Here is a 53,421-nt window from a genome sequence, read left to right as displayed (position 1 = left end):
AATACCTGAGTCCTAAAACAATATCCAAAGTGCCATATGATGAATCAATGTCAGGTAACTGCTTAAAATATACTTAAACTTATGAGATATTACTGGAAACACAAGACTAAATGATGCTAGAATAATGCGTTTTTTACGAAGAGGATTATTCTCTTTAAGGCCTATGGCTTACATTTTTACTTTATGAAAAGTTTCCATTTTATTTAATTTTCAAAAAGTGTATGGGTCAAAAAAAAAAAGTGTGTGGGTCAATTGTCATTAACTTGTTTGGCTAATTCTGAAATAACTAGAAATTCTGAAAACTTGGAACCTGGCACATTATTTTTTACGCTATAAAATACACTTAGAAGAAATAGAGTCTTTTAAGCTTTACTACTGTATTTTAAATCCCCAAAGGGTGTGTCACAGTGATTTTTGGAAAAGCTATGGGTGCACTGAAAAAGAATTACAGCAGTTTAATGATATAGCAAGATGGTGTTCCAAATTCTAAGATAATTTTATAATTTGAAGCCTAACTCACCAGTCTCACTGTCTACCACCCCCACCCACATACCATAAGGCCTTCGTGTTAGTGCTGGACACCATCTTACCACGTGGGTGGCAGCTGCCTGTCATCTCAATAATTCTGAAGAAAAGCCAGGAAATTTGTTTTAAAGTGTTTGTCCAGATGGAACCACATGTGACCTCCAGGGTGCTGGGCCTGAATCCTAGCCTGCTGGCTGTGTACAGCCATAGAGCTTACCCAGGAGAAAATTTCACTGTCTCCTCAAAGCCAATGAAGATAAAAGAAACCTGTACTAGTCCAAAAAGCGCAGCTCATACATGTGGGAATTGCACAAGATTAAGGTTTGTCCTTTGTGTTGTGCTCAAAAAGGCCAGGAGATAGAAAGGAAAGCAGACAGCCGCTGGGTCCCTCTGTTTTGTTGCTTTCCTTGCTTAAAAGAAACTTTGAATCCTGTTGGTGAACGGGGTCCTTGAGCGTGTAACAGCAAACTCTGGTTATTATGTCCACTTAGGTGATACAAGAACCACATCATTGGAACAGGATCCTATGAAAGGTAAGACTTAACAGACTTCTGAGCCATGAAGGGTCCAATTCCTTTTAATAGTCATGAACAGGGTGGCACAGGCATGATAGGAAAGATTCTTGGGTGGGCTGGGAAGCTGTTGACCCTTGTTATTCCACAGCAAAGTATTTGGTAATATTGTCTCTTGTACTGTCGGAAGAGAAACCACATGGCTTAGCTACACTCTCAAGGGGGCTGTTTGTAAAACCTTAGGATATTGTGGTGGGTCGACTGCCCCTTGTCTTTAACAAGATACTAAGGAAGCGAAGAACTCAGGCCAGTTTGCACAGAACGATGGGAGTGAATAGAGTTAAGGGAGGTTCTCTGAATGTGGCCTGCGATCTAAAGTTAATAAATGTGTAGGCTTCCAGTGTTTCTAAGAAAGAGAAGAACACCAAACACAGGAATCAGTAGACTCAATGCACACCCCACCACTAGGAGGATGAAAGCAGATCTCAGATGGTTGCAATGAACCCAGATTGGAAATTCAACATGGTGTGGCCAAGGACAGGGCAAGGTCCCATATCCACGGCCTCTCTTCCATCCAGAATGAACACACAGGCATAGTGAAAGTCAATAAAACCTCTGCTTTCTTGATGGAATCTACAGATAATGGCTGACAATGAATGGTGGGACGATAAAAAAGCTATTCCTTGCCTGAGTGCTTACACTGACTATATGATACCGCTCTTGGCAAGAGTCTTCTGATCTCCACCGACACAACAGAAGAAAACCACGTATCTGTTGAATTGGAGTAATTCTCCTATAGACACAAATATCATTACTTTTATCTTACACACATATGCCTAGAGTATTATTTGGAAAGTACACAGAGGCTGGTCACAGTGGCTGCTTCTGGGCAGGGGGATTCAGTGGCTACAGGAAAGAAGCATGAGGGAGACTTACTTCTCCTTACCCACCTTTGGGTAGTTATGAATTCTGAATTTTTGACCATGTATATACATCACCTATTCACTCTCTCTCACTCTCTCTCTCACACACACACACACACACACACACACACACACACTCACAGCAAAATTTAAAAGAGTTTCTAATAAAGTTACAAATGTACATACCTTTTGACCTAGTTATTTTACTCCTGGGAATGATTTTCTACAAATATAGCCAAATGTGTAAAATGAGGTAGGTTCAAGGTCAGTTACTTCAGCATTGCTTTTAATAGGAAATACTGAAAAAACTTAAATGAAATAACTTAAATGTCCATCAATAGGGTGCTGGTAAAATATATTATATACACCCATACAACTTAATACCATACATCTACAAAAAGGAATGAAGAACATTATGTATTGATAAAAAACGATTTTACTAACTGAAAAGGCAAGTGTTATTGTGTGCTCTTAGTTGAGTTTTTAAAAAGTGAGAGATGTATGTATATATAATATAATTAGGTGTATTTCGTGATATATATGTATATATCCATCCATGTATATATGTACATATACATATACACACACATATAGGTATATATACATTTATATATCCATATATAAATATACATACATATATTCATTTGCTTTTATTTTTTAATTTGATTTTCTTTTTGACCACGCTGTGAGGCTTGCAGGATCTATATCTATATAATATAAATTTATTTACTTATTTTATTTTTGACTGTGTTGGGTCTTGTTGCTGCGCACAGGCTTTCTCTAGTTGCAGCGAGCAGGGGCTACTCTTCGTTGTGGTGCACGGGCTTCTCACTGCGGTGGCTTCTCTTGTTGTGGAGCATGGGCTCTAGGCTCGTGGGCTTCGGTAGTTGCAGCACGTGGGCTCAGTAGTTGTGGCTCGCGGGCTCTAGAGCGCAGGCTCAGTAGTCGTGGTGCACAGGCTTAGTTGCTCTGTGGCATGTGGGATCTTCCTGGACCAGGACTCGAACCCATGTCCCCTGCATTGGCAGGCAGATTCTTAACCACTGTGCCACCAGGGAAGTCCATTCATTTGCTTTTATATTTCTGATAAGGTACATAAAAAACTGAAGCATTGGCTGTCTCAGGAAAGGAGAACTTGGTGGTAGAGGTTCAGGGGTGGGAGGAATGCTTTTTATTCCAAAAGAATTTCACAGATTTTTTCCACATCAGCAGCGTCATTTAGGTAAGCGTATACCGTAACTTCATAGACAACACTCATCTGAGTGCCTAAGTGAAGGCAGGTAAACAAACCCCCATCCGGTCTCATTTCCTATAGAGGCAGCATCTTTCAGAATAAGAAGTCTGTATCTAAAGGCCATATCTGCATATGCAGTTTAAACAAATTATTATGTGCATGGTGTTTTAATTCCAATCCTGTGAAACATTAGTTCTCAGGGATAATTAGCATTAACTTAGTCTGTCGCTAATTTCAGTTCTTTCTCATCAAGCACATTATGTGTGAAGAAAAAAATGACCTCATTCAGTATTTTTTTATTATGAAGACAAGTTTTTTGTTTTGTTTTGCTTTGTCACAGATACAGTCTAAAAGCATAGAGGCTCTGGCACGGTCAGAGAGAATGTTCTTCTGTAACTGGAACCACTCTTTCTAGCTAAAGGGATATTATCCCATTTCTTTTCAAACTCTTCTCCTCCCCTCCGTCTCCCTGTCCCTTTCCCTCTCTCCTGTTCTCCCTTCCTTTTTCCTTTCAGCACTAGTTTTCTAGAGAGACCATCTATTTAAAATCCTTAGAGTGAAGGACACCCTGTGATTGAAAACCTCAAATGACTATTATTAAGAAAATTTTCATCTAAAAAGATCGGAAAACAAGTGATGGTTTTCACTTTACTTAACATTTTTTCCAGTTTGTCAAATGGTGGGTTGAGCTGATGAGGGCTGGTGAAAGTCACTGGCTCTGGATCCTCTAACGATTTTCTGCATTCTTATCAGTCTAAAGACCAAACTTCTGCTTAAGCGAGGTTGAAAAGAGTCATATAGTTTTATCGCGATAGACCATTAGAACTAGAAGGAGGGTGAGACAGAATCTAGTTCAGTCTGCTTTATAGATGGAACTAAGGTTGAGGAACACTAAGTGATCGCCCAAAAGGTCACATAACTGACTGTCAGAGTCAGACCTGTTGATTTTTTTCACCATAGCACATCAGAGCAGGAAGAAAGAAATGCTCAAAAAAAACTACCTTGCTCTTTCTGTCCCTTATAAGTGTTTGTCTCCAACTTGGAGTAATCAGTATTTATGAATAGACCACCTTCTGTGAAATTAGATTGCCCTCTTAAGAGTTAATTATGATAGTAAACAGCATTGGCTTCCTTAACTGCTGAAAAATGTCCCTTGAGCTGCTGAAAAGTTTCCTTCACTTTGGTAGTCGAATTGTGTTCACGTGCGCTGTATTAACGGGCACCTTAAGTCACATGCTAATTTGGGGACATCGATCGAAGAGATTAACATACCTAGAGAGATAAAAGGATTTCAGCATAAGAGTTCGGATTGCAAATATAAAACAGGAGCAGAGGACCCCCTATAGAAGGTGACCTGTATCCTGCTCAGAGCAGGGAAGAGGAAGGCATGGCCAGGTGTTGAGAATTTCATTCCCATTGTCGAAGTTCTACCTTAGGAAAAGAGTACTCCTTTCTTGAATTTTCTTGGCTTCCTGGTTTTCTTCTGACCTCTTGGGTCACTCAATCTTTCATCTCCTTGCTCCTTCCTGCTCTCCCATATGACTTCTAAACACAAGAGTTGATGGGAACTCATTCACTGTCTCCTCACTCAATTCTTTGTCTCAAGGTGATCTCATTCATGCTGCTGAATTTCAAAATGTATCATTCTACCCCAGATCTCTTTTCTGACTCAAATATCTACCTACCTATCTAAATTTCCAACTAGATGTCACAAGATTATCATAAATACAACATGTCAAAAATCGTATTCTTGGGACTTCCCAAGTGGTTAAGACTCCAGGCTCCCAATACAGGGGACACGCTTTCGATCCCTGGTTGGGGAACTAAGATCCTGCATGCCGCATGATGTGGCCAAAAAAGAAAGAAAGAAAGAAAGAAAGAACACTAGCTTAAAAAAAAATTGTATTTTTCATTCTTCACCATAACCTCCTCCAATCTGCTCCTCCTTTAGATTGTTCCACCTCAGAAAATGGCGCCCTCACTGCCCAGTTGCTCAAATCAGAAATGTAGCTGTCATCCCTGAAACCACACTCTTCTCCTTTCAATCCATCACCAAGTTACATTTTTACTTCTTAAATATTTCTGGAAGCCAATAGCTACTCTTTGCCTTCACTACCACAGCCTTGGTCTATGCCACTATCTTCTTTACCTGGAGGTCTATGATGGTCTCCTAATTAGTCTCCCCATATTCATTCATTCTTCCATTTTAATCCATATAGCAAGTGATCATTTAAAAATACTCTTCGGGACTTCCCTGGTGGTCCAGCAGTTAAGACTCTGCAGTCCCAACGCAGGGGGCCCGGGTTCAATCCCTGGTCAGGGACTTAGAGCCTGCATGCTGCAACTAAAGATCCCCCATGTGGCAACGAAGATCCCGCGTGCTGCAACTAAGACCTGGTGCAGCCAAATAAATATTTAAAAAATTAAAAAATAAAAATATTTTTCGCATCGTGCCACCTCGCTGCTTAAAACACACCAATGGCCCCTGCTTCCCTCTTCATCTTCACCTTGCACCTTTCTCCCTTCTCTAAGGACCATCCAGCCCTAATGGCTGCCTTCCTCCTATGGGTTCAGGGTTTCCTACCCCAGATCCTTTACACATTTTATTCTCTCTGCTTGGATTCTTTTTCCCTCCACAATATTTCTCTTCCCCATCTCTCCTAACTTTTACTCATTCTTTAGTCTATTTTTAAATGTCAGATCCTCAGAAATACATCCCCTTAACTATAAAATCTGATTTAGGACTCACTTTATATTCCCTTGCAAAATAGCCTCCTATTTTTTTTTTCCTTACCAATCACTACTTTCAATTTCTAATTATAGATGCATTTGTCTGATTACTTCTGTCTTCCAACAGTTATTTTGTTCACTTTTCTGCCCAGCAATCAGAACAGTTCCTGGCGCATTACAGACAGTTAGTATTTGTTGAATGACAATGAATGAGCTTTGTTAGCTGAAGAGATTTTTATAATCGAAACTACTTTTTTTTAACTCTGTTCTAGGCAAGATACCCTTTTGATTATGATTTTTCTTCCCATATAGCTTGATAACTATAGAAGAAAACACACTGATCATTTAAGAGATAGCTCTTAGTTTAAAAAGTGACGTTCACAACACCCTTTCATGATAAAAACACGAAAAAACAACAACAACTAGGAATAAAAGGAACTTATCTCAACATAATAAAAGTTATATACTAAAAACCTACAGTGAACATCATGGTGAAAGACTGAAAGCTTTTCCTTTAAGATCAGCAACAAGGCAGGGATGCTTGCTTTCACCACTTCTATTCAACGTAGTACTGGAAGTTCTAGTCAGAGCAACTGGCAAGAGAAAGACATAAAGGCATCCAAGTTGGAAAGGAAAAAGTAAAATTATCTGTAGATTATTTGATATTCCATGTAGAAATCTCTAAAGATTTCATACACAAAAAAAACCTGTTAGAATTAATGACTGAGCTCAGCAAAGTAGCAAGATATAAGGTCAACACACAAAAGTCAGTTGTATTTCTATAAACAATGAATGATCTAAAAAGGAAATTACAAAAACAATTCCATTCACAATAGCATCAAATATACTTAAGAATGAACTTAACCAAGGAGGTGAAAGACTTGTATAATGAAAATTGTAATACGTTGCTGAAAGAAATTAAAGAAGACAAAAATAGATGGAAACACATCCCATGTTCATGGATTGGAAGACTTAATATAGTTAAAATGTCAGTACTACTCAAACCAATCTACAGATTCAATGCAATCACTAGCAAAATCCCAATGATCTTTTTTTGCAGAAATAGAAGAACCTATCCTAAATTCATGTGGAATCTCGAGGGACTCCAAATAGCCAAAACGATCTTGAAAAAGAAGAACAAGACTGGAGGATTCAACACTTTCTGATTTTAAAACTTACTAAGATCATGTATAAACATTAGCTCAAAATGGATCAAAGGCCTAAATTTAAGACCTAAAACAATAAAACTCTTGCAAGAAAAAACAGGATAAAACCTTTACAACATTGGATTTGGCAGTGATTTCTTGGATATGACACCAAAGGCACAGGTGACAAAAGAAAAAATAGACACACTGGACACTTCATGAAAATTGAAAAATTTTGTATATCGAAAGGCACTATCGGGCTTCCCTGGTGGCGCAGTGGTTGAGAGTCTGCCTGCTGATGCAGGGGACACGGGTTCGTGGCCTGGTCCGGGAAGATCCCACATGCCGCGGAGCAGCTGGGCCCGTGAGCCATGGCCGCTGAACCTGCGTGTCCGGAGCCTGTGCTCCGCAATGGGAGAGGCCACAACAGTGAGAGGCCCATGTACCACAAAAACAAAAACAAAAACAAAAGGCACTATCAATAAAGTAAAAAGGCAACCCATAGAAGAAAATATTTGTGAATCCTATATCTGATATGGGATTAATATCCAGACTATATAGGAAATTCCTAAAACTCAACAACAAAATCAAACAATCCCATTAAAAAAATGGGCAAGGGCATTTCTCCACAGAAGATATACAAATGGCTAATAAGCACAAGAAAATATACTTAACATCACTAATCAGTAGGGAAATGCAAACCAAACTAAAATGAGGTGCCACTTCACACCTATTAGTATGACTACTACCAAAAAACAGAAAACAACAAGTGTTGGCAAGGATGCAGAGAAATTGGGACACTTGTACAGCATTGGTGGGAATGTAAAATAGTATAGCTGCTGTGGAAAAGAGTATGACATTTCCACAAAAACTTAAAAACAGAATTACCATATGATTCAGCAAATCTACTTTTGGATATATACTCAAAAGAATTGAAAGCAGGGTCTCAAAGAGATGTTTGTATACCTATGTTCACAGCAGCCTTATTCACGACAGCTAAAATGCGGAAGCAACCCAAGTGTCCCATCAACAGAAGAAAGGATAAGCAAAATGTAGTATATACAGACAGTGGAGTATTATTCAGCCTTAAAAAGGAAGGAAATTCTGCATAAATGAGAATTTATCATAATACAGTTGACCCTTGAACACCATGGGTTTGAACTGTGTGGGTGTACTTACACGTGGATTCTTTTCAATAATAAACACTGTGGTACTACACGATCTGTGGTTGGTTGACTCTGAGGACATGGAACCATGGATATGGAGGAACCAAAGAGACAGAGGACTAATGATAAGGTATATGCAGATTTTCAACTGTGTGGAGGATCAGCGCCCCTAGCCCCTTCATGGTTCAAGGGTCAACTGTACTATTTTTATTTTATATCTGTCCTAAGGTAATAAGGAATAAAGAAACGACGCCTATACAGATATGTGAAAAAAAGTTTAAAGTGAGTTTTCAAAAATATCTGTATATAAAATTCAAAAATTTTTCTTTAATGAAAGTTAACTTTTCTACAATGCTCCCAAATTCCGTGTTTGTGAAAAAGCTTGAAAAAATTATCATTTTTTTCTGTGTTGCCAACAGGATAAAAATCAGTGTAAGCAGTAAAATTGATATTGCTCTGATATTTTATAGTTTCATATATTTTACCAAATTTCTCTAATTTAAAATTTCATAAAAGAATCTTCTTTTTGGACATTTATAGGCTCATTTATTTTGAGTTGAAGACAGCTCTACTTACATAAACTTATTGCTTAATAAATTATGTAACCTTACAAATAGAAACATTAGAATTCACGAAATAGAGAAAGCCAAAAAGAAAAAGTAATATCCATTTTCGTGAAGTACACATAGTAAATTATGGAATAAAGCACATAGAACAGCAGTTTTTAAAAGTTGGATGTCAGGAAGAAGGCTATTCTCTTCAACAATCCTTAGTGACACAATTTATAAGTTGTCTCCTTGATTTTATGTTACCTTCTTAATTTTTCTTCCTCCAGATGTAAACCTCTCAGCCTATATATAACATTATGGATATTGAAAATATTTATAGCTGTGAATAGCTGCATATGACATAGGCTATCAGAAAATATATGTAATTTTTGGATCTCTGGAATAATATGTAGAAAATACTTCAGAGTACTAAAAAGGCTTACACCACTATTTCCAATTCAAAATACTTTACAGTTTTTAACCTTGTATTCCTTGTATTACGCAGTGTAGAAAAAAATGTGAAGTTCTGAGTGTTGACTTTATTTTTCAGGGCCCAGAAATGAATGTTTATCTGAAACTAGTACATAATAATAATGAATTATGCTATCAAACTGGAAAACCTAACATCAAATTTTAATCAGGTTATACATGGAAACCCTGACGCTGGTGAAAAAAAAATTTTTTTTTCTCTATGTAAGTAAATAATACAATTATTCTTTAAACATTGCCTAAGCGTTTTGGTAAAGACTATACTCTTCATAGTACTTTACTCTTTGAAAAAAACTTATGATTTAATTTCTATGTTTTCCGTGTTTTTTTTTTCTATGTTAAAATGACTATATTTTTAAAAATCCACCATTACTTATTAGCAATATAAATAATTTTGTGCTTTTCAAGGACACCAATGTCGTGTTCCAGCTGCTTCATTTCTTCTTCCAGCTTCTGCTTGCGAATCTTCTTTGGTATGGAGTCGATGAAGACCGAGAGGGACTGAAACTTCTTATGTACTTCTTCCCAGTTCTTTTTCAGCCCCTGCAAATGGTAAAGAAAACTGTACATAGCAAAGTAAACTGCAGAAGCAGAGTAAATTGCAAAGAAAATTGCACTGGGAAGGAAAAATGTAAACAGGTAAAGAAAGCCGACAAAAATAACTAAAAAATGATATGTGTTTATCAAGTTCTTGGCCACAGTAACAAAAAATACTGTATAAAGGCCAAACCCTGTCCTTGATTGTGTGCTCAATTCCCACTGGGAGTATTTATTTTCTTTGTTTTTAATGTTACTGTACTTGTTTTTACCATCAAATACGTGTATGCAGAGTTATGAGTAGTATGAAACTAAGCTCATAGCAAATGCTTTGGTAAAAACAACTTAGAGTTGATGTCCCAAGCAAAAAAACAATTTTGAACAGGAAATTATTTCTTATAAAAATTTTCTTTTTTTTTCTTTAGAAAAAAAATATCCTCATTCTTCAACAGAGAAATCACATCAAAACACTTGATTCTGACTTACATGGCCATGTTTTCTTATATCTGACTAAATGGAATTGTATAAAATGCCAAAATTCAATTTTTTATTTTATTTTTTTTGTGTTACGCGGGCCTCTCACTGTTGTGCCCTCTCCCGTTGCGGAGCACAGGCTCCACGTGCGCAGGCTCAGCGGCCATGGCTCACGGGCCCAGCTGCTCCGCGGCATGTGGGATCCTCCCGGACCGGGACACGAACCCGCGTCCACTGCATCGGCAGGTGGACTCTCAACCACTGCGCCACCAGGGAAGCCCCAAAATTCAATTTAACAAGAGATGATCTTTTATGTGTTTTCAGTATTAGAAAGAATTCTTCCTCCATATAGTTAATGGATCTATACTTCCCATTAATTTATTCTAGAAATGACTGAAATATCATTACATGTAACACATATGCTAATTCAATAATGTAAGTTAACGTTTTATGTTCTCAGAAACCAACAAATTCAAAATTAGGAATCTCTTAGGAGCAATAAAGGTTATTTCCATCTCTGCACAGTTATCATTTCTTATCACAATGCACTAGTGGCTCCACTGACAAAATGGTCTTAAACTCACTGAACTCATGCAATGAAATTTTATAAATTGACACTTTCTGTTATTCACTATGGGTGCACAAATCATTTTATTTACACAAAAATGAAAAGTGAAACTGAAAGTAACATTTAAAATATTGCCTGGAAATTATGATCCCTGACACACAGATGGAAAAACATATCCCATGCAAATGAAGACCAAAAGAAAGCTGGGGTAGCTATACTTATGACAGAAAAACTGACTTTGAAACAAAGACTGTAATAAGGGACAAAGGGCATGACATAATGATAAAGTGGTTGATACAACAAGAGGATATAACATTTATAAATATTTATGTACCCAACATAGGAGCATCAAAATATGAATGCAAATATTAACAAATTGAAAGAAAAAACCAGACAGCAATACTATAAGAGTAGGGGACTTTAATATTCCACTTACATCAATGGATAGATCATCCAGACAGAAAATCAGTAAGGAAACATCAACTTTAAATGACAGGTTAGATCAGATGGACTTCACAGATATGTATAAAACTTTCCATCCAAAAGCAACAAATACACATTCTTCTCAAGTGTACACAGAACATTCTCCAGCACAGATCATATGTTAGGCTACAAATCAAGTCTTAATAAATTTAAGAGGACTGAAATCATATCAAACATATTTTCTGACCACAATGGTATGAAACTAGAAATAGACCATAGTCTATTAAGTATGCAATAGCATTATGTTTTAAAAAACAAATACCTTAATAATAAAAATACTTTACTGCCAAAAAATGCTAACCATCATCTGGCAGTGCAGGGTTTCCACAAATCTTCAATTTGTAAAAATCTCAGTATCTGTGAAGCACAGTAAAATGAAGTGCAATAAAACAAGGTATGCCTGTACCCTAATCAAGTGGGATTTATTCCAGGGAGGCAAGGCTGGTTCAATATTCGCAAATCAGTCAATGTGATACACTACATTAATAAAATAAAGGATAAAAATCATATGATCACCTCAATTGATGCAAAAAAGCATGATAAAATTCAACCTCCATTTATGATAAAAAAAAAAAAACTTTCAACAAAGTGCATACAGAGGGAACATACCTCAACATAATAAAGGCCAAATACGACAAGCCCACAGCTAACATCATACTCAATGGTGAAAAGCTAAAAGCTTTTCCTCTAAGATCAGGAACAAGACAAAGATGCCCACTCTTGCCACTTTTATTCAACATAGTATTGGAAGTCCTAGCCAGAGCTCAGGAGTAGCATAATTTAAAATTATTGATTAAAAAAAAAAGAAAGAAAATATGGTCCTTGAAAATCATGGCCATACATTTAGATTTATGAGAGAATTAGAAGTGTCTTATATAACAATACCTTCAATAATAAGCCCTCATAGTACAAATTTAATCTTGTAAACTTTTCGGGGAGAAAACGGTTTATTTCCGTGCTCAGGTAAAAATGACTACAAGTTCGGACACACTTTATAGAAAAGATTTGTTGAGAAAAAAGGCCACAAATGTTGAGCATTTCTTGAGTGAGATTATATCAAGGATTTGGGACAGGGAAAAGGTAGAAGCGTCTTCTACATTTTAAAAAGAGAGGGATGGGTTAACACAGTGCTTAGTAGTGTATGAGGAGTATTCCAATAAGAAGTCCTCTAAAGAATTCTGGTTTTCTATAGGCTTTCATTATGAAATGGGAAATATGTTTCCACAGTGCTCCACAGGGTTGCCTGTTGCAGAGAAGAAATCTATGTATTTATACACTTTGAAATATCAAAGGTTTTTCATAGCTCCTTGGGTGATCTTTCCCTATTCCTTGTGGTCACAGCAGCTACACGTTTTGCAGTATTTCTTTTTAAAGGATAGGTTTCTTTATCTTCCAGGGTGTACAATAACATTTGGATCAAAGTCCACCTCTAGGGATGGGAACTAAATGTGATTGATATTTCATATTATACCAAAATAGCCTCTTAGCGGTTTTGTGGTTATTTCATCTAAAAATAATCTTTTATCCACTGCAGCGATACTGATTTTCCCTTATCTTTATTTCTTCATTTTTTCTCTCTTCTAGTTTAATACTGAAATAATATTGTTAATTTTGGAAAAATTTTCACATAGGGAGAAGCGGTCATAAAATAATAGGAGTGTGTTCAGGTCCATGCTCCTCTGCTGCCACCCCCATCCATTCTCCACCTCTGGCTCTGCGCTGTGACTAGGGGCTGGGCGGTGGTGGGGCTGAGGTATTTATTCCTATGGGCTGCTCCTCCCCCAGCGCTGTTCCCTCCAGCCTCTGCCTGAATTCAGCTAAGGAAGACACCGGTGGGAGGAGAGCAAGCTTGGGGCATTTCTTCCCCCACCCTGGACATCACCTGGACACGACTGGCCCTTGCATCTGTGACGACAGTGCCTGTCGGAGCCCCTCTTCCAGGCTCCAGCTCCCACCCGGCTCTGGTAATGCTGTTTCCTGCCCCTGCCCTTCCAGCCCAGGGTGGTGGTGATTCCTGCTGTCCCTAGTCCTGGGTGCCTCAGTGTTCCTTGTTGGTTCCCTTAGCCCTGCTTCACCTCTGTAAATAGTTCCTTTGTAGATTCTCTTCAGAATCCCAGCCTAGTATGCCTTCCGTCCCCTGCTGGATCCTGGGCGGGAAGAGCCTCCCTCTGTTACCTCTTATGCACGAGCTTATCACGTGGTAGGAAAACACAGGCCTGGGAACTGGTCAATGTGAGTTTTAGTCCCTCTTCAGCTACCTGATAATGTTGTGACCAGGGGCAAATGTAAACCAACCTCCAAGTTCACTGACAGTAAGGACCACGTTTGTTTTGCTCACAACAGTATATCCCCCAGGCTGGGTACAGTGAGTGGAACATGGTAGATTAGATGTTCAGTAGGTGAACGGAGGGATGAATGAACAAATGTGCCCACTTAATACTGATATATTTGCATTTCATATCCTCATCTGTGAAATGAGACGTTTGGAATAATTAGACCAGATGATCCCTTCCTGGATGTTATTTTATGAAGAACGAGCAGAATGTGCCCTACTCAGGGACACATGACCGTACTGTCATAGAACTACATGCAACTCTTAACCAGGGAAGGGAGCAGGGTTCAGGGCTTGTCAGGAACAGAGCTTGTGGCTTTGTTACCATGGCAGCTACACTACCCAGCTAATAAGGCATCCAAGGGAGGGTCAGCTATTGTCTATCAAAGTGTCTACAAAGAAACTCTGTAGTGACCACATCAGGAAGCTGAGGGCTGCTGACCCACTAAGGAGTTGCCGAGGGAAGAGCCTTTTCCTTCCCAGGGAAGTTCTTCCCTTCTTTTCCTATTTTTCTTAGATGTAAAAACCTGGCTTTCACAAAAACATGTATATTTTAAGAATGGCAGAATCTGATGGAGGGAAGAGGGAAGGAGGGAGGGAGAGAGGGAGGGAGGGAACCAAAGAACAGTGCTCTTCCTGAAAATGACCGGCCGAGTCCCACTTCCACGTGTGCCAGCCTTCTTGCCTGCCTGTCTCCCTTCCTTCTCTCCAGCGCACCATTATTAATCACCTGTGTTTATACTGGGCACTAGGTTAGGCATTGCAGAGATTGCTGGCAACAAAGAGACAGGGTGTCTGCCCTCGGGCCACTCCTGCTGTCTGGGATATCCTCTTACTCTGCAGTTTAAGGCTCAGCTAAAGACCTACCTACGTCCTGCACTGGATGTTCATGCCTGCGAACCTTATGAAAAACATATGATCTGTACACACACACACATCTTTCTATATGTACATAGATACACAGCACCTCTTATCAATTAAATTACAACATTATCCACAGCAGAAATTTTATTTTATGCCCCTTGGGGCTTAGCATGATACTCTATGCAGAACAGACATTTAATAAATGTTTGTTGATGATTGGGATAACACTGATAAAATGCTAAGATTTTATAACAGCATATGAATCCATTTTTCAATAGAAATTAATGTTGTAAAAAGAGGGTTTTTTTTTCTGTTTTGAAAAGGTCACTAGAAATGACTTTGTAGAAAGCTTTCAAAGTAACAAAAAGAATAAAGTAGTATTTTTACCTCTATAAGAGAGCACAACTATAGAACAGTGTCCGTAGGTGCTTAACAAATACTCTCTAAAGATGATGGAGCAACGGTGCTCACACCCCCCAATATTTTAAATGCTTCAGATAGAAGTCTTGCATTAAAAACTCCAGTGTAAGTGTCTTTAAGTCTGTTTTATTCCAAAGAAAGAAAACACATGTAAAGCCTAACACCTGGTTATTTTAAAATCTGGACCCTTGCTTATAAGAAAGAAAAAAAAAGTTGGTCTAGGGACAGTTTCAATTATTCTAGAGCTCCACCTAGTGAAAAGTATCTATCTTATGGATATTATTTTTGAAAAATTCAGGGGCATGGGAATGAAAATCAAAATGCTTTTTTACTTTATTTATGCACATTCATTGAAGGAGAAGCTTAGCTTGCTTATGACACTACTTCAGGAAGAAACAGAAGCTCACCTAGTTGGAAACAAATTATTATTCAACAGTCCCTATTTCACAACTTTTTGCTCTCCCCAAGAGCCAGCTTTGTTGCATGCAGTTGTCACTATAATCAAAAGAGAGTGTTCTGATTTCAAAATCAAAGTGCGGGCCTTAATAATCACTGATGGTGGACCTTTCTTTCAGAGATGTTTTAAAGAGTTACACATGAATGTAAACTTCAGACGCTTACCTGCAGAACTGCCTCCCTTTCTTCATCAGATAGCCTTTTCATAGCTGCTTCCCTGAGGTTTTCCTGGATATAGTTATCATACTCTTCCTGGGCTTTCTTCACTTCTTCATTTCGCTTACGTATGTAATCAGGCGTGACACCATAACCCTTGTAAGGATTTTTCAGGAAAAAAAAAAAAAAATCAACATCCTGAAAGTAATCTTACCTATGTGTACATACCAACCAATGATTAGGAGCAAAAGAAATGTTACAGACTTAAAGCCTTTGCTCAAAACACTGCAAGTTAACAAAAGTCAGTGAATTTTTGCTTTTTCCTATTTGGAACTAGTTGATTCTGGTCATTCAAAACCATCTGTGCTGTTATCATGGCTGTTTGTTTTCCCTCTTTTGAATGTTCCCAGTGCCTGTTCTTGGCTGATGGCTTGGCCCTTACTTTACCCCAAGGAACTGGATTTTCTTTTTTTCTTTTAGGTGCTTCAGATTTTACTTTGAAATATCTCAAATATCTTAAGGTCTCTTGTGCATTATCTCATAAAAAGAAAAAAAAAAGGAAGATAAATGCTTCCAATGCATTGTAAGAACAAACTCTTAAAGATGCTAGGCACATCTGCTTTAAGAAAAAATTGACGTGGGCCCCTTAGGTTGTTTTTGGAACAACAAAATACAATCTTAGGCTCCTGGGCTGCTTAACAAGGACTGACAGTGAAGCAATCAGCTATGATTCTTTCAAGTTAGTGAATGTGTCGATACCACTGTGTAGAGAAACAGAACTACTCCCTGTTCATTCTTCAAAGCATTATTTGAGGATGTACTTGGTGCTAGCTACACTAGTGAATAAGAAAGGAAAAGTTGCTGTCCTCATGGAATGTGCATTCTGTAGTGAGAGAAACTCACCAAAAATAAAGTATGAAATAATATATATAAGTGCTCCACAGTAAAATACAGTAAGAAAAAAGAAAGTCATGAGAGCTATTTGAGATAAATAAAGATGTCAGAGAAGACCAGAGGGCAGACAGCAGAAGCAAGAAGAACTACAATCCTGCAGTCTGTAGAACAAAAACCACATTCACAGAAAGAGAGACAAGATGAAAAGGCAGAGGGCTATGTACCAGATGAAGGAACAAGATAAAACCCCAGAAAAACAACTAAATGAAGTGGAGATAAGCAACCTTCCAGAAAAAGAATTCAGAATAATGAGAGTGAAGATGATCCAGGACCTCGGTCAAAGAATGGAGGCAAAGATCGAGAAGATGCAATAAATGTTTAACAAAGACCTAGAAGAATTAAAGAACAAACACCCAGAAGAATTAAAGAAGAAACAAACAGAGATGAACAATACAATAACTGAAATGAAAAATACACTAGAAGGAATCAATAGCAGAATAACTGAGGCAGAAGAACAGATAAGTGACATGGAAGACAGAATGGTGTAATTCACTGCCATGGAACAGAATAAAGAAAAAAGAATGAAAATAAATGAAGACAGCCTAAGAGACCTCTGGGACAACATTAAATGCAACAACATTTGCATTATAGGGGTCCCAGAAGGAGAAGAGATAGAAGAAGGATCCGAGAAAATACTGGAAGAGATTATAGTCGAAAACTTCCCTAACATGGGAAAGGAAATAGCCACCCAAGTCTAGGAAGTGCAGAGAGTCCCAGGCAGGATAAACCCAAGGAGAAACACACTGAGACACACAGTAATCAAATTGACAAAAATTAAAGACAAAGAAAAATTATTGAAAGCAGCAAGGGAAAAATGACAAATAATATACAAAGGAACTCCCATCAGGTTAACAGCTGATTTCTCAGCAGAAACTCTATAAGCCAGAAGGGAGTGGCATGATATATTTAAAGTGATGAAAGGGAAGAACCTACAACCAAGATTAGTCTACCTGGCAAGTATCTCATTCAGATTTGATGGAGAAATCAAAAGCTTTACAGACAAGCAAAAGCTAAGAGAATTCAGCACCACCAAACCAGTCCTAAAACAAATGCTAAAGGAACTTCTCTAAGTGGGAAACACAAGAAAAGAAAACGACCTACAAAAACAAATGCATCACAGTTAAGAAAATGGTAATAGGAACATACATATGGATAATTACCTTAAACATGAATGGATTAAATCCTCCAACCAAAAGACACGGGCTTGCTGAATGGATACAAACACAAGACCCATATATATGCTGTCTACAAGAGACCCACATCAGACCTAGGGACACATAAAGACTGAAAATGAAGGGATGGAAAAAGATATTCCATGCAAATGTAAATCAAAAGAAAGCTGGAGTAACAATACTCATATCAGATAAAACAGACTTTAAAATAAAGAATGTTACAAGAAACAAGGAAGGACACTAAATAATGATCAAGGGATCATTCCAATAAAAAGATATAACAAATATAAATATATATGCCCCCAACATAGGAGCACCTCAATATATAAGGCAACCGCTAACAGCTATAAAAGAGGAAATCGACAGTAACACAGTAATAGTGGGAGACTTTAACACCTCACTTACACCAATGGACAGATCATCCAATGAGAAAATTAATAAGGAAACACAAGCTTTAAATGACACAATAAACCAGATAGAATTAATTGATATTTATAGGACATTCCATCCAAAAATAGAAGATTACACTTTCTTCTCAAGTGCACATGGAACATTCTCCAGGATAGATCACATCTTGGGTCACAAATCAAGCCTCAGTAAAGTTAAGAAAATTGAAATCATATCAAGCATCTTTTCTGACCACAACGCTATGAGATTAGAAATCAATTACAGGGAATAAAACCACAAAAAACACAAACACATGGAGGCTAAACAATACATTACTAAATAACCAAGAAATCAAAGAGGAAATCAAAAAATACGTAGAAACAAATGACAATGAAAACACGACGATACAAAACCTATGGGAGGCAGCAAAAGCAGTTCTAAGAGGGGAGTTTACAGCAATACAAGCCTCCCTCAAGAAACAAGAAAAATCTCAAATAAACAATCTAACCTTGCACCTAAAGGAAATAGAGAAAGAAGAACAAACAAAACTCAAAGTTAGTAGAAGGAAAGAAACCATAAAGAGCAGAAATAAATGAAATAGAAACAAAGGAAACAATAGCAAAGATCAATAAAAATAAAAGCTGGTTCTTTGAGAAGATAAACAAAATTGACAAACCATTGGACAGACTCATCAAGAAAAAGAGGGAGAGGACCCAAATCAATAAAATTAGAAATGAAAAAGGAGAATTTACAACAGACACCGCAGAAATACAAAGCATCCTAAGAGACTACTACAAGCAACTCTATGCCAATAAAATGGACAACCTGGAAGAAATGGGCAAAGTCTTCGAAAGGTATAACCTTCCAAGACTGAACCAGGAAGAAATAGAAAATATGAGCAGACCAATCACAAGTAATGAAATTGAAACTGTGATTAAAAATCTTCCAACAAACAAAAGTCCAGGACCAGATGGCTTCACAGGTGAATTCTATCAAATATTTAGAGAAGAGCTAACACCCATGCTTCTCAAACTCTTCCAAAAAATTGAAGAGGAAGGAACACCCTCAAACTCATTCTATGAGGCCACCATCACCCTGATACCAAAACCAGACAAAGATACTACAAAAAAAGAAAACTACAGACCAATATCACTGATGAATATAGTCAACAAAATACTAGCAAACAAAATCCAACAATACATTAAAAGGATCATACACCATGATCAAATAGGGTTTATCCAGGGATGCAAGGATTCTTCAATATATGCAAATCAATCTATGTGATACACCATATTAACAAACTGAAGAATAAAAACCATATGATCTTCTCAATAGATGCAGAAAAAGCTTTTGACAAATTCAACACCCATTTATGATAAAAACTCTCCAGAAAGTGGGCATAGAAGGAACCTACCTCAACATAATAAAGGCCATATAAGACAAACGCACAGCAAATATCAGTCTCAATGGTAAAACACTGAAAGCATTTCCTCTAAGATCATGAACAAGACAAGGATGTCCACTCTCGCCACTATTATTCAACACAGTTTTGGAATTCCTAGCCACGGCAATCAGAGAAGAAAAATAAAAGGAATACAAATTGGAAAAGAAGAAGTAAAACTGTCACTGTTTGCAGATGTCATGACACTATACATAGAGAATCCTAAAGATGCCACCAGAAAACTACTAGAGCTAATCAATGAATTTGGTAAAGTTGTAAATAATTACATAAGTAATGCACAGAAATCTATTGCATTCTTATACACTAATGATGAAAAATCTGAAAGAGAAATTAAGGAAACACTCCCATTTACCACTGCAACAAAAAGAATAAAATACCTAGGAATAAACCTACCAAGGGAGACAAAAGACCTGTATGCAGAAAACTATAAGACACTGATGAAAGAAATTAAAGATGATACAAACAGATGGAGAGATATACCATGTTCTTGGATTGGAAGAATCACTATTGTGAAAATGACTATACTACCCAAAGCAATCTACAGATTCAATGCAATCCCTATCAAATTACCAATGGCATTTTTTATAGAACTAGAACAAAAAATCTTAAAATTTGTATGGAGACACAAAAGACCCCGAATAGACAAAGCAATCTTGAGGGAAAAAAACGGAGCTGGAGGAATCAGACTCCTTGACTTCAGACTATACTACAGAGCTACAGTAATCAAGACAATATGGTACTGGCACAAAAACAGAAATATAGATCAATGCAACAGGATAGAAAGCCCAGAGATAAACCCACGCACATATGGTCACCTTATCTTTGATAAAGGAGGCAAGAATATACAGTGGAGAAAAGACAGCCTCTTCAATAAGTGGTACTGGGAAAACTGGACAGCTACATGTAAAGGAATGAAATTAGAACACTCCCGAACGCCATACACAAAAATAAACTCAAAATGGATTAGAGACCTAAATGTAAGACTGGACACTATAAAACTCTTAGAGGAAAACATAGGAAGAACACTCTTTGAATAAATCACAGCAAGATCTTTTTTGATCCACCTCCTAGAGTAATGGAAATAAAAACAAAAATACACAAATGGGACCTAATGAAACTGAAAAGCTTTTGCACAGCCAAGGAAACCATAAACAAGATGAAAAGACAACCCTCAGAATGGGAGAAAATATTTGCAAACGAATCAATGGACAAAGGATTAATCTCCAAAATATATAAACAGCTCGTGCAGCTCAATATTAATGAAACAAACAACCCAATCAAAAAATGGGTAGAAGACCTAAATAGACATTTCTCCAAAGAAGACATACAGATGGCCAAGAAGCACATTAAAAAACTGCTCAACATCACTAATTATTAGAAAAATGCAAATCAAAATTACAATGAGGTATCACCTCACACCAGTTAGAATGGGCATCATCAGAAAATCTGCAAACAACAAGTGCTGGAGAGGGTGTGGAGAAAAGGGAACCCTCTTGCACTGTTGGTGGGAATGTAAATTGATACAGCCACTATGGAGAACAGTATGGAGGTTCCTTAAAAATCTAAAAATAGAATTACCATATGACCCAGCAATCCAACTACTGGCATATACCCAGAGAAAACCATAATTCAAAAGGACCAATGCACCCCAATGTTCATTGCAGCACTATCTACAATAGCCAGGACATGGAAGCAACTTAAATGCCCATCAACAGACAAATGGATAAAGAAGATGTGGTACATATATGCAATGGAATATTACTCAGCCATAAAAAGGAACAATATTAGGTCATTTGTAGAGACGTGGATGGATCTAGAGACTGTCACACAGAGTGAAGTAAGTCAGAAAGAGAAAAACAAATATCATATATTAACGCATATAGGTGGAACCTAGAAAAATGGTACAGATGAACCAGTTTGCAGGGCAGAAACAGAGACAGAGATGTAGAGAACAAACATATGGACACCAAGGGGGGAAAGCGGAGGGGGGTGGTGGTGGGGGGATGAATTGGGAGATTGAGATTGACATGTATACACTAATATGTATAAAATGGATAACTAATAAAAACCTGATGTATAAAAAAATAAATTTAAGTTAAAAAAAAAAGATGTCAGGGAAGACCTCTCTGAGGAAGTAGCTGTTGTGAGATATGAGTCATTAAAACTATTCACAAATATTCTGGTTCTTCTCCTTCTAGGCACTTGGTATGACAATATTTTCCTGCTCCCCTTCAAGTAAGATGCAGCCTGTGACCTGAATTTCCCCGTGTGAGTAGAAGTAATGTCCTTTTTGGGTAGAAGCCTCATGAATTAATGGTTGACTTGTCATGTTCTTTTTCTCTCTGGTATGGTGATGGGTGATGTTTTGGTTTGCCTGGGTCCTGGGGTCAGGACAAGAAGCAGAGCTCCCAACAGTCCTCAATGCACAGGTAGCACAAGCAACCAATAAAACCCAGTTGCTTTTAGTTACTGCAACTTGGGGGTTGTTAGCCACAGCACAACCTAACCTAATCCTGACAATAAGGGATAGAAATCCTAGCTACATATGTGTTCTGGAAAGTTGCAAAGCACTATACAAATAGACTCTAAGAGCTCAGTATTCTGGTAAGTTAGTTTCATGGTAACCAGTCCAATCCATTTCAGGAAACACTGAGGGCAACCCTCATTTCAGCTTAGTACAATCACTGAGGTTCCCAATGATGATTGTGTCATCACAAGTGATTAAATTATATTTGGCACACTCTGTGTAGGAAAAGGAACTACGTCACAAATGGGTAAAAGCTGCAGTGATCTGAAATATTCCTATGTGCTGGATCATTGAGGGTAATGCATAGTATTAATATTAATAATTGCGTATATTATAATATCCGCTCTTTACTGAACTTCTGTTAGGTACCAGGTATTGTGTCAAGTGCTGAATATATTTTATATCATTTCAATCCTCACCATGCTGTGATAAATCTAATAACTTGGTAAAAATCACAGAGTTAAGTAAGTGGCAGAGTTAGAATTTGAAACGCTTGTCTTCCTACTATTGCTATGTAACTCAGGCAAACATCCATGCTTCAGTTTGCTTACACAAAATATTCTCATGGCACAAATGGGCATGTAATACTTTATTTGGAACTAAAACATGAGGTTCATTCACTTTTAAAAAATGGCCTTGCCTTTAAAAGGACTCACTATCTCACTTGCCAATAACAGATTTTTTTTAGCTTAACTCAGATAAGTAGAAAGTAAGTTGAGTTAGTCCTTCGTAAGCCCTGACTGGTTAGCCATCGAGAGTACACTAGGCGCAGAGAATTTGCGTGGCTTCGTAGACAAGCACAGGTAGACTAACCTCGTATTTTTCTGTCTCTGTGATGGAGACTCTCAGTTTCCTGTTCAAGGCAGAAAATGTATTGAAGTGGACAGCTTAGGCAGAAGGCAGCCAGTGTGGCGGTTTGTGGCATGACCATCAAAGGAGAAGGGTTTTTATGTGATGGTGGAGAAAGGATGGATTGGAAATCGCTTTAAAGAGCCAGGAGAATGAAGTTTCTGCTTTTCCACACCCTGTGGGACAAGGACCCCGAAGAGCCTCCAGGGGCCATAGAAGGAGGACGTATCCAGAGAAACTTGAAATCTTTGTAAGCATGAGCTGCCAACTCCAGGATCCCTACTAAGGTCTTCCAAAGGTGTCTCAGCCAGCTGAGTGACAATGGTTTCTCAGGGAATAAGTAGTGTTCTCTGGCAACAGCCTTGAGGTTCCTGTTTTGATGGTGAACAGTCACTGGATTCACCATGGTAGATCACTGGATGACCTCAGTACAAGCCCCTCTTACATGTTACAAATTCCTCTTTTTCTCTTCTTTTCTTCCTTATTTCCTTCCTTTCTTTTTTGCCCAAGTTATTATTATGCATTATTACTCTTTAGGATTTTGTACTCATATACTATGTGTGTTTCCAGCACTTTTGTGCTCTATAAGTATGCAAAGTAAAATAGGTTTTATAGAAGGTATTTTGCATAAGCTTTTTAAATTTTAAAGTTCTGTATTTAAACTGCTAAACCCAAGCTTCTATAATTTTCAACAATGAAATTATGTGCCTACCTGATAAGCACCTTTTCAGATAGAAATGAAGGTCCTGAAAAGACTGACTATTGTACAGTACTTTCAAGGTCTGCTTTACTCTAAACCAAACACAAATGAGTATATTCAAACTGAAATAGTACTGTGAATTATTTACAGTACACTGATAGGATGGATGGTTCTAAAGTTGTTTTCCTCTTCATTTCTCTCATTCTGTTAACAAGATAATGTAAACTAATGACTGAATCTTAGGATCTTCTGAAAGGTTATTCCTTCTAGATTTGTAGTAACAACGTGCTTCTAGTGACAATTCCACCTCACCAAAAACAAGTACCTTTCAGAGAATATTTGCTATAAATGTTAAATACATTAATAATTGAAATTACGAAAAACAGTTATAGTTTCCCTCTACTGAACTATATGTTGTTGTTCATTCCAAATTCTCTGTAATTTCATCACACTAGATTTGGACCAAACACGGACTTCAGAGGAACGAGAACTGGCAATCTAGATAATCTGTCCAGTGAGAGCACTATTTTTTTTAATTGAAGTACAGTTGATTTACAATATTATATTAGTTTTAGGTGTACAACGTAGTGGTTCAAAATTTTTATAGATATAAACTCCATTTAAAGTTATTATAAAATGTTAGCTATATTTCCCTTGTATCTTATTTATGTTATCCATAGTAATCGGTACCTCTTAATCCCCTACCCCATTCCAACCCCTTCCCCTCTCCCTCTCCCCACTGGTAACCATTAGTTTGTCAGTGAGGGCACTATTAGTGATAATACAATCATTATGAATACCATATTTAAATTATCTGACTATCAGGTCTTATTAATATATCACAAGGCTACCTTTTTATTGATGTACTTTGGAACTAGTCCTGAAGTTTCAAGGTCATGCTTGTCTCCAGTTCTTTTGTCAACATAAATTGGTTTAGGCTTTTTAGCCACTCCCATAATGACATCGGCTGCATTTGTATTTATAAATTTTTTTTCACTCTGTATTCCCATGACTGGATGGTCCGTCCTCAATGGTACAGGAGGCTTTCTGGGCTCATTCCGTTCCAACTTTTTTTCTGTTAAACATAACATTTCCTTGTTAATATTAAACTATAAATGTGGCTACTCAGTACTATTTATAGCATCCAGATATTTTACCACTAGTATATTAGAGTTTTATTAATAATATATTCAAATATTTAAGGTAAAAATCAGTAATCATAAATGCAAAAGATTAAATGTGACATAATTAATTAATATGTTGGAGAACAATATAAAAATCTAAGGGAAGAAAATAAACACCCTAAATCATATGCTAGCTAAAAAATTTTTATTAGCTATTGTAAAAACATTTTCTGGGCTTCCCTGGTGGCGCAGTGGTTGAGAGTCCGCCTGCCGATGCAGGGGACACGGGTTCGTGCCCCGGTTCGGGAAGACCCCACATGCCGTGGAGTGGCTGGGCCCGTGAGCCACGGCCACTGAGCCTGCGCGTCCGGAACCTGTGCTCCGCAACGGGAGAGGCCACAACAGTGAGAAGCCCACGTACCGCAAAAAAAAAAAAAAAATTTCTTATAAAGATTTCAATAACAAATGTTCAGTATGCCCATTGAAAAAAGTCCAAAGAAACATTAAAACTTTTTTCTGAGTACCTTCAATATTATGAATAATTGCCTCTTCAGAGGAAAGTTACTGTAAAATCACCAAGTAAATAAATCAAACTTGATGTATCTGATGTATCCAAGAATCTGTGGATGTTTTTCACTAAAACTATTATTATTATAAGGTATAAAAATCATGTAATACCTATGCACCTAACATGCAGCTTAAGAAATGATAAATGACCAATACTGCTGCGGTTTCCTATTCACTCCTCCCTAATTACAGCTCACCACCTAAAATAACTGCTATCCAAAGTTACTTATCTCTCTCTACCACATTCTCTTTATTAGCAGCAGATGAAACTGGCCATTTTTACACAGTCTCTTTGACTTGACCATTCCAACTTATCTATTTTGATACAGCCACATCAAAGTGGTTTGTCAAAATGCTAAAATGTAAAATAATTACACTTTATTTCCAAGAACCGAAGGCAACAACTATCTTGACAAAACCTTACTCAAAGGCTTCCCTGGTGGTGCAGTGGTTAAGAATCTGCCTACCAATGCAGGGGACAAGGGTTCCAGCCCTGGTCCTGGAAGATCCCACATGCTGTGGAGCAACTAAGCCCATATGCCACAACTACTGAGCTCGTGCACCACAAGAACTAAAGCCCGCCTGCCTACAGCCCGTGCTCCGCAACAAGAGAAGCCACCGCAATGAGAAGCCCACGCACCACAACAAAGAGTAGCCCCCGCTCGCCGCAACTAGAGAAAGCCTGCGCGCAGCAACGAAGACCCAATGCAGCCAAAAACAAGTAAATTAAATAAATTTAAAAAAACAACAAAAAACCCCACCTTACTCAAATCTTAACCCCATCACAACTACTACGGACTTTGACTTTATTCATTTCTGTACTGTTTGAACTTTTAAATCATTTTATATAACTTTTATTATCAGAAAAAAACAATACTTATTATTAAAAGTTTATGAACTGGATTAATCTCTTGTTATAGGCTGAATTGTGTCCCCCTCCCATATTCATACGTCGAAGCCCTAAATGCCAGTACCTCAGAATGGGACTGTAGCTGGACATGCTTTCAAAGAGGGACTTGAGTTAAAATGAGGTCATTAGGGTGAACCCTAATCCAATATGACTGATGTCCTTGTAAAAGGAGGAAATGCGGACACAAACACACACAGAAGGAAGCCATGTGAAGACACAGGGAGAAGACAGCGATCTGTAAGTCAAGGAGAGAGGTCTCAGAAGAAATGAACCCTGGAGACATCCTGATCTTGTTTTTTTGTTTGTTTGTTTTGCTTTGTTATTGGTTTTGTTTTGGGGTTTTTTTGGCCATTCCATGTGGCATGTGGGATCTTAGTTCCCAACCAGGGATCGAACCCATAATCCCGGAAGTGAAGCTCAGGGACCACCAGGGAATTCCCAGTAACACCCTGATTTTGGACTCTAGCTCTCAGAATTGTCACAAAATAAATTTCTGTTTAAGCTACCCCATACTTATTATGGTGGCAGCCTCAGAAAACCAATATACCCCTGATAATTCTACACTCCCCCAGGAAACATTATAAAGGAAGTTTTGAATGTTCACTTATTCATTAATTCATGCAATATACTTTTGTTGAGCAATTACTATGTCCCCAGGTAATGCTCTAGGAACTGTGGTTACAGGAGTGAACAGAAGAGACAAAGTCCCTTTTCTCATGGAGTTTACATTATAGTGGGGGATGAAAAAATAAAAGATAATATGTAGACTATAATGTATATATTAGCTTGAACTATATGTAAAATTGTTTACTGTTTTTGACCTACAAAAATGGTTATCTTCTTCCTATTTAACATACTACTGAGATGTTGTGAGCATCGTCAGAAATTGAATTAGGGAGTTCTTCTAAAGCCCGGAGCAGAGAATAAGCCTGTTACAACCCAAATAGCTCCCTTCTACCAGATACACCCAAGTCAGGTTGGGTATATCAAGTAAAGTTGGCATAATCAGTTTGCCTAAAAAACAAGAGGCATACATCTTATAGATGATCACATGGGAAACATTTAGAAGCCAGATTTAATTATGAGTTGAAAGCGCATGCAAAGGGCTCCCATAACGATAGCTTTAGAAATGCAATTAAGAGGCAAAACTGAATTCTCAGAAAATGAGGAAACAGTTTAGGAAGACTGATAATTCATTCTTAGTCGAGTAAGTATATTATAAATCTTGGTTTTTTGTGGTTATGTACTGGATGGAGCCTAAAGCCCACCCCCATCTTATCCTTATATCTATCAATATCTAAACATCATATTTTTTTCATCCGAGGAGTAGGGGTTGGCAATGTGGGGTGGCTCAGAAAATGGGGCAAGGATGTCTCTTTACAAATTATTCAGTGGTAATGTTAATAAGTCTGAAGACCAAATGACTGGGTTTCTTTTTAGGCTATAATAAAATGGCAACATCAACACGGTCTCGTAGTCATGCAGATGTTCTACTACTTAAATTTAGAGAAATCTTCTTGTACCTGTTAGGTATTTTTCAGTGTGTATAGCAAATTATTGTGTTCAGAATGGCAGAATATTCACCAAGAGACTGGCAGTAGCCTTGACCTATATTACCTTTAACTTTGTCTCACTGGACGGGGCTTTTAAAGCTCTTGCAATGCCCTGAATTTCTTAATTATTCCTAAGGCCAATGAAATTTTGTGTTTGTTTTGCCTTATAATGTTTAGAAGAGAAAAGACAGACTTCTTCCCTTTTTCCTTATTTGAAACTTAGGATTTATACAGTTAAGTTATGTACTATGCTTAACCTTGGAGAGGATTCATGAGGACCCAAGTAATATCATTGGTTCTAAGGCACTTAAAGTATTAAATTCCATTTTAAGACTTTCCAGTGTTCTCAAGTGCTTGTGAGTCACAAAATAACAAGACTCCACTTAAGCGAGCTACAAGAGAGGCTTCTGAAGACATGAATTTCAGCATGAATATTGTATTTTCAGACTTGCTTCTTCCACCTTTCCCGATAATGCCCTCATCCTCTGTCACGGCATGAGAGTTATGAGAGAGGATTGTGGGACACATAATATTGCCATAGGGAGAAGTAGTTTCATTTTTGTCAAAAGGCACACCCTAGTTGGGCTTGAGATATTGCATTATCTCCTTGATGCCAGAAGATGGGAAGAGGCTTTTTTTGGGCTGTGTTGGGTCTTCATTGCCGCGCACGCGCTTTCTCTAGGTGCGGCGAGTGGGGGCTACTCTTTGTTGCAGTGTGTGGGGTTCTCATTGCGGTGGCTTCTCTCGTTGCGGAGCTCGGGCTCTAGGCATGTGGGTTTCAGTAGTTGTGGCATGTGGGCTCAGTAGTTGTGGCTCGCGGGCTCTAGACCGCAGGCTCAGTAGTTGTGGCTCACGGGCTTAGTTGCTCTGCGGCATGTGGGATCTTCCCCAACCAGGGCTCAAACCCGTGTCCCTGCATTGGCAGGCGGATTCTCAACCACTGCACCACCAGGGAAGTCACTGAGGCTAACTTTTTAAAATAGATAGACTCATTGCCCTCTTCTCTTTATTATCTGAAAACATCAGGGAAGACATACCCAAGATGGGAAGAAGTTGCTTCCATGAATACCAATAACAATTCCTTTTTCATCCACTCTCCACTATCCTGATGGCCTTTTCCCCTGATATCCATATTCTCTATGACCACAATTGACTACATAATTTGTGAGGCCCAGTACAGAATGAAAATGTGGGGCTCCTTGACAAAAAATTATTAGGCATTTCAAGATGGCAGAAGCAGAGCATTAAACCAAGTGTGGGATCCTCTGAAGCACGGGGCCCTTTGTGACTGTACAGGTAGCACGCCCAAGAAACTGGCTCTCATTCATGAAGGCTCCTCCATTACATCTAACGCCTTCATGGTCCTAATGGTCTTAGAGATCGGAGAGTGTTAAAGCCCATACTCAAGGCTAAAATGAGCCGGATAGTTGCTTCGACAACTGATAGTAATGGTTGTAGTTTTCATCTCTTGCAGAAAAGACCAGACAGGGTTTAGATGCTGAGCTATCTTGCCCACTGAGATTTAGAACTCTTCTTATGATCATTGTTATTGAATTCATGGAGCTAGTTATGAAGATGGTGGGGAGTGTGGTGCTGGAGGTGGGGTTTTATCAGATAGTCCAAGATGTAGTTCAAGATGCTTGCACCATCAAAGGAAAGTCTATTTGGGGGGCAACTTGGCATTCTCCACTCTCTTTTTCTACTACATTGTGGGGGTTTTTGAGAACTTTTTTTTTTTTTGAGAACTTTTATTTAAAATATTTTTTCACTGAAGTATAGTTGATGTATAATACTGATATTATATAAGTTACAGGTGTACAATATAGTGATTTTTAAAGGTTATACTCCATTTATAGTTATTATAAAATATTGGCTATATCCCCTGTGTTGTACGATATATCCTTGTATCTTATTTTATACATAATATTGTACCTCTTAACCCCCTGCTTCTGTTTTGCTCCCTCCCTCTTCCCTCTCATCACTGATAACAACGGGTTTGTTCCATGAGTCTGCTTCTTTTCTGTTATATTCACAAGTTTGTTGTATTTTTTAGATTCCACACATACGTGATGTCATACATTTCCCTGTCTGACTTATTTCACTTAGCATAATACCCTCCAAGTTCACCCACATTGCTGCAAATGGCAATATTTCATTCTTCATTATGGTTGAGTAGTATTCCATTGTGTACATATACCACATCTTCTTTATCTATTAATCTGCTGATGGGCACTTAGGTTGCTTCCATGTCTTGGCAACTGTAAATAATGCTGCTATGAACACTGGGGTGCATCTACTATGTTCTTGACTTCTGCTTTCTCCTAGCCTCTCATATTCTGTTTAATATGAGGGAAAGTTGCTATCACTGTAAACATTTAATATTCACAGACAAAATAATTTTAAATTATCTGCTAACACTTTTAATATTAAAAAGAGTGATAAAACCTACTGGGTGGTAGAGTTTTTTCCTTTGAATGTTTCTTCAGGAAATCCTTTGGAGAAGGTACTTCAAGTTTTGCTGGTCCCATAGTTTTCATTGCAGTTTTAAATTTTTGCTTCTCATCTTTTACAGCTGCCTTAAAAACTGATACATACCTAAAATTAAAAGAAAAAGTTGTAGCATTTACATTTCTAGTAAAAATTATTTAAAGTTTATATAAAGGATATACATTTCTAATTTATATATATCTATATTCATTTGGAGATAGCTATAAAGCAGAATTATCCGACTCCATCAGGCTTAGGCAAGCTAGATGGAACCTGTGCCCTAAGAAAAACGTGCCAGGATAAAGATGGTCATAGTATTTCCTTATTATCCTTTGAATATCTGTAGCATCTATAGTGATGTCACCTCTCCCATTCCTGATATTGGTAATTTATGTCTTCTCTCTCTTTTTTTTTTTTTGCTGATAAGCCTAGCCAAGGGCTTATTAATTTTATTGATTTCTTAAAAAACCAGCTTTTCATTGATTTTCTTTAATGTTCACGTTTTCCATTTCAATGATTTCTGCACTGATCTTTACTATTTCTTATTTGGAGTTTAATTTGCTTTTCTTTTTCAAAATTTTTTTTTTTTTTTAGTTTCTTAAGGTACAAGTTTAGATATTTGACCTTAAACCTTTATACTTATCTAATAGAAGCTATAAAATTAAAAAAATACCTTTTTAATTCCCTTCTGATATCTTCTTTGGCTTAGGAGTTTGTTTAGATGTGTTTTGCTTAATCTCCAAATATTTGGGGATTTTCCAGATACCTCTTTGATTTCTAATTAATTTTTACTGTGGTTAAAGAATATAATTGTAAAATTTCAATCCTTTAAGATTTTCTGACACTTGTTTTATGGCACAAAGCATAGTCTATCTTGGTAAATGTTCTACATACACTGGAAAAGAAAGTGCACACTGCTGCTGTTGGCTGGAGTGTTCTATAAATGACAATTAGGTCAAACTGGTTGGAAGTATTTTCAAGTGTTCTAATAATCATTGAAAGAGAGATGCGGAAATCTCTGACTATAACTGTGGATTTGTCTATTTCTTCTTTTAGTTCTATCGGGTTTTGCTTCATGTATTTTAAAGCTCTATTAGTAGGTGCATAGCATTTAGAATACCTTCTTGAAATACTAATCACTTCAATATTATGAAATAATATTCTATATCCCTTTTAAAATTCTGTGCTCTAAAAATCTACTCTGTCTGATATTAATATAACCAGTCCACATTCCTTTGATTTATGGTAACAGCATTTTTCCATTCTTTGACTTTTTACTTACTTGTGTCTGTATTTTTAAGGGGATTTTCTTAGGGAAAGCATAGAAGTTTTATCCTTTCAAAGGGTTTCATTTCTTTGGTGTATTTAGACCATTCACATTTAATGTGATTTTTAAAATATGTTTGTGTTTAAATTTTCCATCTTGCTATTTGTTTTCTACATACCCCATTGCTGGTTCTTCCTTATTTTATTCTGCCTTATTTTTTGTTTTTGTTTTATTTTGTGGAAGTTCTAAGGTTTACAATATACATGTTTAACTGATCACAGCCTACCTTCAAGTATTGTTATGTCACTTCACATAGGACATAAGAACCTTACAAAAGAATACTTGCATTTACCCCTCCCCCACCTTTATCCTAATGTTATATGTGTGTTATGAAACCCGTAATTCATTGTTATTACTTTCCCTTTAAAAAGCCAAATAAATTAAAAAGAAATTCAGAAATAAATTTAAAAAGAAGAAACTTTAATATTTACCCATATATTTACCATTTTATGTGTTCTTTATTTCATTGTGTAAATCCAAATTTCCAACTCATACCCTTTTCTTACACATTATGGACTTTTAAACTTCTGGCTTCCACTGTTTCTGATATTTGCTGACCTACTTTCTTCCTCTTTATGTAATGTTTCTTTTTTCCTTGGCTGTTTTTAGGATTTTTCTCTTTATTACTGGTTTTAAGAAATTTTATGTTAATGGCCCTTGGTATGGTTTCCTCTCCCTCCTCCTTCTCCTTTCCCTGCTTGGGGCTCATTATGATTCTTGGATTTGTGGATTTAGAGATTTCATTAATTTTGTCAAAATTTTGACCATTATTCAAATCTTTGTTCTGTATCTCTACTCTCCTTCTGGGACTCTAATTACACTTGTATTACGTTGCTTGACGTTGTCCATAGCTCACTGATTCTGTTTTCCTTTTCAGTTTTTTTTTTCTCTCATTTTCATTTTGTATTGTTCTAGTATTACTATGTCTTCAAATTCAACAATATTTTCTTATTCAGTGTCTCAGCTGCTATTATTCCCATTAAGTGTACTATTTTCATTTTAGACATGGTATTACTTATGTCTTCAAGTTAGATTTGGGGTTTTATTTACCCTTCTATTTCTCTCCATACCTTGCTCATGTTTTCCTCTGCCTTTTTGAACACATGGAGAATATTTAAAATAGTGGTTTTAATCTCCTTGTCTACTAATTCTCTCACTGATGTCATTTCTTTGTCTGTTTGTACTGACTGATTTTTCTCTTGGTTATACATTGTATTTCTGGGTCCAGGAGCTTTCAGTCTATTTCTGATTTGGCCCTACCACTGAGGCAATATATTTCTGAGGGCACTACTCAATCCCTTGCATCTTAGGAGGAGTTTCCACTCTGGTTGGTGGGAATATAAACTTTATCTGGCTCTGCTGCCTTCTGTTGGCTATTTCCCTGGCCTTGGTAGTTTCAACATACAAAAGTACTGTCAACCAAAGACTTCAGGGAAATTCTCCTGCATACTTCTATCGTTCTCTATATATGTAGTTCTTTCCTCTCTGGTACTCTTGTGCTGTGAACTCTACATGCCTTGACTACCTCAAACTCTGAACTCTGTTTCTTTAACTCAGAGAAACTGCTGGATTTTGTTTTAATTTCTCTTTCCTGGACTTTTGTCTGGAGATTCTCTCCAGAGACTATGTTGGGACAACTGTAGGACTTGTTTCCCTTCTCTTAGGGATGACTGCTCTGTGTTGCTTGTCCAGTGCCTGAAAAACCATTGTTTTACATATATTTTTCTGGTGTTTTAGTTGTTTAAGGTGAGAGGGTAAATTCCACTCTTGATTGGAAGCAGACGTTCAGCTATACCACTTTTAATACTTTGTATTCTCATCTTACTATGTAGGTAAGTTTGTGTGGAGAAACATTCAATTGTTTCTTGCTTTTAGAAGACTTTCCTTAATCATGAACTAAATGTCTGGGAATTAACTATGGTCCAAACTGAATGAGCTCACTAGATACCATCAGGAAATAATGTTCAATCCAAATCTGTGCCTTGAAATTCCCAGGGAAGTTGGAATTGGCAGATATGATCCCTTAATAAAATAACTTCCTCTGCAGTAAAAAGGAGTGCGTATACCCTCACCTTTTAAAAATCTGCAATCTTGTGATTCATTACACTATTCTTTGTGAGTTGAAAGCTTACCATCTGTTATAGAAAACAAGATATTCTATTCTATATGAATAATAATTTTTTAATTTTTCCAAATTACAAAAACTTTTTTAAATGATGAAACTAACGTAATGGTATATGTCCATTATATCTCAACAACAGCAAAAAGGAATAAAGATCTAGGTTCCCTCCATCTCCTCAATTCATTTTCCAGAAAAAATTATGTTTTCTATATCTCTATTTATGTATGAATTGTAACTTGATTTTTAAAACTTAATATAGGGGCTTCCCTGGTGGCGCAGTGGTTAAAATCCGCCTGCCAATGCAGGGGACACGGGTTCAAGCCCTGGTCTGGGAAGATCCCACATGCCACGGAGCAACTAAGCCCGTGTGCCACAACTACAGAGCCTGTGCTCTAGAGCCCACGAGCCACAACTACTGAAGACCGTGCACCACAATGAAGAGTAGTCCCTGCCCACTACAACTAGAGAAAGCCTGCACACAGCAACGAAGACCCAACACAGCCAAAAATAAATAAATAAAATAAATTTATTTTTTAAAAAACTTAATATAATGTGATACCTTTCCATGTTAGTACACATAAAGCTTACTTTCTTTTCTTTTTTTATTGCATCTTTAAATTCTATAGCACTTTACAATTTTCAAAAGTTTCACCCACATTGTTTCATATAATCCCATAATAATCCTTTTTTCCCCCACCCCCTATATTACCCTTCCCCCCTTCCCTCTCCCCATTGGTAACCACTAGTTTGTTCTATCTGTGAGTCTGCTTCTTTTTTGTTTTATCCACTAGTTTGTTGTATTTTTTAGACTCCACATATAAGTGATATCACACAGTATTTGTCCTTCTCTGTCAGACTTATTACACTTAGTATAATGCCCTCCAAGTCCATGCATGTTGCTGCAAATGGAAAAATTTCATTCTTTTTTTTATGGTGGAGTAGTATTCCATTGTATATATACACCACATCTTCTTTATCCATCCATTTATTGATGGACACTTAGCTTGCTTCCATCATACTTTCTTTTCAATAGCTGCATTTTATTCCATTTTCTGGATAGTGTGGTTTTATTATAAAGATCCAGAGGGTGACTTTATTAGACAACTGGCCTTACTTTCTACTTTTTATTAGATGTGGGCTATAGATTAATTATTCTAAAACTAAAGTTATCTTCAATAGACGTATCATACTTGCACTTATTTTCTTGCCAATAGTCACCACATAGTCATATTAAATCTGTAGATACACACTTCTAAAGCAGTTTATCTTAAAGAGCACACAGAGAACTACAGACCAAGAGTTGGTACAGTTTGATAATGCTTGTTTGAGATTTTTTTTATCCTAATGGGTTAGATGAACATCTGGTTAACTACTGTTCTTTGTTTTGTTTTAAATGTCAGGCCAATATTATTGCAGCACTGGTCAATTGTGTAGAATTTTGGGACCTAGACTGCTCATAGCTCACTGTTCAACAGGAAGAGGGTGCCCTTCATCCCACTTTGATTACATATATCCATTTTCTAAATTATCATTTAGCATCTGCATCTCTCATTAGGGTTTTCAATAATACATGGTTTTACTGTTAACCAACATTTTAATGTTTATCTTCCAGTTCCCCAAGGAGCCTGTAACCTCTGAGGTAAGGGAGATCACAGTGCTGTCAACTGTTGGTTCCCCCAAGGAATCCACCTCTTTGTGAAAGCTGGACGATCATTTTGCCAGTCTTGCAAAGAGCTGCAGTGAGCTTTACTGAAGCTGGGTTTATAACTCAGTGATGCAAACAAGGCTTGCAGCTTAATATATTTCTTTCTTAGCATGAATTTGTACTGCAGTAAGGGGATTGGGTAAGGGCAAGTTTGTGTTACTGTGGTGAGAAAGAATTGGTTAAATGTTTTATTATGCTCTGTTTTTTATAAATTAGTGTTTTGCATGCATGACATCTTGTCAAATTAAAAACTCATGGCTGTGCTGACAGTGTAGCCTAACTTCACCCTAATGCAATGAGTTCTTTGCCATCACATTTGGATGCCTTCTATTCCTTTCACCGTAGGTTAGTTTTTTCTCCTTACTCCTTCAGAGTAAACCAAGTTTGTGCTGTCACTCCAACATTGCCCAAGGGCAATGTTATACACTAATAGGGGTTCAGTAAGTGCCTGCCAAATGAATAAAGATTTTTCCTATAAAATTTCTTGAAAAAGTCACCTAGATGCAGTAAAGCTTTTAAATTTACCAAAAAACAAAACGCCTATTTAATAAACTATCTTAACATTCAAATACAGTATTCTATGGAAAATATAATCAGCCAGTGAGTTATACAGAGAAACTTTATCTTGTACAATATACAGGAATTTTCGACCAAAAGTCCATTCAGCAATAGTTAATTTGAACACTTCTCATAAACTCTACAACTGTACCATATCTTACTTTGAATTCCTATTTCTAACTTCTACTAGATTTTGAGAAGCTAATGAAAAACAAAATAGGGATTGGTTTGGTTAAAAACAGATACTCAAGCTTAAAAGTGGAAGGATCTGCCCTCTTGTTGAAGATGTTATGCACCCCAAGCAATTACTAGTAAAGATAATTAGATGTGAAAGACCTTAAGGATTATCTAGTTCATTTAGTTTGTTTTACAGATCAGAAAACAAATGAAAATGTATTCATGATCACAAAACCGATTAGTTGCAGAGCCTGTTTTTTTGTTTTTTATTTTTAGCCCACTGCTCTTGCAATGCGGTTTTGCCTTGGATCAGGAAAAAGAGAAAGGTAAAAGCTGCAAAAATCCTAGGAGGAATGAGATTTTCTCTATCAGTTACCTTCTTTTCTCCCCATAGAATTAAGTAAGTGCTAAGTCCCAGGAGACTAACTGGGATGTTTACTGTGTGGTTTCCTTTTCGAAATTTGGGGAATTAGAGGGGGTCCTAACAGCTACATGAAAATATTAACTCAATGACATATGTTTGGGTCTCTATCAATCCACTCTTCCTTCATCAGATCAAGAAAAGACCTTAGAGGGACTTCCCTGGTGGCACAGTGGTTAAGAATCCACCTGCCAATGCAGGGGACACAGGTTCGAGCCCTGGTCCAGGAAGATTCCACACGCTGTGGAGCAACTAAGCCCGTGTGCCACAACTACTGAGTCTGCGCTCTAGAGCCTGTGAGCCACAACTACTGAAGCCTGTCTGCTACAACTACTGAAGCCCACGCGCCTAGAACCTGTGCTCCGCAACAAGAGAAGCCACCTCAGTGAGAAGCCCACGCACAGCAACAAAGAGTAGCCCCCGCTCGCCGCAACTAGAGAAACCCTGCATGCAGTAATGAAGACCCAATGCAGTCAAAAATAATAAATTTATTTTTTAAAAAAGAAAGAGGGCTTCCCCGGTGGCGCAGTGCTTGAGAGTCTGCCTGCCGATGCTGGGGACGCGGGTTCGTGACCCGGTCCGGGAGGATCCCACGTGCCGCGGAGCGAGCGGCTGGGCCCGTGAGCCATGGCCGCTGGGCCTGCGCATCCAGAGCCTGTGCTCCGCAACGGGAGAGGCCACGGCAGTGAGAGGCCCGCGTACCGCAAAAAAAAAAAAAAAGAAAATGACAACTTGGTTTAAAAAAAAAAAAAGACCTTAGAAACTACCTCATCCATTTATTTTATTTCACCAATCAAAAAACTGAGGCTCAGAAACAAATAGGAATTTATACTTGACAATACTCTTGGGGAAAAAAAATAAGCATTATCCCTTTATACAGGGAGCAGTAGTCAGAGACAAAACAATTAACTCCTGAAACCAAGTTTCAAGTATCCTAACACAGGATAATAAAATTGTGATTTTCTCTTTTCAACAATAAGAAATTTCAGGCTATGTTGTATGCCACATCATACATGCACAATTAAATTACAAACAATCACATACGTATTAAAAGGAGGCTAACATAAGAAAACGGCCCTCTCACAGCACCAGGCCACCCTCTCTGTGAATTGTGAGATGCTAAATACTTATATTTTGCAAACTCTTATTTAAGAAGTTGTCATCCAAGGCTACTTCATTGAGACAAAAATACACGTTCTCTCGTTTTGAAAGTGATATGATGCTTATTTAATCCTGAAATGGAACAGTAATTCCCCATTTTTGTTTCAAGTGGTAATCTTTGCTTACGTACCGAGGAGGCGGGGGAGGTTCCTTCCAGTCACTGGGTATGAGGTTATAAATGCTCTCAGAAGAGCACGTTGGATCCATGGCCACCAAATGAGTCCTTAAAACTACTCAGCTTTTTTCCTCATTATACCAATATCTCCATCCCTTTCTTCATCGCTTCCCCTTTCCTCTCCTATTCTCTTGCCTTCTCAAGGAACTAAGGCTTCTCTCTTTCACACAATTCCCCTTTGACGTCTTCTTAGCTGTCCTCTCTTGAGAAGAAAATAAAATCTCTCTATTACTCTTGGGATCACTTAGCGTTGTTGACGGCGCGACTGCCTTGGAAACAGTTACTAGGCAACGGGGAAGTGGAAGGTGGCCCTGCAAACTACCTTTCCTCTCTTCCCTCTCTCCGCAGCTCCTTTTCTCTCAGAGAACTTCAACGTGAAAACCACTGTTTATATGTACCTTTGGGAGTAAAGGGGTGAAGACTGGCGTCCCCTTAAAAATGTTGCTCTTTCCTGTTTCTGTGTATTTGGAGAAAAAGATAAACTCTAGCAGAGACACGCGCGGCACCGAACCCGGCGTGCTGGCGTCGCACACTAACGTTCTTGTGCGCAGGTGCCTACCCGGTGGGGCGGGGCGAGCGGCTGAGGCCACGCTGTCGCACGTCCGACGTCCGCAGCGGGACGAGAGAGGGAGGAGCCCGAGGAGAGGAGCAGGCTCGGGTGGGTGGAGCGCGGGACGAGTCACTTACCCGGTGCTGGGCTGCTCCGGCCGTAGGCGTGGCACGAGGACGTGGAAGCCGACCTCGGCGCAGGCGCAAAGGCCGCTGTGCGGGAGCCGGGTGGGCCTAGCGAGGCCTGGGCTCAAGGTTGTGGGCCGTCCTGGGCGGGCGCCCGAGGTATCGGGTTGCAGCCCGAGGTGGCACTGGCGGCTCCCGGACGCTCCATCCCATTTCCTTTCCTTTCCCCCGTCTTCTCAGTGTGATTTTCTTGGTGAGTTATTTGAGGAGAAAGGGAAACTGTGGAAACCAGTCCGTTCCCATCGCATGCCTTTCCAGCTCCGTGCCTTCCCCTTTGCGCTGCTCGGCGGTGATCCCAGCGCTCTGTCCGCGCCCGCCTTCCAGGCTGCTTACGTCCCGGGCTCTTGCCGCCACCTGTGCGGGCGCGACCGCGCCCCGCCGTCCTCCCGGTTCACCTGTCGCGGCCCGTCCTCCCCTGGGCCACCTGCCTCGCTTTCTCCTGCACCTCGCCCCTTCTCCGCCAGTTTACCTCTTGATCGGGCCCCTCCTCTTAGGTCTTTGTTTTTTAAACGAGAAGCCTAAACCTGAAGGAGAAGCCTTTTGAACGGGCCCTTGAGTTGTTGACTTTTTTTTTTTTTTTTTTTTGGTGTCCCTTTTTGAAAACGATCTTAGAAGAGGTTTTATTCCGTTTGAACCATTTGGTCTTCCGTGAACTTACTTATTCGCGGACTTATTATGACTGCTGAAGGAAGCTCACCATCCCGAGGCTTTGAAAGACATTTTGGCAATATGGTTCTGAACCAACCTTATAGAGGCCACTCTGCCCGAAAGGGGACTAAGGATGCTCCAAGATAAGAGAAGGCCAGTTTTGGTCATCTCACTGCCAGGGCGCTCGGTGGAGGGATTAAAACAGCCTGGTGGCTTGGTTAATTTAAAAGGGTTTGCTGAATGTGTGAGTCCTTATCATCTTGGGCTCTTAGTGAATTTCATTAGACAAGAATAAATTTAGTTTTTTCTTATCCAGTTGGTCAGGTTTATATTTTTTATCCCAGGCGTTTAACAACATTTTATTTCAGATGACTGGCACCTTGTGGGTGATGCTCCTGTTCTTCACGTCGGATTTTCTGTTTTGAAACAAAAGTTTATTTGTATATGCCACTTTGCCCTTTTCCTTTCCACTTTGAGTATTTTACGTTTTTGGGTTTTTTGCTTAGCATGTATAGAGAAGAATAATGTTCTCTACATATGCTAAGATTTGAACTAAGGACTCAGAATGATAATACCGTTAAGCCAAGTGGACAGTCATTGGCCAAAGTTTATAAACTTTCTAATTAGAAGGAACGCTTTAGGACTGTTTATGTGAATCAGTTCCTAAAAGAGCCAATAAAGGCAAAGCATGATTTCTGCAGTTAGTAAGCACCCACTGGCTTTAGCTAGTCTTGACTTTCTGCTGTTACTGAATACAGTAATTTCACTGATGTCAGTATGTTTATTATGGTTTTAAAAACACTAAACAGAATTTAAGGTCTCAATGTAGTGTATTCAGTGCACCGTCTTAATGAAGTTGTTAAATCATTTGGAAAGGAACTTTTTTTCCTTTAGATACTTGGTCTGTAATTCTTCTTGCCTTTTGAAGGTATGTTTACAAAGAATGCATTTCTAATTTTTATAATTCCCTCAAAATGGCAGTCCTATTCAAGGAAATGCCTATGTTCAGTATGTCCACAGAGAATTAGTATTGGTGTACCATCAGAGGTGGTGAACTTTTTCTGTAAAGGGCTAGATAATAAGTATTTTAGGCCTTTGCAGCCCAGATGGATCCTTTCGAAACTACTCAGCTCTACCATAATAGCTCAAAAGCAGCCAAAGACAATATTTAACAAATGAAAAAAATGAATGAGCAAAGTTTTGTTCCCATGAAACTTAATTTACAAAAATAGGGGTGGGCCAGATTTGGCCTGTGGGTTGTAGTTTGCACAGACCCCTTATATGAATGAATGGTTGTACATACAAATTAGGTTTTTTCGCTAAGTATTATTTTAATCTACTTAAATGAATAAAATGGGCAGAGGTGGGACTATAAATAGGACAATTGGGAGGAAAATAAACCCTTTCTAAAGACATATTCTTTACAATATTTTTCTAAGTTATAGAATTGCAAAGGGTACTTAAAGAGGCTTTTGAATTAGATACGCAAGACCTTAAAGATATCTAACAGCATAAGACTACCAACAGGAAAGGCTTAGGCAGCTTGATTCTAAGATAAAGGCAAAGATGAGTGGTGAACTTGGAAAATGCTTTGATTGTAAGACCCCTGTGATTACCACATGGCACTGAAGTGTGGTCCTTCCTCCTCGCTGTTTCAGTCAGCTGACTGACTGAAGGCTTGTTAAGAGGATTTTTACTTAGTAGTCAGAAGCAGCAAAGCTTCTAACCTTCTGCGGGTTAGTTTATATCCTAATATATTTGCATTTTTTTCGTATTACTTATGGGAAAACAATTTATTGTAAAAATGCAGTAATTTTTTAAGAATTTTTAAAAAACCTTAGAATGTCTTTCTTCATAAAATAGTGGACTAGATTTAGTCATCCTTAGAAATTATTAATAGATTGTATTAAAACAGGATGACAAGTATAATCATGGCATAAATATTTTCAAAAGTTCATTGAACTGTAGCCAGTTCTCATCATGAAATAATTTTTGAAGTGCTACACCTTATTTTGGGAGAGTAATAACAAATATTTTAAATGGGTAACAAATGCTAAATCATTTTCACTAAATAGATTTTGACAATTTCCCAGAAGTATTCTAGGTAATTTTATAATGGAATTGAAAATTTCTGGACTATTTTGGAAGTAAAAATAATGGGTTTAATATGATTTTGGCTGATTATCAATCATCTAGTGGTAAATGTAGGAAAATATCACTGTAAATAGTTTCCTGAAAACTAATATGTATTTCTGTTTTCAAAGTGTATAACTTTGTTATCATTCTTAGGAAATAATTTAAAAACCTTTTAAAAAGTGGTTTCTGTACTTTTTTCCTTGAATTCTTCAGTTTTGATCAGCTTGCCACAGTAAAATTGTTAAATTTCATACTTCGAGGTCACACAGTACTTAAATTAATAGGTACATGTGGACATTCTGTTTTTTAAAGTTCTTGCTATGATACTGACACATCACTGCCTTTCCATTTATCTGTTTGAATGGCAAGTGTCTTTCATGTCAAAAAAGTGTCCATTGGAACTAGTGGATCAAAAAACTCCACTGTAAGTGATAAGAAAACCTATTTAAAAATTATTAATGTATAATGGAGTGGTATATATCTTCTATCCCCTGAGAAATTAGAGAGTTTACAAAAATATTTTTTGTGTAGAACTTGGCTCTACAAAAAATATTTCAGAACATCAATGATTCAGTAAAACCTGAGTACTTAATGATCAAGAGATTTAGTCTTTAAGTACTGTTTTTGTTTCTTGACTCTTATGTGATTGACTTGCATTTAATTTGAAATAGTTTTGTTCTTTGGCTGAAGAAAAATTGCCTATTCATAACCCCTTTACTGAAAAACGTATTAAAATATAAGTAAATGAAAAAGTCTAATAGCATGGTTTTGAATCATAAAGGAAAATGATATGCAGTTGGTCCTCACTTTTCACAAGTTCTATATTTGTGAATTCTACTCACTAAAATTTATTTATAACCCAAAATTAATACTTGTAGCACTTTTGCAATCATTCATGGTCATGTGCACAGTGGTGAAAAATTCGAGTCATGAGATATGCATTCCAAGCTGGAGTTAAACAAGGTGATGCTCTGCCTTCTTGTTTCAGCTCCTACTATAAACAAGTGTCTTTTGAATTCTATTTAAGTGCCACATTTTTTGCATTTTTGTGCTTCTAGCTGGTGATTTTGCTGGTTAAAATGGCCCCCAAGCAGAGCACTGAAGTGCTACTCGTGTTCCTAAGGCACTAAGGCCACGATGTCCCTTACAGAGAAAATGTGTGTGTTAGATAAGTTTCCTTCAGGTGTGTGTTAAAGGCTGAGTTCAATGGTAATGAATCACTATGTATATATATTAAATAAGATGTCTTTAAGCAGAAACACACATAAAACATTACGTATTGATTGGTTGGCAAAAATGTTGTGACCAGAGGCTCACAGGAACCTAACCCTGTATTTCCCCTAGGAGCAATGGTTCAATATTCACTAATTCATATTCATGGTGACATGATAGAATATAACTACCATGAATAATGAAAATTGACTATATTACCTCTTAAGTAAAAATGCAGTTTCCAGATAAAAGTTACATGCTGTGGGCATTATTCCATCTTCTCTTGTCTTTTGGTTGGCTTACAGTGAATGTTGAAACCCTAAAATGAGTTTGTGGCTAAATGTTACAAAATTTAGTATGTAGCTTCTTTAATTTTCTTTAAAAATGATAATGTTAGAGCAATTAATACCTGCCTTCTGCTAGTTTCAGGAAGATTTTTATGGTGAAGTAATACTGATACAGAATTAATAAGTTGAACTGTCACAATTTTCTACTTTGAATTCATATAAAACAAAGGAAGAATAAGGTTACAGAAGATAAGGTGAAGTTAACATGCATAATGTCTGTGTTACAGTCTTCTGCTTTTAATGGAGTTGACGTTAAGCATTGTAGCAACCAACATAAAGTGGAAAATATCAGATAAAAGATTTAATGCCCATAAAAACAAACCAGCTACTCAGGTAATACACAATTATTACCAATATAGACCTCAGAAAGTTATGCATTGGGAACTAACAAAGAAGACACTCTGTGATGTTATAAGCAAAAGCCACCTGAATAGGAAGTTAATCAGGCTGTTTTATACAGTGTCCTCAAAATAATGTGGTAACGAAGAGTTCCAGAATAAAAGTAGTTTAATAAAAGAAATTGCTGATAGGGTTCAAGTGTACAGTTCTCTGATCCTTGGCTTGTTTCAGGGAAAGGATTAGACTGTGCTTGACAGAACAGTTCTTGATCCACGGATGAGTACCCGTTTTCTCTGAAGGTTTATAAACAAACCAAACCATAAAAAAATATGCCTAGCTTTGTGCCTAGATATTCTGATTGAATTTATATGTTTTTAGTCTATTGTCATTGAGTGACAGTGGTTAATATTACTATATAAATGGTCTTATGTGCCAACCACCATGCTATATGCTTTGAATTTATTATAAAATCATTTAAATAGCCAAGAGGTACCCATGTGTGGCAGACACTGTGCTTTTTACAGGAGATATTATTGCATCTAAATCATGTAGTGATTCAGATACTCATTTCATAGCCTCAGTCCACTGATCACTAAACATACAGTTAAATCATTGAAAGTTTTAGGTGTCGTGTGAAAGATTTATATTTATCATTTGGTTATGTTGTCTTGTATATTGCTTTGTGGCAGAACTTCGGTACTGTCTAGTAAAACTTTTTTTTTTAAGTAAAATTTGACCTGTCTTGCATACATTTGTGTTTTAATGGTGAGTAATTTCCAAAGACAGGGATTTGACCAGTATGGGGAATTACAGAGCTTCTCCGGATGCCAGAATAAGTTTGTCCTCTTATCATTGGAAACATTCCTGAGTTTTTTTGCTATCACTCTGGAGTCTGGAATTTGAGTTAAGTCTCTCCAATGATGATGTTTATAGGACAGAAATTAAAGTGATGGTCCCATGCAGAGAAGGTTATAGATATGTAGCCTTTGACTTTGCTGCTGATTATCAATTTTTCTTAAGTATTTGCATAATGTTATATCTTTCACTAGCTTTTTTTAAGGACTTCAACATGAAAAAGATGTAAGAATGATTCTTAACAGTATGCATGTAAAAGGCATGTAAGAAAGAAAATGTCATACCTTTGCCCTATAGTTTGGAAAATTATTTAAGCATCTTATTTATTTTTATAAGCAAATATTTTATTCTGGTTTCTTGTGAATTCTTTGACTAAGAAATTTATGAGTAACATGATAATCTCTCAACATTTTCATATAAACTAAAGAGAAATTAAATATAAAGAGTATTGTTCAGCTTTTTGTTCAGCAAGTAAATAGCATTCCAACTCCAAATAATCCTTATTTACATGGGTTATAAACCATGAGACAATTTTCATTATAGGAAAATAAATACTAATTTGATTTAGTATCTTTTTGAAAAAGCATCTATGATACGGCATTTTCTGAATAAAGTGTTGCTCATAGTTACAAATTGTTAAAGTTTGGATTACTCAATGTCTTGAGACTTGAAAAGATTGTTAAAAGGATAATATGAAATAAATGAGAATTTGGGTTCAAATACTTTTTTAAATATCCCATAAATTTGGAAGAATGTTAAACAGTGTATGTACTGTGGGCGTGGTTATACTTAATCCTATTGGGATAGTCTTTTGAAATTAGTAACCAAATGTCTTTTTTGTTTGTTTTTATGTTTGAAAGGGCCAAAGCCAGTTTTTAGGTTGGCTTGCGCAGAAAAGTGAAGAGAATGCTCCACTTTAACCGATGTCAGCATCTGAAACAAATAGCTCAGAAATGCTTTTCTAGTACACATGTGAAAACGGATAAACATGCACAGCTATTTCTTTCAAGAACCTTTGCACTTGCAGAATTAAGGAAGTCATGGCACTCAATCTACTCTCTTGTTGGAGACAAAAATATTATCCTGATGGGACCACCCGGTGCTGGGAAAACAACAGTAGGCAGAATAATAGGTCAGAAACTAGGTTGTTGTGTCATAGATGTGGATGATGATATCCTTGAAAAAACCTGGAATATGAGTGTGTCTGAAAAATTGCAGGATGTTGGTAATGAGCAATTTTTAGAAGAGGAAGGAAAAGCTGTGTTAAACTTCTCTGCATCTGGAAGTGTGATTTCCCTTACTGGGTCCAATCCACTGCACGAAGCTAGCATGCGGCATCTGAAGAAAAATGGAATAATTGTTTATCTGGATGTACCTCCAATAGATATAGTTAGTCGTCTAAAATTAATGAAAATAGATAGGATTGTAGGTCAGAATTCTGGAACATCTGTGAAAGACTTACTTAAGTTTAGAAGACAGTATTATAAGAAGTGGTACGATACTCGTGTTTTATGTGAAAATGGGGCTTCCCCGGAGGAGGTAGCTGACAAAGTGCTGAATGCAGTTAAAAGATACCAAGATGTGGACTCAGAAACATTCATTTCCACAAGACACATTTGGCCTAAAGACTGTGAACAGAAGGTCCCAACGAAATTCTTCAGTGAAGCTGTGACTGAGGGGTTAGCTCCTGATGGTGGACTTTTTGTTCCTGAGAAGGAGTTTCCAAAATTAAACTTTGGGGAGTGGAAAAGCCTCGTAGGAGCAACGTACATAGAAAGAGCACAAATACTCTTGGAAAAATGTATACATCCTGCTGACATACCTGCTTCCAGGTTGGGAGAAATGATTGAAACTGCTTATGGGGAAAACTTTGCCTGCTCAAAAATTGCCCCTGTCAGGCACCTGTCAGGCAACCAGTTCATCCTGGAGTTGTTCCATGGACCAACGGGATCATTTAAAGATTTGTCTTTACAGCTCATGCCCCATCTTTTTGCACACTGTATTCCACCAAGTTGTAATTACATGATACTTGTAGCCACCTCAGGAGACACCGGGAGTGCAGTCTTAAATGGCTTTAGTCGTCTTAGTAAGAATGACAAGCAAAGAATAGCTGTGGCCACATTTTTTCCTGAGGATGGAGTAAGTGATTTTCAAAAAGCACAAATAATTGGCAGTCAGAACGAAAATGGATGGGCAGTAGGTGTCACGTCAGATTTTGATTTTTGCCAGACATCTATAAAAAGGATTTTTCAAGATTCTGATTTTACTGGCTTTCTTACTGTGGAATATGGAACAGTGTTAAGTTCAGCTAATTCCATAAACTGGGGCCGACTGCTTCCCCAAGTAGTTTATCATGCTTCTGCATACCTTGATCTCGTTAGCCAAGGGTTTATTTCTTTTGGAAGCCCAGTCGATGTGTGTATTCCCACAGGAAACTTTGGTAACATTTTAGCAGCAGTGTATGCCAAAACCATGGGAATCCCTATTCGAAAATTTATTTGTGCTTCTAATCAGAACCATGTTTTGACTGATTTTATAAAAACAGGACATTATGATCTAAGGGAAAGAAAATTAGCACAAACCTTTTCACCAGCAATTGATATTCTCAAATCTTCAAACCTGGAGCGACATTTACACTTGATGGCTAATAAAGATGGACAATTAATGACAAGATTATTTAATCAATTAGAAGAGCAGCATCACTTCCAGATAGAAAAGATTCTAGTTGAGAAAATTCAGCAGGATTTTGTAGCTGACTGGTGCTCTGAGGGAGAGTGCCTAGCAGCTATTCACTCTACCTACAATACTTCCGGGTATATTTTGGATCCACACACTGCTGTTGCAAAAGTAGTTGCAGACAGAATGCAAGATAAAACCTGCCCAGTGATCGTCTCATCTACAGCTCATTACTCAAAGTTTGCACCTGCTATCATGCAGGCTTTAAAGATCAAAGAAATCAGTCAGACTTCATCAAGTCAGGTTTATTTACTGAGTTCATACAATGCATTACCTCCACCTCATGAGGCTTTATTGGAGAGAACAAAACAGCAAGGGAACATGGAGTGCCAGGTCTGTGCAGCTGATGTGAATGTCCTGAAGAGTCACGTGGAAAAACTGGCACAAAATCACTTCATATAGAAGTTTTCTGAGTTAAAAAAAATGTTCTGGTGATAAGCATGCAATAATTGATCACAAAAGTAGATTTGGAATACAAATGACATTTTGTTTTTTATGTTAATATGTATGTCTATATGTAGATCTGTTATCTTTCAGAATTTCAATAGCCTAATCTCTAGATCTGAACATTATACCTACACATGCTCCTTGGATCCTTAATCTGGAAGTGACAGAAAGGTAGCATAGTACACAGACCCTTGTGCTGTGCTTTGCACTCATGAGGGATATATCAGTTTCTACTCCCTCACCCCCACTTTTAAGCAGACCAAAATGTCTGGCGTTCAATCTGGCAATTAAAATATTTAAGCATAGTTGTTCCGTAGTACATCTGTAACCATTACCAGTTCTCTATTGAATAGAAAGATAATTTACCACTCTAATGGTAACTTCTGTGGAGGAAGTAGTAAGCTCATCTATTAAGAAAGGGCTAGTAGTGTTTTTGACTCTCCATTTCGGACTTGTAATTAATTATGTGTATTCTACGCCACCCAGATTAGATAAGTGCTCTGGCCTTCACTCCCCTTAAGATATGTAGAGTTACGGTGATGTAGTTTGAAAACCAAGACACAAGATTTAAATCCACAATGTAATAATCCACAGAACTACTTAGTAGTGGATACGGAAATAAAATTGTGTATCTATTTCAAGAGAAAAGCTTTCCAAAATTCAGAGTATTTGAATAGTCTTCATGGAAGTATGTTTATAGTTCTACCAGTTTTCCTGTATTATTTGGACTCCATTCCTATATAATTTGTCTATGGTCTCTTTTCAATGAACATTGTCTTTTTTGGTAACTAAAATCACATACAGTTGATGCACATATTTAGTTTTTCCTTCTTTGTAGTAACAGTACATTATAAACGTGATTTACATTTGTGAATTTCCTGGATGCTTTATTTCTGAATTAAAGATTATCAGTGAAAGGACCTATTAGTGTAATGGACTACTCTCAACCACAAGATGGCATTCCTAACATAATTTGTCTTTGCTGATAACATTCTGCTTCATTTTCTGGGAAAACTACCTCCATAAACATAAGTTGTCAAGAAAAAATTGTAATCGTTCAATGAGCCGAAGCAATCTGTTTAAAAAATTAAACTAATTATGTTAACTTTGGATCTATGGCTTCTAAAATGTACATTTTAAAACCAAAACTTGAAAACTAAGAGCCGTTACAAGAAAATAATGGAAGATTCAAAGTTTACTTATTCACGTAGGTCTTAGTTATTTTATCATTTGCTTGTAAGGATATTTGTTTCAGTAAATGATATGTTTAGAAAACGCATGTAAATTTTCCTGTGTGTATGAGAATGCACTATTTTTCTGAAAGTGGGAGGGACAGTGTTTAAAAAAATGACATGGGGCTTCCCTGGTGGTGCAGTGGTTAAGAATCCACCTGCCAATGCAGGGGACACGGGTTCGAGCCCTGTTCCGGGAAGATCCCACATGCTGCGGAGCAACTAAGCCCGTACGCCACAACTACTGAGCCTGCGTTCTAGAGCCCGCGAGCCAAAACTACTGAGCCCGCGAGCCACAACTGCTGAAGCCCGTGCGCCTAGAACCCGTGCTCCACAAAAGAAGCCACTGCAATGAAAAGCCCGTGCACTGCAACGAAGAGTAGCCTCCACTCGCCGCAACTAGAGAAAGCCCGCGCAACAAAGACCTAACACAGCCAAAAATGAATAAATAAAATTATTAAAAAAAAAAGACATGATTTTTGCCCACAAGAACTGTAATTAAGGAGACAACATGTAAAATTAAATCATGTATTGATACAACACAGAAGAGTTACTGCAAGTTAGGTCATGAGTAAGTGAAAAATGATACAGTCAAGAGCTGTAGGATTACCATGGACCAGTCAGAAAAGGCTTCACAGAGGACATAGAAACAGAGGTAAGTCCTGAAGGATGGCAAGATTTTCTAGGTGAAAAGGAAGGGGAAATACATTTTAGGCAGACAAAGGAAATAGGGATGGTGAGTTGTTCAAGAGGGTACCTGCCTTTATCTGTGGTTGGTTTTGTTCTCTGTCCAAAACTTACTTCATGCCTTCACTTTTTCTTAAAACCAACTCTAGCCCTTCCCTCTCAGCTAAAAACCTTGCCTCAGTCAAGAGGAACAAGCCAGCAGTGAAGACATGCTTTCCCACCACCAAATGTCTGAATCTGCTGTACCTGTTTCTCTCCTCGCCTGCCTCCCGCTGGGTTGAATTGGGTGGTATTCCTTCAGGTGTGTCTTGGCTTCTGTTCCCGTCAGGGCGCTCACATCACTTGCTTCATCAGTTCTCTCCTCTGCTGTTTCTTCAACCTCCCCCCTCTGATGGAACCTTTCTTTCTATGCCATTCAGATGCTCTGTTTTCATATCTTATAAAGCATAAGAGCAAAACAAAACTCTAAACATCCACATTTCCCCCCATCTACTCTTTTATTTCTTTACGTTCCATTCAAGACCAAGCCTTCAAAAAGAGTTGTCTGCATATATGGTCTCCACTTTCTTACCTCTCATTTTCTCCAGCGTATGTAAAGTACACTTACAGTTTAAGGAGGAATAATAAACAACCATGTGCCCCACACCTTGCTTTATGAATAGACCATTCCTCATCTGTGACACCCACTGTGGCTCCTCTTTGATTACATTTACTTCTCTCCCTCAGAGGTAACCACTATCCTAAATTTTCTCTTCATCATTCCCTTGTTTGTATTACAATTCTGCACTGTTTAGTTTTGCCTCTTTTTAAATTTATGTAAATGGAATCATACTATATATATTCTTCCATGACGTTTTATTTAAAAACTTTAAAATTCATCCATGCAGATGAGTGAAACCATAGTTCATTAATTTTTATTACTGTATAATATCCTATAGTATGAATACCATAATCTATCCATTTGCCAGTTAGTGGACATTTAGATTGTCTAATATTTATATGTTCTTGTATCCAATAGGTATACTGTTTTGTAAAGTTGTGTTGAAGGCTAGTGAAAATGGACTTCCAAACATTTGTGATTCCTTCTAATGTTGTAAAAATCAATTTCATATCTTGGCTGTATTAAAATAAAAATGTATGGTCTGTTTATGATATGAAAAATTATTATCAGTTCTTAGGCTATGGTTATAATTTCTACCTTATCTTTGAAATTATTTTACCACGTCAAAAAATATAATGAACTTGTAAGATTTTTGAGAAAAAAGAAAGGAGATTTTTAAATTACATGTTAATGAAAATTGTAAAATATTTTTTCATCAAAATCGAGTTTAGAAGGTAATAAATTGTTCTCTTTGAAGTTTTTGTTAGATTTTAATAGCAACTCACTTTCAAAAACAATCACAGCAAATACTGTTTCTCTCAATCCATTAAAAATTGCCATTTTTCAAAATGGAAACTTTAAAATAGATATTCCAGAGCTCATAAGAAATGCTAAAATAAGAAAAAAATGCTAGGAATCACTTTGAACAGAAGTTAAAAACATTTTTAAACAACAACAAAAACTCTTTTTGGCACTCTTTAAGGCACAAATATCAATGCACGTTGATGTTTAAATCACTCAACTTTATTTCAGATTAAACTAGGCTTGCTTGTATTCATGGCAACATTAAACTTTAATTTATAACTATATGCCCAGCAATAGGTTTTCTTTTGAAGCCACATAAAAAAATACTGCTTGGGGTATACTTGACAGCACACACCCCAGATTTGCAATCCATGTTGTAGTATATCATTTTCTTTAAAATTAGAGAACTTCTAGGTTTTCAATATTTTTAAAAAATATTTATTTAGGCTGTGCCAGCTCTTAGTTGCGGCACGTGGGACCTAGTTCCCCGACCAGGTATCCAACCCAGCCCCCTGCACTGGGAGCGCGAAGTCTCACCCATTGGCGTGCCAGGGAAGCCCCTCAATGTTTTGTTTGCAGCACTTACTATCTCATGTTCTCATTGAGTCATTCACTTGCTTTCTGTGCTGCTGCTGGTCTTTTCATCTGATATTTTTGTCCATTTATGACTTACTTTTTTAATGACTTTACTGCCACTTTAGTGGTCCCCAAAAGCAATTCAATGATGTGACCTGGGTATTGTTTCTGGTGCCAACCTCTAAAGTTGATTCTCTGGTTTTCTGGAGATTCTTTGGTCCATTTATTATCTTTTAATAAATTTATTTTAATTTAAGCTTAAACTTGTTCGGAGTAACTTCTGTTATTTGCAATAACAACCCTGCTTAATACAGTTCTAAGTGATGATTACAAGTAAAATTAGTGAGATTGGCACCAAGTGATATAGAGTAAACATTTTGAGCTGGGCAAAAATAAGTTAAAGCATTCGGTGGAAATTGACTGGCTATATACAGGAAAGAGTATTGTATATTTTATTATTATTTGTAATTTTGTGTTCTACATTGTTTAATCAGTAAAAGTCTTAATAAACTTATGTATACACACACACATTTTTCAGAGAGCCAATTATTACTACCACACTGAATATATGGCAAACACATGACTTCACCTTTCTAAAATCTTAAAATTTTGGAATTGCAAAACATTTAACCCATGGGTTTTGCATAATGAATTGTTAACTTGTTCATTTTAGCACAACACAGTTTCCTAATCTAACAGAAAAGATAATGCAAGAAAATAGCATTTCTACTGGATCAAGTGGCCTGGTTAAAATGATTTGACATCCTGGTTTGACAAGATTGGAGATTATTCATATTTGTCTTGAATTTTACAAAGTTCAAATCAAACAGCAGAAGTTTTCAGAAAATAATTTTACTTGCCCTCGATATTACCTTTTTTTCTGGGACTATCTCTCCAATCTGTTTGAGATTTTAAATATAATTGGCTGACATAATATTTAAACAACTGCCAAATCAACATGGGTCATTACCAGAAAAAACATCATTTCTTGTAAATTCCACATCTGTTTAGGGTTCTTCTCTATTAAAGTAATGTAACTTAATCCTAAAAGATCTGAAAAGCTTATTTATTCACAGCATTCTGTATACTTTCCAGAAAAAGAGTCAAGTCAAAAGGTACCCCCTTTTCCCTTCAGTGTTGTAGCCTACTATGAAGAAACAGAACATCTTTCTCTTGAGAAAAGTTGAGTATAATAATATTTTACTGGCAAAAGAAAGAAGGAAAATATTAGTTTAAATTGGGTCAAGAGCATAAAATTTCTACTGGCCGAAAGTCATACCAAAATGAAATGAAATTTTAAGGAGAAAACAATCAAAGCTAAAATATCCTTTAAAATATGCAGGTCATTCTTATCAAAGAGGAAAAAAATACACATAGGAGCTTTATAACTTTGAAAATGATTACACATAAATCATTTGATTTTCCCAAGACCTCAGAAAGGGACATAATGCCTTGATGCAGTCACCACAGTGAGAAGTCCAGAAATTAAATTTTGCTCAGGTACACAAAGTTGATCAGATTTAGCGATTTTTATCTTCCACTAATCACACTTATAGAAGAATAAACATAAACTAAAATGTACATTTATTGATTTATAATGGTTGATATATCTTTCCAGTGACCACATATTTGGTCTTCTCCACCTAAGACTCCCCATCCCTTTTAAGAAGATACTGTGGAAATAGTTTATTTGGTAAATATGAAGTCAAACCAAAGAGAGAAGGATCGTTTTCAGGGATGTTTCACTCACAATGAACTGTAGTTATCCCACAATATAGAATACCTCTTGAGTGAACAGAATATTCTTACCTGTTTGACTCAAGGTCGTTCTTCTCTGGACAGTGTTAAATATACACTGCTAACTCTTGATCTTTGTATCATCATCCTTCCAGGTCACACACTTTGAGTCAACATGTTCCTTTTTCAGATTTGTAACAAAACAAAACATCATAGTTTCAGTCCTTGGGAAGCTTATGGAGAACTTAGGCAAGTAATTCAACTTATTACAAGATCATATGATATATATTATGATCAGAACCAGCCAGAAACATGGTGGACCCTGAGAAAGCTAGTTAGATATTTGGTTCCCCTTCAAACTGATGTTCTTTAAGCATTTGTTCCACTTTCCTTTTGGGGAGAGACCACAGTTTTTGCACAGACCCCCCA

General features: G+C 37.4%; 2 protein-coding genes across 2 annotated transcripts; one reads left to right on the top strand and one right to left on the bottom strand.

Annotated features, from left to right (window-relative positions):
• Positions 1-8,768: 8,768 nt before the first annotated feature.
• Positions 8,769-38,447, bottom strand: ENKUR (enkurin, TRPC channel interacting protein). Its single transcript, XM_032623137.1, has 5 exons — positions 37,856-38,447; positions 30,217-30,362; positions 24,465-24,688; positions 15,572-15,718; positions 8,769-9,815 (listed from the first exon to the last, which is right to left on the bottom strand). The coding sequence occupies exons 1-5, from the start codon at positions 37,930-37,932 to the stop codon at positions 9,642-9,644; spliced, it is 768 nt and encodes a 255-aa protein (XP_032479028.1). The 5' UTR covers positions 37,933-38,447; the 3' UTR covers positions 8,769-9,641.
• A 164-nt stretch (positions 38,448-38,611) lies between these two features.
• On the top strand, positions 38,612-50,430 carry THNSL1 (threonine synthase like 1). The gene is made up of 2 exons (XM_032623136.1): positions 38,612-38,828; positions 45,033-50,430. Exon 2 carries the CDS (start codon positions 45,079-45,081, stop codon positions 47,308-47,310), a length of 2,232 nt encoding a protein of 743 aa, XP_032479027.1. The 5' UTR covers positions 38,612-38,828; positions 45,033-45,078; the 3' UTR covers positions 47,311-50,430.
• The last annotated feature ends 2,991 nt before the right edge of the window (positions 50,431-53,421 follow it).

This window comes from Phocoena sinus, chromosome 2 (assembly GCF_008692025.1).
Source record: "Phocoena sinus isolate mPhoSin1 chromosome 2, mPhoSin1.pri, whole genome shotgun sequence".
Lineage (NCBI taxonomy): Eukaryota > Metazoa > Chordata > Mammalia > Artiodactyla > Phocoenidae > Phocoena > Phocoena sinus.
Note: the sequence above shows the minus strand (reverse complement) of the source record. Positions and strands in the feature narration are given on the sequence as shown.

Coding starts and splice junctions, on each gene's coding strand:
- ENKUR (XM_032623137.1), bottom strand. CDS start 37,932: ATGGATCCAACGTGCTCTTCTGAGAGCATTTATAACCTCATACCCAGT. Junction 30,363..37,855: donor GAACCTCCCCCGCCTCCTCG/GTACGTAAGCAA, acceptor TTTTAATTTTAG/GTATGTATCAGTTTTTAAGG. Junction 9,816..15,571: donor AAAGGGAGGCAGTTCTGCAG/GTAAGCGTCTGA, acceptor TACCATTTGCAG/GGGCTGAAAAAGAACTGGGA.
- THNSL1 (XM_032623136.1), top strand. CDS start 45,079: ATGCTCCACTTTAACCGATGTCAGCATCTGAAACAAATAGCTCAGAAA.